Source organism: Acartia tonsa, chromosome 5 (genome assembly GCF_053477335.1).
Source record: "Acartia tonsa isolate MP-2025a chromosome 5, ASM5347733v1, whole genome shotgun sequence".
Classification (NCBI taxonomy): Eukaryota; Metazoa; Arthropoda; class Copepoda; order Calanoida; family Acartiidae; genus Acartia; species Acartia tonsa.
The window spans coordinates 52,734,177-52,806,265 of record NC_137264.1 but is presented as its reverse complement, the minus strand read 5'-3'; the positions used below and the strand labels follow the sequence as shown (position 1 = coordinate 52,806,265).

Genomic DNA, 72,089 nt, shown 5'->3' with positions numbered 1-72,089 from the left:
TGGATTTATAAATTTGTTTACTTTTTTTTAATCTTAATTGGTTGATGAAAACTGGCATTGTCAAAACTAAACAGCCAAGATTAGTTGTTTATTGCATCTGTTTTTCCAGTTTTGTTAGTCCCGAAGGGGCGAAGGCCCAGTCTAACAAAACTGGTGATCATATTACAACTTTTTACTTTACTATTTGTAGAAAAATGTCTATAATACAATACAATACATGGTTTCAGGTATGGATTAGACGGGTCTGATCCAGCGGATAATAATTGGTTTCGTAGCTATACTGGAAAATCATAAAAAATCATGGACAGAATGACGGACAGGCAGAAAAGTGAATTGTAGATTACCATCACATTTTATTCTTTCTTACTCCAGAGAGCGAGGAGACAATTGACTGCTTATTACAATAGTACACAAAGTTTTACAATAACGTTTTCTTATTCGTTGGCTTTGATTGGTTGATTACATTGTGTTTATAAACGTTTGAACCACTAATTTTAATCTACATAAGGGGTTATTTAGTGCGTCATCATTATGGATGTGCATTAATTTATCGGCCATTGTTTTATCTCTTTAGATCCCTGATATGTTTTATAATTTTATTTGTTAGCTTTGCTTAAGTGAAAGCTTTTCATTACATTAAGTTTTAAGTCTTAAGTATGTGTTATAACATATAACATAGGCCAAAGTTAAACTTTATCTGAGAGTGATAGGACAATGGCAGATTGGTTATCATACCTTTTTACATAAAAATGAAATAGTTTGGCAAGGATAATTTATACTTCATTGTCCTTTACCATTATCCCAAAGTTAATTAAATCTATAAGGCCTTTGAATCTAATTTATTAAGCTATACGAAATATATTCAAATCTACTTTTACAGTTTTAAAGAATCCTGAGATAAGAATTACCTTTACATAAATTCAATCCACCTACAATGAAAGCCAAAATAGATAGGCAAAATTTCTGGATTCTATTTTGTACTTCAGTTTAAATTTTCATTGGTTTGAAATAAATGCACATTTAAAATAATCTTTGCCTAAGAAAAGATAAATATACCATGCATGATTTTATTTTACTTTTTGGGCTAATTATTATTTCTGAGAGAAAAGTAAAAATAAGTATTTTTTTGTTGATTTTTTGGTATCAGTGAATATAAAAGGAAACGGCATTATCCTCTTAGGAATTTTTTTTATCAATTTTGAAAATTTGGGCACCCCCCCCCTCCCGACAGAGTCTGAATTCAATCTAAGGCAAAGTCTTGGTGAACTATACTTTTCTTTAAACTTTCCTTCCTTGCCCTGTCCAGACATACAGAGGCAAGGGTAATAGTAGGGGGGATTGAGTGTGAAGGGAAAGAAAAAGGGGAGGCAGAAAAAGTTTAAATTTCGAGTGCTGTGGCCAGAGATGTTCGTTGTCGGGTGGGTACTCAAATTTTCAAAATTTCAAAAAACTATTTATGGTTAGGTTAGGTTATAGGCTAGGGAGCCAAGCACTGCGGCCAGGGATGTTGTTACTACCCTACTCTCTGCCTTTCTCATCCCTTGTCTCTGCCCTCTCACACTCCTTCCACGCGCTCCATCCACTTCAACCAATGAGAGTGTGACTCTCATTGGTTGGAGTTTTATATAAATAGGCTCGTTGCTTGTGGTGAAGAACTGTGATTCTGTTCATCAGTTGCCATGCTAGACTAATGAGGCTTATGTCTCCACTTACCCTCCCTCCCACCCCTCCCTTCCTTCCTGTCAAACATAATAATATTTTGATAAAAAAATCCTAAGAGGAAATTACCAAAGAAACACCCAAATTTGCCTTTTTTTGGTATTTTCCTTGAAATATAAAGATATCCTAAAACTGATTGATTGGGCTTGTAAAGGAACCATTTGAGTATCGTTGGTCAAAAAAGGTCTGATTTGTGAGCATTTTTGACCAAGTTGTGGCCAAATAATAATGAAACATATAAAAAGGTAGCACACTTTAAATACTCAGTCATTTATAGTAAAAGTGGCTTATACAAGTTGAAATGAAGAAAAAGGAGGAGGAGTACTAATTAATCCCTTTCTTCCTGTAAGCAGTTTATGAAAAAAATGAAGATTTGACTGATATAAGCCAAATAAGCAAAGTTTTTCATTGATTACCTGTAAGTAATTTATCAAAAATAGCATAATTTGTTATATAAGCCAAATAAATAATAATTTTCATTGATTGCTTATATGTAAATAGCGGTTTCGCCCCTAGCCCCTAGGGGCTTTTCCCCAAGAGATAATAAAAAAATAAAGTACTACTGGTGCTGCTCATTGTTTAATGTGTTCCCAAGAAATTATTATTTTTTTTGGGAGGGGGGAATTTTCATTTTTTGGGGGGTTGGGGGTGTCCCACCCCCCAAGAAAATAGCTTAAAACCACCACAGAACCAATAGGTATATACCCTGAAGAGTAGAATCCAATCGGTTCAGTGGTTACCTAGATCTTAAGAGACAGATGGACAGACAGATAGACATCGTTCTACCTTTATAAGTAATTTATCCAAAAAAAAGCATGATTTTGTTAATTAGCCAAAGAAGCAGTAATCTTGATTGAATGCTTATAAATAAGTTATCAAAAAATAGCATGATTTGGTATATAGCAGACCCAAAAGTTCATCTAGCTTTTAGTAAAATTGCATGATTACATATATACATTATCCAAGTTACCAGCAATAAAGAAAAATTGCTGGCCAAATTGACTTAAACCTCAGCTTTATTACTGAATGAATTTCTGTATCTCCTAGAAATTCATGTTTATTAAAGAAAGCTTTAACTTTAAAGTTGTACCATGAAAACCGTTTGAAAAAAAAACTATGTTAGAATAGGGGTCTTTAACTAAAAGACTTGCTTTTGCTCTGCTGTGGCAATGTTTACATGATTGAGATCTTTAGTGAATTTGTGGTACCAAACATTGAGGACAGGGAAATGAACTTCTGGGTGTCTGAAGAACTGAAACAATCAAATTGCTTTGTATTCAGACACTATCCAAAAAAATTTTACTTACTTAGATCAAATATAAATCAAAAGTTGCTGTTTGATTCAACCATATCTGGAACACAAACTGAAAGATGCTGTAGGTTGGGGCTTATTGCCATCAAACATACCAGCTTCAGGATAATTATCCCAGTTGAAGTCTTGTGAAAGTGGAATAATACACGGCAGCTATGTTGAAAAGAGACTATCCAAGGAAAAACACACAGCTCAATTTGTAGGAATATATTTCGATTAAATCACATCTAATCCTTGTCAACCTGCACAAAATTAACCATATTTCAAATATTTATAGTAAAATCAGATATATATTTTGAAAAAAATTAGGTTATTTTAAAGTAAAGAAACAACAAAATAATGAAAAAGTGCTCGAAAATACAAAGAAAAAGTTAAATGTATTATAATGAATATGGTTATCCCTTCTATTATTCTTTACTGTACAAAGGTTTGTTTGAAACTGAGCAATTTAACCGCTGGTTTTGGTGTAAAGGGAAGGGGTAGAAGGGATAGGGGTTTAAAAGAATCAAAGTTCAAAAGAATGAAAGTTTTGTACTGTATGACTTTTGTTTTTTTAAAAATATTGCAATTAGCAAAACAGAAATACGTGAATGTGTTGAAAAGATTTTAATTTTACATGAAAGTGTATGAAAAAATGTCATAAATTAAACAATAAAGTATTAAAAGTATTTTTAGTAATGATTAACAACAAAGCAACAAATGTAAATTTATATTTAGATAAAAAAACAAGTAAAATTACAATTTTTTATTTAATCCATTTCTTAGTGTGTCAAATTTATTGATGTATTCAGCTTCCCGAATTTTTCTGTAGTTTGATGAGTCCAGTTTGCATTTTTCTAAGACCGAAAGCTTCATGTTGGTCATGCTGTGTCCAGGTAGATTAAAATGTTTTCCTGTTGGGTATTTGTCATGATCTGTGCTTCTGACATAACCAAGGTGTTGGCCAAACCTAACTTTTAGTTTAGCTTGTGTTTCACCGATGTATTGAACAAAATTACATGCAGCTTTGTCACAGGAAATGCAGTAAACAACATTTTTACTTTCACAGGTAACACTCTCTTGTAGATTGATGTAAATTTTCTTGTTATTTGAGCTAACAACTTTTTTACCTTCTTGAATATAGCTACAGGTATTACATCTTGGTTGTTGGCATTTTTTGAGGCCAGGTAAAGATCTCTGTTTTCTTGATGGTAATTTTGTCTTTACAAGGCGTGCTCTTAAGCTAGCAGATCTTGGCTGTCTGTAAGCAACCATGGGAGGGTGGGGAAAAATTTCTTGTAGGCGTTGGTCATTCAATGTCATAAATTTCCATGCATCCTTAAATATTTTTGACAGTGGGGGCAATGATGGATGGTAGGATACAACAAAGGGTATTCTGTTTTTCTTCTCTCTTATCACTTTCTGAAGGGCTTCACTCCTTTTTAGATTTAAGGCTTTTTGTATGCTTGTGTTGATCAGTTTCTCGTCATAATTTCTCATCAGTAAAAATAGTTTGAGTTCATCTAGTCTTTTCATCAAAGTGTCTTCTTCTGAGCATATTCTAACTAGTCTGTGGCACAACGAATATGGGATATTATTTATTGTATGTGGTGGATGGCAGGATGAAGGAAGAAGATATTGCATTCTGTCTGTTGGTTTTCTATACAGGTCTGTAATGATTTTTTCGTTTTTTATGGTTACCAGAGTGTCCAAGAAGGGTATGCTACGTGAAGAATAGCAAAAGCAGTCATGTTGTTCAGTAATATTGCATGGGAAAGGGCAGGTGTAGCTGTGGGTGAATTTAATTGTTGGATGAATTTTGTTGATGTTTGTCAGGTAAGTTTCAAGGTTGTCCACACTTCCTAGCCATATGAAAATAATGTCATCTAAGAATCTTGCAAATTTTCTGATAAGATCTGTGTCTGGTTCAATCTGTGTTGCCATGTGTCTCATAACAGGATCAATTAACATTCCCATGGTTAATGTAGAAGAATTTACAGCTGAGGGAGAGCCCATTGCTGTACCAATTGTTTGACGATATAAGTCTTTACCAAATTGAAAGAAATTGCAGCTGAATACTAGGTTTAGAAGTTGAAGTATTAGAGTTGCAGGAACAGCTAAATCTTTGCTTTTGGCAAGAGCTTCGGCCATAGCTCTGGTGGCATCCTCCTTGCAGATGTTTGTATACAGGGCAGTGACATCAACAGTTACAATAATAGCATCATCAGGTATTCCTCCCTCTGAATTTATTTCTTCACACATATTGAGGAAGTCTCTAGTGTCCTCTAGGTAGGATGGGAGAGTTTTGACTTGTGAAAGTATAGTAGAACACACTTAGAAGAATCTATACCTCCATATATTAAGATTCATATTCCCACACTGTTTTTGTTTTTAAGTGGAAAGCTTTACAGTAGTTTAATATAGAAGAAATTTTTAAATAAGAAAAAGTTACTTGTAGCAAAGGCAAATTAATACCCTTTAAGGAACCATGCAAGAAATAAACCGCTTTAACTGCTGAAAGACTGCTACAAGTAGACCCAATACAAAAAAATTGAAGCCTCCAGCTTCAAAAACAAAAAAGTTATAGACATTTCAAAATCATATTTTTAGTACAATGAAAATTTTGAAAGTTTTTCATTGCTAATAATAAAATTTTCATTATTAAAATACGTCGCCCAGAAAATTATAAGCTTATTTTTGGCAGAAACTTAGGATGCCAGTAACTGATTAATAAAAACACCTTTCTTTATAGTCAAAATCATATAAAAAAAATCAGTTTAATTTGCATTGTATTGAGAGTAATGTAGCCTGAGAATGCTAGCCTTTAGGATTTCTAGCCAATCAGAAGTCTGAGTCCATGCTAAGTCCGCTAAACAACCAATCAAAGCTGAGCATCTGTATTACTTACATTAGTTTCATTTTTTTCTGCTATGATTTTACGCTTTCAAATGCAATTTAAACTTAATTTTTTAAAAGACATTTTGACTATAAAAGAGGGTGTTTTTATTGTAAAAATGTTATCAGTTACTGGCAGTCTAAGTTTTTGACAAAGATAAGCTATTAATTTTGTTTTTGAAGCTGGAGGCTTCAAATTTTTTTTATTGGGTCTACTTATGGCAGGCTTTCAGCAGTTAAAGAGAGGTATTTCTTGCAGGGTTCCTTTAATATTCCATTTATTAATGAATTTAATTCAAAAATTTTAATAGAAACAGATTAATTACAATTTGTTACTTAGCAGTTTATTAGAAATATATAGAAAATTATAGAAATATTTATCCTACAATCAAGAATCAGATAACCTGTAGAGTCATATATTAGCACAATTGAAACAGGATATCGATTTGGTCTAACTGGTCCTATAATCCATCAACTCAAAAGAGAAATTCTAGTAGATAAACACTTTTGTTTATTTTTAGTTATTTATGAATCATTCCAGTAATACAGCAAAGGAATTTTTCAACCATATGATTTCTAAAAAGCTATCTTTGTCTTAAGAAATGCAAATTTTATCTCTTTCCTGTCAAACTTTTTACATATTTCTACCAATAACTTAGCCAGATTGTTCTTCTGCAGTTATTCTATTGGCTGATTTAGAGAAGATGGTGTCTCTAAATTTTCTCTATTCTTAATAAGTAAAGAATTCTATACCTTACCTAATGTTTAAGATCAAAAAGAAAACAAATAAAACACAAAGACAAGTTAACCAAAATCAAGTCAAATCACAACTGCTGCATTGATTTTACATTAACCCATTAGTGCCAAACCGGGTTTTAAAACCCGGTGCCAGAAAATGTAAAAAAAACCGGTTTTCAGCTTCATAATTGCATCATTCTCAGTATTAATCCCCCCTCTACCACCCTGGCCTTCATTTCCCCCTGGAGCAGGTAGTTTTGCTTACTTCCGTTTGCCGGTATAGATCAACAAAGTTTGAAAATCATGAAAATTCAAAATACCCCATCTAACTTTTTTGTTTTTATAGTAAAGTCGCTGATTTTTTTCGTTAAATCTAAAGTTTATTGACAAGTACATCTATTTGTGAATTCGTTTTATTTAAATTATTATTTTTTATATGATTTTTTTATCGTTTTTTTACGCCCTATATAGGCCCGGTTCGGCATTTCCATTTTGAGTCTGAAATTTTTATTACCCGGTTTCACTAATAGATCTTTTTTGACAACAACAACAAAACAGGGTTTTTTTACCCGAAATCGCCGGCTAAACACGAAATTTGAAATAAATCGCTTTGTATTATACTTGTAGCTCTTTAGATTACATGAGGTTGTGTAGTTTTCAATTACGGATCGTATCAAAGTTCTAAAAAGTGTTCATCTCACTTTTGGCGTTCAAAATAACCGGGTTTATACAGGTCAACCGGGTTTTAAAACTGGGGGAAAGCACCAAAAACGGGTGTTAATGCCTGGTTGGTATTTATGGCCAAGCCGAACCGGGTTTTTTTGCAACTTTCCTGTGCACGCCACTAGAGCAAAACAAAAAAATACGAATTCCGTTTTGACCATTATAAAGCTTCCCTGAAACTTACAGCTCGATCGGCCCATAAAAGTGGCGCTCGGCACTAATGGGTTAATAAGATTTTATTTGCGTTACAAAAGTATCTAAAAGTATACTGAGCACAATTTACAGAAACACATCTTATCTTCCTGTATTCAAAGTAGAATTGCCTTCTATATTCGTTGAATTTGGTGTTTTCACCTCAAATCTTTGAAATTAAATATCTGCCAAGTAGGAGCAGCTAGGATTTCGTTCTCAATGGATTCTAAATGTCTCTTGGTCCTATTTGAACGCTGCATTGTCCATTTTGATGGTAAATTTTTTTATACTTTAAATGAGTAAGGCAGGATATGAACGTTTGTCGACCAACGAGTTGACCGACTTCTTGCTAACCAAGTAGAATAGTAGACAGATCTGAAATGATTAATGCAAACAAATGTGCATTTGACTCTATCATAAACATGTAACTACAAAAATAACTCACAAGGCTGTTAATGTATATTAAAGGAAAGAAAGGATTGTGTAGAAATGTTGTAAAAGTCTAGTAAAAAAGTTTATAAAAAGTTTGACAAAAAGCAAATTGGTAAAAATATAAAAAGATATGAGATTTCAAAATCAGTTAAGGAAAAAGTTTGGAAAAACTGTTTGGAGAAAAGTGCCCCCTACCCATTTAAAAACGGAGCTTCATGATGCTAGGGGCGCAACCACTATAGTCTACAATATAAGGTAGCAAAGGATTTTAATTTAAAGCAAAATATTTAGGAAAAGCAAGTTAAAATTGCATGATGAGTTTCATAATTATTTATAAGTAACAGGGTGTCCACTTGTGTGGCGTGAATGTCAGTGTGTGTGCACTGAGGGATCTTACTAACCAAGTAAGGGTGAGGGGGGGCATAGACCAGTAAGGAGTTAATCCAGTAATTATTGACCTACTTTCATAAAATGACCTTTATCTCCATGTTCCTTTTGAATGACAGAAAAAAACATAGAAGCAAATTTGTTTGTTATAAAATTAATAAAAATTTTGTGAGTTTAATTTTAAGGTTACTTTTAGGGTCTCAAAGTTGAACAAAAATTTTTTTTTTTTTGAAAATTTTTCAATAGGTGTTAAAGATTGACCTACACAAAAATAGGTAAGACCTAGAACTAATCCGTAAAAACCTTTTTAACTAAGAACTGTCCATACTTTCCAAATCGGTTGAGAGCTTTAAAATAGAGTTAATATTTTTTTCAAAAATGACCAGAGTTGGTGGCGGGGCATTTTCAGGTAATTTTGAGAAAAAAATTAAAATTTGATTTTTAAGGTCAATTTTCAGGTTTTCCAAAATTCAATATGGGTTTTTTAAGAATTAGGCCAAAAAGTAAGTAGGACAGTGTTTTTTTATGAAAAAATTTAAAAAATTTTTTAAAGAAAATTTTTGAAAAAAAAATTAAATTTCATGTCTTTAAAAAAATGATTTTTGACATAGAAGGGATAGTCCAATCCTTATAAAAACTTTTGTGGATAATCCCTCTAACCTAACCTAATTAAGATTAATTATGTTTGATTGGCTGTTTGGCCGTTTTTCATTGATTTTTTTTAGGTTGAAAAAAACGTTATTGGTTTAGCCCCCCATGTGGGGTATTAATCGGTAACGACTTTGAGTCCAATTTTATCAAACTTCTTAAAGTCCTAGGATAACCTGATAGTCTTTTCCATAAGCTGTCTAATAGTCTTGATTTTATTAGAAAATATAAATATTTTCCCTTTTTTTTTCTTTAAAAAACTGAAAAAATTACCGGTTTAGCCTGCCCTCACCCTAATGCAAGAAAATTTAGCTCTTTCATTTTGTACAAAAAAAATTAAATATAAATTTTTGATTAATTGTTTATAAGAAATGAATGAAAGTTTTTGTTTATTAGGGTTATATACCAAATCATGCCATTTGTTGATAAATTATTTTCAAGCAATTTTTGCTATTATCCAAATCATGGTAATTTTACAAAAAAATACTCATAATCAATCAATAAAAATTATTGCTTATTTGGCTCATATACCAAATCATGCTATATTATGATAAAATACTTATAAGTAATCAATTTGATTGATTGGCTTTGATCTGGAGTAGGCTGAGACACTTTTCCATAGAAATAGGACTATCAAGCTCCATGTTCAAGCACATTATGACTTGACTTGCTATCTCATGAGATCTACTCATTATTACCTTACCCTTGCCGAGTATGGCAGATGTCTCAAATTAAGTCATCGTAAAGAATGACCCTCTCCAAAGAGGAGCTTGGGTTAAGGGTAGTACTGATTTTAAGTAAGTGACTATTGGGTATCTAAACTTACTCAATAATCCCCTTCTTGCACAACCAGGGGATGATGCATGATTAATGTTGCGAATGAGAAATTAGAGTCAACATATGGAGAATTGAACTTGAACTCTCACCACTGTAGCTCAGTGTGCTACCACTAAGCATGACACCCCTACTAAGTAATCAATGAAAATTATTTGACTTATATATATACAAAATCATAATTTAAAAAAAAAATTACTTATAAGCAATCAATGAAAATTATTGCTTATTTGGCTTATATACCAAATCATGTCTTTTTATGTTAAATTTGGTATAAGCAATTGATGATAATTTTTGCTTATATGGATTATATCAGCCAAATCTTCAATTTTCGTCATAAACTGCTTATAGGAAGGAAAGGATTAATTATTACTCCTCCTTCTTTTTCTTCACTTTAACTGATACAAGCAACTTTTACTATAAATGTCTAAGGATTTATTTACTCCATCCACTGTTAACTCACAAATCAGACCAAATTGTTCAGTAATTGACCAGTAATTTACCACAAAAATTTACAATTAAATAAGCAATTAACCTCTTAGTGCTTACTTACACGGTGAGAGATTACTAGGGAAATATTAAGATGAAATAAATTGAACAAAAAAATTACAAATATATACAATTGAATCAATTAATAAACGACTTTCTTAAAATAATTTTGAATACTCATTTGATACCCTTTTTAAAGTATTTTTTTAAAATAAACAAAATATCTTTTATATACGCTCTTTGTATGTTTTATTTATTTAGTTAAGAATATACAACAATGTTTAAATCATATATAAAATCTATGCTTTTTTCACAATTGACATAATTTTAAAATAGTATGGTACATTTCTATTATGTCGATGTTAAAAAAGTAATGGAAGATTACAGAAACATAGATATTAAAAATGTAAACCATGATTCCAGTTTCGCCTCTATTGAAAGTGGAATCTTACATTTCAAAAATCGTATCGGCGTTGAAGATATCTTCACCAAGAGAGGCAAAAGTGAAATCTTACATTTCAAAAATCGTATCGGTGTTGAAGATATCTTCACCAAGAGAGGGGAAAGTGGAAGGGTAGATTATAGTTTTAGAGGGTCCAAACCATAATCATAGATTATGTTTCTGCTTCTATAAAAATGGATTCAACTCCCTAACTGTTAGATTTAGTCATTTTGTTTGTTTTTATTTTTATTGTTTACCAGTTAGGGATATGAAACCAACTTAATAGTAGTGCATGAATATAAGGATATAAAAGTTGGAAGGAATTTTAATGTTAGGGGAAAATTTGAAATCTGCATTAAATTTAAAGGATTTTTTATAAAATTTGTTTTTTGTATAATTCTTTATCTAAAAGCGAAAATTTTAGTTAATTAATTTTGACCAATAGGATAGGTGGATTAGAAACTACCTGCGCTCTAATTGGGTGAATGATGTACGACATTAAGCTTCTCCAATCAGAGCACAAATAGATTTAAATCCACCAATCACAGATGTCAAAATCAATTAACTTAAATTGTATTTCTGCTTTTAGATAAAGAATTATACAAAAAACGAATTTTATAAAAAATCCTTAAAATTTGATGCAGTTTTCAAATCTCCCTTTAACATTAAAATTCCTTCCAACTTATATATCCTAATGAATATATTATTATATAATTATCGGTATAGAAATATTTTTTTTATTATAAAAGTTTTTATAATCTGCCTAGCTGCAGGCGCTTGGCTCCCTAGCCTATAAACTAACCTAACATAGATGTAGAAAAATTTTTTAATAAATTATTTTTTTAAATTAATTACTTTCTTCTTTTTGCACCTAATTCTTTCTTGGTACAACTTTAAACTTGTTTTTCCCAATTCAGATAACACCTACAAATTATTCACAATTTTAAGTGGAATTATAATTCTGAATATCTGTCCCTGATTTCAATATTCATATTTTTCTGTGATAGAGAAAGGGAATTTCATTAAAATTGTTAAATTAGACCTATCCTACCTAAAAGTATAGAATTATTATACAATTATAAGATTACTATTATGATTTTACATTTTTAAATTTTTAGCTATTTATCGCATCGTATTATAAACAGCCTTCCTTGGATATAATAATGTACAATTATAAGATTACTATTATGATTTTACATTTTACATTTTTAATTTTTAATTTTTTAGCTATTTATTGCATCGTATTATAAACAGCGTTCCTTGGATAAAGAAATGTACAAATATAAGATTAATATTATAATTTTACATATTCATATTCGTAGAAAATTGGATATTGTACGATGCTATACATAATTTTTCCGTATGGATAAGATCTGGTTAAAATTCACCAGATATTAATCGGTTTCAAAGGGATATGAGAAAATACATCAAAAAATGAAGTTAGTGTTTCTAACTTGAATTTTGGTAAATTTCTACAACTGTAAAGTTCGATGAAAATCCGCAACTGTTAGATGCACTGTTTGTGCTAGCAGGAAGATGAACTGAAAATTGATTGGCCATTTCTTCCCTAATTTCCAAAGTTGTACATCAGATGACTCAACTATTGCAAAACCTATTTTCAGCTACTCCGGTTAAAGGGAAAAGCGTTATAATGTATAAACGATTTATACATTATACATTCAAAATTTTAATTTTTCAAATTTTGATTTTTTAAAAAAAAGTTTGAAGCTTTTTTAGATAGTAGTAAATATTGAGATAGGATGAGGGTGTTATGTACACATTCGGAAACTAAGATTCAGCTGACCAGTAGGAAGCATGATATTGCTAAATGATGCAAGGAAACAAAGTAAAACTACTTTTCTTCACGTTTTCTTTTCATAGTACAACAACTTTTTAAGTGAAAAAAAAATATATTAAAAGTTTATTCAAGTCATATCGTTGCGTTACATCACTATAAAGATTTTAGTCAGATTTTTCTTTTTTAGTCAAATCTAAAATAACAAAATTGTCTCACAAACACATAATTCATGTCACCCTATTTGTGCTGTAGTAATAATTCAAATAGAATCATGTATTACTCATAACTTATACACCATATCCTTGAACCATAAATGGTGGTTTTTATAATATGATCACGTGATATATGCAGTGGAAGTGACGGTACACTTATAGTTTTATTCTAACCGAAGATAAAAAAATCTTGGATGAAAAACCATTAATCAAACAATCATTTATTTGATGATCTTTCTTTTTGGGGTTAGTAAGAAGTAAACTATTTTATCTATAAAATAAGTTTTCCAAATGTTATTATATTAATGTTAAACCAACTCATAAAAGCTTTGGGTGATAGTTTGTCTAAAGATAGTAGTAACCCAGGCTAAATAGAATGTATACCTATTATTAGATCAAACATAGATAAAAGCCTATGATTTCTTTTGTGTTCAAATTTTGATTGAGAAGATTCTTGGCCAATAAGGAATAAAATAATACGACTTTTGTTTGTCATTAGAGAGGCACAAATACAAATAATTTTTTTTTCGTTAAGTTGTTAATCCTAAAAATGCTTATTTTCTTATGTATATATTCCTGGTTTTTCTATTCTTTTGTTAGTATCAAACCTACTTTTTATATTTTTGTCTATAATACTGGATTAGTAAACAAGGTTAAAAAACATTTGTAACAGAATTACTTTGATTTTTATAAAAAATATTGAGTAATATAGCGTAATCATTTAATACTTATATTTGCGGGAACTTTGAAATCTTCCAATGTTTAACATTTACAAAACAGCCTGCTTTATTGCATCAAGATCCATGACAGATCTTTATAGGAAATAAATGTCTTTATATGAGCTCAAGTTTTCCAAGCGATAAATGTTTAAAAGTCATAGTGCTCCAATTGACCAGAACAATAAGACCCATTATTTTACTGTATGAAGAATAAATTCATTTTTTTTATTTCATGTTGCTATTTGAATTATATTGAAGTATTAAATTTCTATCCATAAAACAGAAAATTTTAATTAATAATATAGTAAATAAAAGAAAATTTAGTTTTAAAATAATTTGATACTAGCGATACGTGCGTAATGTGGTCAGATATTGAACTAAAATTTAACAGTTCACTGAACATTTTAACCCTTTCAGGACGATAATTTGAAATAAAAAATATTAAGATTCTAAAATATTTTAAAGAAAGAAATCGTCAGGGAGAAGATAATGGAAGAATAGGGTTACTAGTCAGAATTCAGATAACCTAAAGAAAGTGAATAAAACATTGAATAAACCTAGCCAATAGCGAGATAATTATATCTAACCTAACTCTAGTATGTTAATATTCTAAAATTGTTTATGATCATTTTTTTTATTTCAGAAAAAATGCCATTAAATGTTAAAATTATGGGATTAAATGAAAAATAGTTAATTACCAAGATTTAATATTATTGTCTTGCCTAATATCATCCAAAAATATCAAGTGATAAAAGTAATAATGTAATGAAAGTGAACATGAAATAATATAATATAGAATGTTGTAGAAAGGTGTGAAACAATGAAGTACCTGTCCATATGATGTTGCACATGTGAAGACAAGGATGTGCCTGTTTATATGATGTTGCCTGAGCCAGATCTTTTCAGGAATAGATTCATATAATTAAAAAAACAAAAATATTTTAAAATCCATAAAAGCGAAACTCTAAACTCAAGAGGAAGAACAAACTAGGAATAACTCTTTTAGAATGTCAGAACATTTATTCTTATGTCCAAACAAAATTGAAATTAAATTTGCTAAAAAATTGGTTATATACAGATTACTGTATAAAGACACAATTTTAATGTTGGGAATTGATTATGGAGATGCTTCGCTTATAATATTGTACGTATCATATAAAAGATGTTTACAATGAAAGTACAGATTTTCTGACAACCATTGAATAAATTATAAGCAAACTGTTACATGAATCCTCGCACAAGGTTTAGACGAAGCCCAATCTTTACCAATTTTGCACAAATTTTTATTTCTATGACGTCATAAAAATGAGATTCTCCATCTCTTTTTTAGTTGTTTTCTTTCCCACGTCTCCTCCCATCTCCCTCATTTTTATGACGTCACAGGAATCAAGTGGTACAAAAGTGGTACTTTTAATTCCTATGACGTCATAAAAATGAGGGATTCTCCATCTCTTTTTTAGTTGTTTTCTTCCCCAATTCTCCTCTCATCTACCTCATTTTTATGACGTCACAGGAATCAAGTGGTACAAAAGTGGTATTTTTAATTCCTACGACGTCATAAAAATGAGGGATTCTCCATCCCTTTTTTAGTTGTTTTCTTTCCCACGTCTCCTCTCATCTCCCTCATTTTTATGACGTCACAGGAATTAAGTGGTACAAATTGGGCTTCGTCAAGGTTTAAACCCAATAGGACAATTCTAAAATTTTTAAATGAAAAAAAGCTTTTGTTTTAAACCAATCAAGTTTATTTATTTATTGTTAATATTTGTCTCTATGAAAACATTTAGAAATACAACAGATCGAAACTGTTCCTCACATGATCCTCTCTGCTCTAATAATACAGGTACACGCTGTTCCTCACATGATCCTCTCTGCTCTAATAATACAGGTACACACTGTTCCTCACATGATCCTCTCTGCTCTAATAATACAGGTACAAACAAACTGTTCCTCACATGATCCTCTCTGCTCTAATAATACAGGTACACACTGTTCCTCACATGATCCTCTCTGTTCTAATAATACAGGTACAAACTGTTCCTCACATGATCCTCTCTGCTCTAATAATACAGGTACACACTGTTCCTTACATGATCCTCTCTGCTCTAATAATACAGGTACACACTGTTCCTCACATGATCCTCTCTGCTCTAATAATACAGGTACACACTGTTCCTCACATGATCCTCTCTGCTGTAATAATACAGGTACAAATAAACTGTTCCTCACATGATCCTCTCTGCTCTAATAATACAGGTACAAACTGTTCCTCACATGATCCTCTCTGCTCTAATGATACAGGTACAAACTGTTCCTCACATGATCCTCTCTGCTCTAATAATACAGGTACACACTGTTCCTCACATGATCCTCTCTGCTCTAATAATACAGGTACACACTGTTCCTCACATGATCCTCTCTGCTCTAATAATACAGGTACAAACTGTTCCTCACATGATCCTCTCTGCTCTAATAATACAGGTACAAACAAATTGTGATAGCTTTCCTCCAGTAGTAGCTTTCAACTAGATATTTTTCCTTGTTAAAATTTCCCATAGTATTATCAAATAAATATAACTAGCGACTTCGCCCCTAGAGGCCTCTAGTGGGAATTGATGAAGGGAGAGGTGAATCCCAAAACCCATTTTTCTAATTTAGACTTTTATAAAGTAAAAACAATAATTTTAAGGTGTGGTAGGTTGGGTCAACCTCACCCCAATACCATTTTTTTTTTTGGGGGGGGGGGGGTAATTTTTTCTAGTGACGATTTCTCCTGGGAGGGTGGTGGTACCCTCCCCAAAAAAAGTTATTAACCTTCCCAGGATCTATAAGATCAGTTAGCGAGATCCTTTAGAACAGACAAACAAACAAACAGGCAGACATCCTGTTACTTTATTATAAGGATTATGCAGTTATAGTGACAATGATTTCTTTTGAATCAGTGTATATATATTTTTTTATTTTTTTACGAATTTTTACAAATTTTGTGAATTCGCCATTTATTCGTGAAAATTTGCGATCTATTAGCATTTTTTCGGTAGGTAATAGAAGATTTAATTAGACCTCTTTGGGGCAAAGCACCTAGAGGCTAATGGCGAAGCCGATAGTTGATTATATGTCAGCTATGGTCACCTTTCATTCATGCAATATAGTAGACATACTCCATTGAAATTGTGGACAGAATGCTTAAAGTCTTAACGCTGTACTTTATTACTTTTACTAGCGGCTGCAACCATGACAAAAATCATATAGTCATCTCAAGATTTAAATATAACAAGGATGACAACATCCATAAAAGCGAAGCTCTGAAATGGAAGGACAAACGAACATTAACACTTGTAGATTGTCAAAACTGAATCAGCAGAATATTAATGCATCAGTACAAACAATATTTTAAGAAAATTTGTTGCAAAACTGCATAAATAGATGATACTTTTTAAGGACATACTTACTATTTTGGGACTTGTTTATAGAGATGCTTTGCATTGACCAACCCTAATTATAGAAAAGCTTCGCTTTTAATAAATAGTTAGATTAAAACTATTGTAGGACCTTTGACACTTTTAATTTTTTAATAGTTATTTCTCGCATCGTATTATAAACGGCTATCCGCGGATATATTCGTTTGGATGAGAATTCCTATCCACCGGATTCGAATGAATACGAGAAAAATCTTTACATAATACTAATAAGAATTTTAAGAAAAATTGTCAAATATTTTTTATTGTTAAATGAAGCAGTATAAAGTAACATTAAAAAGATTTAACATAAAATTTTGTGATATTTGAATAAATAAATAATTGTCCTACTGTATAAAAAAAAATTTAAATATTCCAATTTGACATTTAAAAATAGATAATCAAAAAAATAATTTGTCAACTTTAAAGGATAAAAACGTATTTTTATCTTTGTTTAATAGAAATACAAAAAGTGGTTTTATTCAAAAAATATTTGTTAACATAGTTTCATTAAATTTGAAAACCTAGACAAAAAAGGTATGTCTGCCTTCCTCTTTAATTCTCAGAATTTTTGCAATTTTGATTAAAATAATAATCAGAAAGTGTATTTGGCTGAAAATACCATCAAACTATTTTGATAATAGTATTTTTCTGATTTATTATAAATTCAACCAATTTAATTTCGGGCTCAACATCCGCCTAGTTTAAAGGCGGCTCGGCTGCCGATTTCGAGACTTTTGCTTGTAGCCCCAATTAGCTGCTAAAGATTGCAAAAATTTGTCCATTTTAGCTGTGACTTGTTATTTATTAATTGAAGACTATTGTTCAATATTGCGGTTTACAGCTGCTTTTGTTTAAAACTGCAACAACACGCGGCTACGGCTACAAAGCCCTGATATTTGAATAGTAATATTTTTTGATAATATTTATACAAAATATCAACTATTAAGTACATTCATGTTTTTTTTATTTAGTTTACATAAATTATACCTGTTTAAAGTAAATTAATAGGATTTTTCTGAAATTTTATTATTAATTTTTAAAAAGATACACTGCTAATATTAAACCTTTGGTACTAATAAGTAGTAAGGTTTTTTTTTGTCGGAAGCTTAAGATTTCAAACCCTACTAAACTAATTGAATATCACATTTTTGGGAAGATCATACAGATCTCGTGATGGTTTCAGGCTATTTTAGTTCATGCTATGGGCGGATCAATAAGTAAGTACTTAAAATACGCAGGAAATGTAAAACCTTTGGTGTGCGATACCATCCACCAGATTTTATAACTTTTATGTCTTTCATATTAGCAACAAGACACAAGAAACAAAAATTATGTGTGGGTATCGTTCAAGTAATTAAGGCAGCTTGTTTGGTAATGTGGCAAAACTGATGCCATTTCGTTAATTTGTTTTTATTGCTCATATTAGTTACCTGACATCCCCACAGGGTTTTAGGTATAGGGGGATAAAGTACCTATCCCCTATTTTTTAATTTATCCAAAAAAAATAGGCTCGGATGTGATGTATCAACAAAACCTTTGCATGATGAAAAGACATACTGCAATTTTCATGCATCTGCAAAAAAAATGTCTTTTAAAATAGATAACTACTGTCAATAGCAAAGATTGAGAGAGAGAGAGAGAGAGAGAGAGAGAGAGAGAGAGAGAGAGAGAGAGAGAGAGAGAGAGAGAGAGAGAGAGAGAGAGAGAGAGAGAGAGAGAGAGAGAGAGAGAGAGAGAGAGAGAGAGAGAGAGAGAGAGAGAGAGAGAGACAGACAGACAGACAGACAGACAGACAGACAGACAGAGAGAGAGAGAGAGAGACAGAGAGAGAGAGACAGAGAAAGAGAGTGAGAGAGAGAGAGAGAGAGAGAGACACAGACAAACAGACAGACAGACAGACAGAGAAAGACAGATAGACAAAGAGACAGACAGAGACAGAGAGACAGACAGACAGACAGACAGACAGAATGTAAAAGGAAGATTACAAATCAGCGACAGACAGACAAGACCTTTTTAGAGTAGCCTTTTTCGGGACATTAAAAAGACCTATACTTTATTGTGCAAAAAGATCCTTACTTTAAAATGTATTTACATTACAAATAGAGGAATAACTACCAACATAAAATATATGCGTATTGCGTACACATGAAATCCTATTGTGTGACTGCAGAAATATATTATGACAACCTTTAGTTACATGTACGCCCAATGGGGCTATAGGGGTTCTTACCTCCCTCAAACTTTGAATTCCTGCATTTACCCCCCTAAACTTTGTTAAAAATACATTAGAATACCCTCCATAGACTTTTAAAACCCCTCATTTTAACCACTCCGCCCCCTCCCTCAAAAAACTGAGACGTCCTTGTTTAGTTTCTACCTTTGGAGAGGTTGGTTTTCTGCCAAGGTAAATAAAAGTCCAGCAATAGTTCAAGAAAGGTTTAGTTTCTGATGTAACATCCAATATTTATGTCACTTTACTATTGTTAAACACATATGGTAAACCCAAACAAAAAAGAAAAAGGTTAAAAAATGTATCATGAATTTTGACAACTTTCTAATACTTTATTTCTAAGTATTTAGACAGAGGGGCTATAAATTAGAGCAGTTTAAACTTTGTTCTACCATTTGTATGTTTAAAAACAAAGGGTAAAATTAGATCAAAATTGGTTTGTACAAAATTAACAGTGTTTAAACCTTTCCACCAATAATAGTATATACAAAAGGTGGTAATATTTTTTTTTTATAATTAGGGGTGGTGCATTAATTTATCATCCATTGTATATTCCCTTTATCCCTTCCAGGATCTGAGAGGTGCAAATGATTTTATCCCTTCATCTCTTTTTATATTTTGCCAACATTCTAATGCAGTTCAGGGTTTTAAGTATAGGACAATTGACAACAAATCAATCCTTCCCTCTTTCCAAAAACTCAATGTTAATTTTGCCTTTTTTAAGCAAACATTTTTCTTTAAGATTTCATGAAATAATTGCCTGTAAAATTGCTAATGTTGTAGAGCTTTGGACAGTCAGACGTACTGAGAAAATGCGCTTGAAAAAAAAAGGCATAAAACTAAGTGGCTGTTTTATCTGGTTCAAGTTGCAACCTCATATCCTCAATAGAATTTATTATTTCAAGCTCTGCAAAAATTTTACATACAATAGTAAAAAAGCCTGTTAAAAAAGTCATTCAGATTTATTTTCAAGGAATGTAAGGTGAATATTTAATTTTTCGAATAAAGTGAGAGAGAATAAAAAAAATTTAAAGTAAATTATGAAAGTAAAAGTGGAAGGGAATTGAGAATGTTAAAAAAGTCATAAATAAAATCAAAACTGTACAAAGTCTCAAAGGGGGAAGGAGTGGTTCTGAATCGCTAAAGATATTAAATGTTAATATTGAAAATGGAGACATTGAGTAGAATAATAGCCTAAAACCACCACAGAAGCTATGAGAACTCAATCGGTTTCCTGGCTAACAAGATATTGACTTGCGGACAAACAAAAGCCCTACTCTTTTATATAAAAGTCTAAATATTTTTGTTATTTTATTTGCCAACCCAACAAAAATCCTTCCTTCTTGTAGGCTTTGTCTGGAAAATTAATGTCAGTTTTTCACATTTTACTGCATTATGGGAAAACCATTTAGTCCAGAGAATAATCATTATAGAATAAACAATAAATGATATATATTGTGTTGAAAATCCTTATACTAAAGTAACAGGATGTTTGTACTGAAGGATCTCGCTAACCGCTGAACCGATCGGGTTCACCTTAACATGATAGCTTCTCATAGGTCCCGGGAAGGTTTATAACTATTTTGGGGGAAGGTACCACCACCCTCCTATGAGAAATCATGAAAAATCGATTTTAAAAAAAAATATTTGAGGGACTTAAACAAAGCATTGGTAGGTAACGTATAGACTTAAAGACTTGAACAAAAAAAACAATTTAAAGTGCCACTAGAGGCCTCTAGGGGCGTAGCTTCTAGTGAAAGATAATAGGATAATGGGGGGGTTTCGCGAGGCAGTACCATTCCTTGTTAGTGTCATGGGCTTGCATCCGAAGGGAATGTTTGGGTCATTTGCCCACTGGCTTATAAATTCCACCCTTCTTTTATTTATTTTAAATATTTTAAGGGCAAAATTTGATGAAATGCCAACTTTGACAAAGTGCTTCGCAAGCCTATGGCTATTGTATTTATTTTTTTTCCTGATTATCAGAATATAGTAATTTAACTTTTATACTTTAACTTTAGTTACAATATTTGCTTAATACATTTTCTGTGGCTTAGTTAAAAAGCCTTTTCTTTCTTTTCTTCTTCTTATGTTATGGAAAAAGTAAATCTTTCGTTGAAAGTAAAAATATGGTTAAATGTTAAATATACAGTAAACATCAAAATGAAGTGCGTTATTCTGTTCCTTGTTGGCTAGCTCATTGACTACTTGCATGTGATTTGTCTCTATTCTTTAGGAAAATATCATATTTTTACCCTTTTTAAGGTTTTAATCTACATATGTATTTCTAAGGTCTGTTCGATCCGACCACTTTGATAATACTATAGAAACCTCAGCAATATCCCTGGATGACCTTTTTCAGCGTTATCCTCTTTTTAATTATTTTTTGATTTTGGAAATTTTGGTATTGTTAAATATGACCAGTGAGAACAATTATGCCCTTGAATATTATTTCCTTTCTATTTTTGTCACAAAAAGGTTTTGTGGGATTGAGGGGGGGGGGGGGTGTTATCATTTTGTACCTCCTGAGAGGAACCACTGGGGAAAAAGGTACTATTTATTTTTAAAAAATTGATTATAGGTTATTTGCTTTACAGAAAAGTTTTCCTTCCCCCTTGACTGTTGCTTAATTGTTGATATTTTGTGCGCAAAGTTTGCAGTAATATCCCTTCTTTGGTCAAATGGATCATAAAAACCTCCCCCCTACATCACAAATTTGCCATTATAACTCACATTGTCCTTTAATGTCAATCCATGTTTTTTTGTGTTTCACTAATCAAATATGTTGTCATTCTTGTTTTATATAAAAATTAGGTTCTCTACAAGTTGAAGAGATATTGCCAAGTTTTCAGACTTTTCTTTGTGTAGGCATTAGACATTAAACCTATAAACAAAAGGGGGGAAAGTTGCACACATTTTTTATCATATCGGAGATTTTCTTAATCTGTTATCTATAAATATATACTATTTTCATAGGTAGGAAGTTTAGTAAAATAGCCTGAATCCACCCCGATCGATAAGATTCACTAAAAAATACAACCTATTAGGAACCAGCTACTTGGAAGATAGTTGACGCTACAAGCTAACGAAAAAAAACTAACTATTCTAGGATACATATCTGAGAACACCAAAAATCTTAGTGGATTCTTTGATAAAATCAATTTTAAAAAACGACAAATGCCTTCTTTTCTACTGAATAATACATTACTATTTACTTAATCAAAAAAAAGGTTTAATTTATTTAAAAGAAATACATTAGTTTCATTGTTCATAAAGCAAAATTTTCTAAAAATAAAACATTTTGTTTTAAATAATTGAATCAAGAGAAATTTTAAAAATGAGAGAGAGCCAAATTGCTAAAAGTAATGTACATTTACAAGCGGCTTACGTTGAGGTTTCTGTGAGCCACGCAGCTGAGAGCCCTTGAGTGACTGCCGAGCCCTGATTAAAAACTTCTACTAAACAATTAATTCTATTTGAAAAACTAAATACTATTTTATTACTGCGGTCATTTGAAAATAAAATATTCCAAGTTAATCAATGGGAAAATGATAAACTTTTACTAAAATTTACATATATACTTTTCGTTTAATTGTATTTTTTTTAGAAATAGAATCCTTGGAGTCAGATGTAGGACTAGTTGATACTTCTAACTGTCATGCCACACTATCCAGGTATACAGATAGATAGATAGATAAATAGATAGATAGTCAGATGTATGACTAGTTGATACTTCTAACTGGCATGCCACACTATCCAGGTATACAGATGGATAGATAGATAGATAGATAGATAGTCAGATGTAGGACTAGTTGATACTTCTAACTGTCATGCCACACTATCCAGGTATACAGATAGATAGATAGATAGATAGTCAGATGTATGACTAGTTGATTTTTCTAACTGTCATGCCACACTATCCAGGTATACAGATAGATAGATAGATAGATAGTCAGATGTAGGACTAGTTGATACTTCTAACTGTCATGCCACACTATCCAGGTATACAGATGGATAGATAGATGTAGGACTAGTTGATACTTCTAACTGTCATGCCACACTATCCAGGTATACAGATGGATAGATAGATGGATAGATGGATAGATAGTCAGATGTAGGACTAGTTGATACTTCTAACTGTCATGCCACACTATCCAGGTATACAGATGGATAGATAGATGTAGGACTAGTTGATACTTCTAACTGTCATGCCACACTATCCAGGTATACAGATGGATAGATAGATAGATAGATGGATAGATAGTCAGATGTAGGACTAGTTGATACTTCTAACTGTCATGCCACACTATCCAGGTATACAGATAGATAGATAGATAGATAGTCAGATGTAGGACTAGTTGATACTTCTAACTGTCATGCCACACTATCCAGGTATACAGATAGATAGATAGATAGTCAGATGTGGGACTAGTTGATAAAGTTCTAACTGTCATGCTACACTATCCAGATATACAGATAGATAGATAGATAGATAGATGAGCGAATGTGCTTCTTGTATCTCCTTTCATGCAAGACCTTTAAAATTAAGATCTTCAAACTCTTAGAAGTTGCGTTACTAAAGAATTTGAATTATCTAAGAAATGGTGAGAAAATTGCTGTATTGAAATAATTTGATGAATATGTTAAGTGAAGCCCTTCATTCAGTATTTACAATTATTAAAATCTATTCTTTATGGAGAAATCAAGAATAAACAGATTGCCAAAGAACGATTATTGTTTTACATTTATATATTATGTTCTATTCCAGCAGCTACAATCATACCCTTACATATAAGTGATATTTTAAGTTAAAACAAGTTTCCTTTAATTATACACCAGCGGCTTAGTCACTAGAGGTAGGTGAAAGTTCCACCTTCCAAAATTATTTTGTTTTATAAGTATTGGGGTTAAATTAAATTTTATTTCAGAGATTTTTTTGACTAAGTGGGTTTTTCAATTAAATAAAAAAGAAGGATCCAATTAGACAAACGTAATTTGTGTTAGGTATTTAATCAGTTTAAAAGAAAATTTCTAAGAGCTCTGCTCCTTTAAATATTGAATAGCATAAATAACTAGGAACCTTGTATTAACATATCTTATATGCTGATTACGCATAATAAATATGTATAGTAACCACGTACTTTGTGAATTGAAGCCCTTATTTTGTATTTCCTTAAATAATTTTTCATGGACATTTTCCTTATTTTCTATTGGATTGTCTTGTTGATATGCTTTTAAGTATGGAGATATCAGAGATGTAAAGGGATATCTTAGCCGATAAATTGATGTACATGCCCAATGATGATACACAAAATTACCCAATCTGTAGATGACAATTAGTTGTTGGAACGTTTTGACACTCAAAAAATTCAATAAAAGTCCCCAACATTATTAAGCCAATGAATAAGAAAACGTTATAATTATACTTTGGGGACTAGTGAAATGAATATTCCATTGTCCCCTCCCTGCCTGGGAGAAATTTTTATACTCTATTCATGATCATTGATCATTTTAAGTAAAGCACCCTTTCTCTTTTTGATATTAAATTTATTTTTCAGGCAAAGATTTCATGGTCAGTCAACGACCTCCCTGGGAGCCCGGCTCTCGTCAACCCCCACGGGAACACTGGGCAGGCTCGCCTCCACTCCCTCCCTGGGTGGCGGGGGCTGTGGGGGCAGGTTGCAAACAGTTTCCAGGTACATTTTTAACATTATTCTTACACAGGTCTCCTTTCATTTCCAGAATCATTTATAGTTTAAAGATTTCCAATTATTATGATGTAATGTTTTTGCCATTTTTGAACAATTTACATAATTTTTTTCTGTGTAAAACATTCCAAAGTCACCACACTACATAAAAAACTGAAGATGGACCCTTCCCTAGAATATTTATGAACCTTCTCCAGGAATAAAAGAGGATTCACTGTAGAAAAGAACTAATTTGATAGACAAACACACAGACAGAGAGAGATATCCTGTTACTTTCACATAAAAAAAAATATATTGTTTAGGGGCGCCAGCAGTACAAATACAGGAGGCAGCACAAGAAGTATTCCAATATACAGCAGGTTAGATATTACATTTCATAGGCATGAAAAAGGTAGATAGGGGTAGGTGTTGATCGACACCCTTTCGTCAACATTTTGATTTCGTAGTAAACACACTCTTAAGGCACACACCCCATTGATAATCATCTAAGCAGTAAATTATTTCAAAAAGCCAATTAGAATTAATGAAAAGACTACAAAAATGCATCAATACTATGAACTTCTTTAAAGGCATAAATACTATACTAAACTTAAGACAGGAAATTAATCCATAAATGTAAAAGTTACCAAAATTTAGATAAACAAAAATAATTATCAAACGCCTTTCATAAGTCAAATCTACACAAATCAACAAATTTGTTGACCAATGGAGGTATGATTTACATAATTATCTTCAAGTTTATAATGTATTTAGATGGTTCAACATCTAGGTATAAATAACTTCCATTAGGTGATAAATTTCTAATACATTAATTCAAATTAAGCTTCCTGTTTAAGCTAAATCTAAATACTTTGAGTACGAGATCACAACAATGTTCCTGTTCCCCCTCTTTAAACTTGAAATAATTGACCAGAAGAATAAAATAAATTGAAAAAAGTTGCCCAGTTATTCCCCCCCTGAATTTGTTTACAGTTTTTAACAAAGTTTTAAAATTGTTAGAATAGTTGTTTACAGCCCAAATTATTGGCGTGTACAGAGTATTTTAAAGTAACAGGATGTTTAAGTTTATCTCTGTTTGTTGCGAAGGTTATCGCTAACTTCTAAACTAGGGTTGGGCCGGATATCCGGCCATTTTCAATATCCGGCTATAACTTTTTTTATATTTTACACCAAAAATCTCTGCTTTTTAAAATTTTAAATGGCTCTAATTTTCTTATTATTGAAGCTAGAAGAACATTTTTTGAATATGTTTATCTTTATGTAAATTTTATATATGAAATCTCAAAAGTTTATCAATAATTTTTTTTTGCTACTTTAATATCTGGTAATTTAGCCGGTTATCCGGCCGGATATCCGGTAATTTGGCCAGATAACCGGATATTTGCCGGATATCCGGCGTTGGCCGGATATCCGGCCCAACCCTATTCTAAACCTATAAGCTTCATATAGACCCTGAATTCCACTCACCTAAAGATATATCTACCCTACCCAAAAAAACCTCCCCCTCTTGACGTAACAGCTGGTAGAATTGTAAAGGAAGTTATGAACATAAGTAGCGAAGCTACGATAAGCAGACACAATACTTTGAAAGTTAACTAAAACAATTAAGATAAAGAAAAGTTAACTAAAAAAAAAATATTGATAAGACTAAAGTGACACCATGGAAACTGTCCCAATTTTGTATAACTTAAGCGGAACATGTTCCAGTTACGTCATATTTTTCGTTCCCGAAAAAGGGAAGGGGGGAAGAAAATCTCTTCAAAAGAGATGGGGAAAACCCCCTTTTCTCCCATCTCTTTTTTCTTCCCCCCTTCCCTTTTTTTTCTTTCCCCCTTCCCTTTTTCGGGAAAGAAAAATATGACGTAACTGGAACATGTTCCGCAAAAGTTATACAAAATTGGGACAGTTTCCATGGTGTCGACTAAAGTGTGTCAAAAATGAGCTATGTGACGTCATTAAAATGAGGAATTACCCATTTCTAGGGGTTTTCTTTCCCATTCGCCTCTCATCTACCTCATTTTTATGACGTCACATAGCTCATTTTTGACACACTGGATTTTGTTAAAATATTTAGGATATTTGGAAAATAAAAGCACAGTTGCTGTAAGCGTATGGTATGCTGAACATGTTCCTTAAGCAAGGTGTATGTGCTAGAGGATGGTGTAATACTTAGAAAGCAATGTACTTTGTAAACAGTGAACGTTATAGATGGACTGATGTCCATAGCTTAGTTTCAAAATGGCTATATATAAAAACACAACAGTTTTAAAAAATCTAATACCACCCTATCCTTGAAAATTTAGTAAGGAAAACAACAACAAAAATATTTTTTTAATTTGTATAAAAAGATGTAGTTTGAAGGTATTTAGGCATGCTTTAGTTATATATATATTGTAATAATCATTTGCTTTTATTGCCATTTTGTAAAATAGATTTTTTTCATAAATAGAAAAGAAAAGTAAATTTAAATACACCATATCTTGAGTTTCTCCAATAAATTTGACGATTAAAACGAAACACAATAAAAATTGTTTATTTTTGCCAATAAGTGATAAAACACATGTTGCTCTGTATTGGCCACACCCTTCCTATTTACACTACTTACCATAAATTGATGCAACCGGACGTTAATTATTAAGTAGCTGCGCTCCTAAACATTTGAATGTCATGTCATAAACGTGAAAGAAACAGGTTTATAGAATATTCCACTGGCATACATACATACATGCTACATAGCCCCCCTCACTTTATTCTCATACAAATTTCTTAACTTTCTTTTAAGGATTAGGGGTAAGGACAAGTGTTTGGGGAAAAAAATAAGTTTGACAACATCTTAGGGAGGAGAGGGACATTGACCCCCAAAGTTTTATAACCAAAAACGTTGGGTACTTTCATTGAATTTGATTATTTTAACGATGATTCGTTTGAATTAAAACGGAAATCATTATTTCAAAATCAAATAGGTAATAAGAATTAAAATATTCAAATTAAAGTCATACGAAAAATATCAATTTAATGCTTTGTTTCTGTAACCAAACGCAAAGAAGTGCATAAGTTTTGGCTTTAGGGCATAATGTCGGTTCTTACAATAGAAAAAATCACGATTTAGAGTCATTTTTTGCATGTACTGCAATCAATTTTCTTTCAAAATAAATATCCTTGCTCATTGCTCCAAATTTAAATTCTTGTGACAAAGTTTCCATTTTAAAGTTTCCAAATTTGATGATGGTTGACCTTTGTAAATATATTTGTAAGTTATGCTCGCAAATAATTACATTTGGAGAAGGAGGGGGGAGGGGGGGAGATTAAAAGTGTTTAAAAGAGGTATTAATGCACTTGCCAATTTTAAAGGTGTTTGGTAAAAACTTAAACTTTTTTTCAATTTTGCGAAGTTTTTAAATAACGTAGGAAAATATAGAATATTTCTACCATTTCACGTTTTGAAGTCTTTTTTACATTTCTTTGGCCGAGGTATCTAAATGAAAAGTACCTATTCCCCTTTCTAACTTTATATGTTTTTGAAGAATCTTTTTGGATGTTTTACAAGCGCACTTTTTGCGCCTTGTGGGCATTTTTGCACTTTATATATAAATTAGCTAAATAAAAAAAATAAAGGGATAAGAAAAAACTGTTTCAAATTTTTGGTTAGAAAACTGAGTCTTCTAAGTATTCTTCAAAATATAAAATAATTGTTAAGCGCAATAAAACTTTAATTGTGAGACTTTTGAAGAAAAGCTTCTAAATCAAAATTCAGAAAGTTTCAATTTTATATTTTTAAAGGTGCACTTTTATTGAAATTGTAATCCTTGTTTTAAAGTTTGTGTAAATTATATCAAACATCACTTATTCCTTTCTATTTTCATATTAGAGTATTCACGGTAATGTCAGTGATCTTAGGAATTTGGGAGATGGACAAAACCTAAATCATGATAAACAAAAATACCCATTATGTATCATTTAATTGTTGGTGAAAAAGTGTGGACAAAAATTTGGTCTTATTTAAAAAAAAAATTACATTGTTCCCCCCTCCCTGACTTTTAAACTTTTGTTTTGCCATTGCCCTACAGGTGTAAAAATATTTTTACAACATCCCATTCACCTTATCTGACAATCTAGTAATCCTGTCCTTTTTCTTATTTGCATAGAGAAATATTCACAACAAATTTTAATTACCAAATTGCCAGAAAACACAATTAAATTAAATAATTTGTGGAGTATATGCTCATTCTTAAGGAAAATAACAAATAAAATACATGATGTCTACATAAGATAAATATCCAGAAAATAGCGTGTATTTAGATGCTGTGAGTATTGGTGCAAAAAATATGACGTAACAAAAAAAATAGCCAATGAGAGGCCGTTATTGACCAATGGTAAAATTTATAGTGGCCTCTCATTGGCTAATTTTTTTTGTTACGTCATATTTTTTGCACCAATACTCACAGCATCTGTATTTGTGACGCTCAGACAGACTGATTTAAGGACATTTCGAATTTTAGAGCCGCTCCTCAACTAAAATATAAATTTTAATAACAAAAAAAAAATTTGAACTCTTATTAATTTCCATCTCTTTCACAGTGTAATGTACGAGTTAAAGAGTTTATGCACAATTGTCTTAAGAAAGTTTACATCAATATTCGGTCAAGAACAGCTATCAGTTAGCCGAGTACATTATAATGATATATGAGCATAAATTATAGAGTAGATTTGCTAGTAAACAGGTGTTGAGTTATATGGAAAGCTTATCTTCTACTGGGATACTGTAGATATATTTAACGCAAAAAAAAACTTTTCTAAATGAATTTGACCCTGAGAATAGAAAATGTTCTTCTTGCCCTTGAATACACAATTTACATTATTTTATTATTAGCGCAGCTTTTCTGTAAATATGGTTTGTCAGTACGTTCAACTGTCAGCTCATTTTACTTAGTCAACTATAAGAAATACAATGAAATGGTGTTTAATTCAGTTATGGCGTGAAGAAATTTTTGTGCCTGCCCACAAATAATTTTTTATTCAGTTTTAAATTTACTGAAAGAAAGAGGTTAATTTGATTTTGTTCTTTTTTTCAATTTAATAATGTCCAAGTTAAATGATTTTTGTAGGTTTGACTAAATAATCACATTTGATAAATCAATTGAATTTGCTCTAGATAAATAACTTTCATTCTTAGCTTAGCATTCGCTTGTTGTCAAAAAGATAAACTTGGCCCATACTTTCTAAGCAGGAAGAAAGCCTTGTCCAATTAACAGGTGCAACGCATTATCATGCATTAATAAACAACGTGCAGTCAAAGTGTTGGTTGTCTTCAATTTGTTGAATATTTCATGTCGTTGGGTGTCTCTATGCTATTTTCAAGATATCCTTTGCCATCCTCGAGAGCCTAGAGATGAAGCAACTAATAGTAATAAACAATATTTAAAAAAAAAAATTTAATCTTGTACTTTGAATAAAATCTAAAATAAAAGTTATTTAAAATGAAATGTCCCACAAAGTTGTTGCTATACCCTACACTCCTATTAAAGTTTTTATCCTTATTCTATTGAATTTAACTGAATCTCATTCACACCTTTGGACTCAACTTCTAATACTGTGAATCAGGAGTTTAGTGAATGGGAGTCAAAACAGTAAACTATAATTAAACAAAAAGAAAATATGTATTAAAATTAGTAGTTGTATATAATAATAAATAATTTCTTATGCGTAGCCCCTAGCATCTAGAGAATGGCAGAAAGTGAGCAGACATAGTTATTTCTCGTATCGTATTATAAACGGCTTTCCGCGGATATAGAATGTACAATTATAAGATTAAGACTAGTTTTTTTAGCCCCGAGGTGCCGAAGGCACCGGTTAAAAAAACTGGTTTTAATCTTATGATTGTACATTTCTATATTTGTAGAAAACTGGATATAATACGATGCTAGACATAGTTTTTTCGTATGGATGAGAACCGGTTCCTATCCACCGGATTCGAATGAATACGAGAAAAAATCTTTAATAGCCCAAAGCCTTACAATTAGCTACATAGTTATATCCTACATCTTTTTACAACTTCAATATAAATTCTATTGACGTTTCCATAAAATTAAGTATGTTTTTCTCTTATAAGATAGGATGTATCCTCCCCAAAAATAGATAAAAACCAATGTACCAATGTGTAAATTTTTCGATAGGTGGCAACTAATCGGTCTAGCGGTTATCGATATATTTTGGTACATACTGCCTCTTTGATTAGAATGATAAAATAATTTCTTTTTCTTTGGACGCCATATCCCTTTAACTCCACTTTTGAATTAAATTGGCGCTCATTTATTTTGGACGGATCAATCTTGCTGCTTTCAGGCAGGGAGAGGACAATGAAAGATAAATAAATATGATGAACTGAATTTTAGTTTCCGAAAGTGTGCGTAGCTTCCGCGTCCTATCTCAATTTTTGCTACTAGCTAAAAAAGCTTCAAACTTAAAAAAAATAAAAATTTGAAAAATTTAAACTTTTGAATGTATAATGTATAAATCGTTTATACATTAAATTGCTTTTCCATTTGACTGGAGTCGCTGAAAATAGGGTCTGCAATAATTGGGTACACTGTACACTTTAGGAAATTAGGGCTTGAATGTGAAATCCATTTTCAGCTGATCATAAATATACCTTACCATCCACAGAATAAGGAGCCTAAATTTCATACATAGGAAATGTAAGTAGATAAGTTCATTGTACTTTTCATTGTCAAAAGTTGGTAAAACCATAAAAGTGTTCTTTAAAAAAGGGACTCACTAAAAAAGTTTTAGACGAAGTATCTGATTGACATCTTATTTCCTTTCAATATGAGATTAAAAGGAATAATTTGGACAAATATCGCAACATTTGTCCCCTTATTTGAACAAAAAAAGGGATCAACTGCAGTTCACGGTAGAATATTCCTGGTAACAAATATTTCCAAAAATCTATGAATTTTAAAGAAGGCTGCTAGCTGCCAAACGGCTGAACGTACAGATCATGCCCGCACACTGTTTTAAGCGGCACAAGAAGGCCTTCAAATAATCTGGAATAGCCACAAATCAATAATGTATAATTTTCTCGCAGTGCAGAGAAATGCGCGAAAAAGATCTCTTTAACGCGTTTTTTCTTCAGTGAAGCTTTCCCTGTGCATCATTGGATCTTGGCTATTCCAGATTATTTGTAGGCCTTCTTATGCCGCTTAAAATTGTGTGCGGGTATGATCTGTACGTTCAGCCGTTTGGCAGCTAGCAGCCTTTAAAATTCATAGACTTTTGGAAATATTCGTTACCAGGAATATTTTACCGTGAACTGCAGTTGATCCCAAAATAGAAATATGCCATTTTAATTTCTTTATCCATTTTCAACTTACTTTATAAAAACAGTTTTTTTAGTAGAGATTGTATTTTTTACTCAATTCTGTACCTAAGTAATTTGAAAATTTAAATAAAATTAATATCATAATTAAGCTATAATTAGGTTATAATAACACATTTAAATGAGCGTATGGGTATTAGGGATTACCTCAATGTTTCAGCAACCTAGTAAATACTTTAATAGTTATTTCTCGCATCGTATTATAAACAGCTTTCCGCAGATATATAATGTACAATTATGAGATTAAAACCAGTTTTTTTACCCCCGATGTGCCGAAGGCATCGGCTAAAAAAACTGGTTTTAATCTTATAATTGTACATTTTTATATTCGTAGAAAGCTGGATATAATACGATGCTAGACATAGTTTTTTCGTATGGATGAGAACCGGTTCTTATCCACCGGATTTGAATGAATACGAGAAAACTATCCTATTAACCACTATGGTTTTGCGTTTAGCACGTACCAGCTCTGATGGTAAAATAGCTAGCTGCGCTACCTAGAATTGGCCTTGAATGTATTTTAACTATTTATAAATGTTTGAAACACTTAAATTGTATAGATGCACCACTAAAACCAACCAAACAACCCCGAATGGTAAATTAACTAAATAAACATTTAGGTAAACCTTGAAATCCCTACTTTACATACATATACAGGGATAGGATGATAACAGATAAATTAATCTTTCTTTTGTGGCAATTTCTGCAGTATATATTAGGGCGTAAAGGTTTTTCAAATATTTAACTGTAATTATTCCATATCACTTTGATTGTAAAACAATCAACTTTGTCCAGAAGTCTTTACTTGCATTGATTGAATTGCACTTATTTTATTTTTAAAAAGCATTATGTAGAATCCTATAGAATTTGTATTTTTTTTTTGTATTTTGTAAGCCTTAGGAGATTTTTTTCAGTATTTCGCCTATTCTCCCTATTATCTATAATGCCATAGAATCGTATTACAAGTTTTTACGTCTCTAGTAGGACGGAATTTTGTTCCTACTCGATCCCGACACTACCTCCCTTACATGATTTGTTTATTCCTTTAACCCTGTGGTGTGAATATACATGTTAAATGTAAATAGCAGATCTGAAAAGCATTTAATGCAGTTTTTCTCTCAATTTCTAACAACCACTTTCCCAGCTCTTCTAAACACACTATGGTAATACTTTGGAATTCTTAATATTTATTCTTTAAATTCCGTCAAAAAAATTTAATTAAAGCTGTTCTTAGAAGCCGTTTATAGTGCCTAATGAAATGACAATGATAGGCCAGTATACATTTTACCATTGGTCAATTACTATATATACTGGACTAACTTTGGTCATTTGTTCTGGATTTTGTATTAGGCACTATAAGCTTTCCTTATCATATTTATTGTGTGTCCGTCATTCCGTCTGCCCATATTTTAAATTAAGTTATTATTACTTGAGAAACTGCTCTATAATTGTCTGTGTCTGTATGTTCTCCAATTTTTAATACCAGCCTATCAATATACAAAAATAGAAAAATAGAAAAATACTAGGATTATTATAAAGACGGCACGCTAGGGCTCATCTGAATGTTTGGTTAATAGTATTTTATAATATATAATTATTATATATTATAATCTCTAATTTTTAATTTTAGTTAAAAAATTTAATTTTTTTTTTTGGGGGGGGAGGGGGTTTCATTTTTTTGGGGGGGTTGGGTGTGTCCCAACCCCCGAGAAAAAATTATAAACCTTCTTGGGACCTATGAGAAGCTACCCTGTTAAGGAGAACCCGATCGGTTCAGCGGTTAGCGAGGTCCTTCGGTACAAACAAACATTCAAACATACAAACACACAGACACACATCCTGTTACTTTAGTATAAGGATTACAACATTATTTTACATAATTGTCCTTGTTAGTCTTCAAGTCGATTATAAAACTTATAAAACAAATTTCTCTTACAATTGTAAAAAAAAACTAGACAGCCCAGAAAACCAGCTTTTTTTGTGCTGCTTTTCTACCGAATTTTTTTTACCACTTCACCATAGTGTACCTTTCTCGTTTACTAAAATGTCAATGGCTTTTTGCATTCTATTTCAAGTTGTGTTTGTGCATACATTTTCATACATTTATACTAGGGTTGGGCCGGATACTTTTTTGGCCGGATACCGGATATCCGGCTGATTTCAAATGCCGGATATCCGGCAAATATCCGGTTATCCGGCCAAATTACCGGATATCCGGCCAAATTACCAGATATTAAAGTAGTAAATGAAAATTTCTTTAATTTAAGTTAAACTTATTCAGAAAAAATGTTCTTCTAGCTTCAATAATAAGAAAATTATAGCCATATAAGATTTTAAAAAGCAGATTTTTTGGTGTAAAGTAAAAAAAATTATAGAGCTGGATATCCGGCCGGATAGTTTCAATATCCGGTATCCGGCCGGATATTGAAAATTGCCGGATATCCGGCCACACCGGATATCCGGCTCAACCCTAATTTATACACATTTTTCATACATTTATACACATTTTTTATACATTTATACACATTTTTTATACATTTAAACACATTTTCATACATTTATACACATTTTTCATACATTTATACACATTTTTCATACATTTATACACATTTTTTATACATCTATAAACACATATTTTCAACCCCTATTATCAACACTTTTTGTATGATAGTCGAACACAGTAATAGTGTCTGACTGATTATGGCATAACAAAAAAATTAGCCAATGAGAGGCCGTTATTGACCAATGGTAAAATTTATAGTGGCCTCTCATTGGCTAATTTTTTTTGTTACGTCATAATCAGTCAGACACTATTCCTGTGTTCATGATAGTCTTATAGGATGGTTTCTGGCTATTTCAATGTTGCCCTAAAATTGTTTGCTAGATTTTATTCCTAACCTTCCTCTTTGAATTAATAGCCCCTACACGCAAGGGGCCTGTGGACATGTAAAATATCTGGATTTAAAGTTTCTTGTATGAACTTGTAAATATCAGTCTATGTATATTGTATAACTTGGTGTTAATCCATGGGAGATTTTAGTCTTTTTTTTTAATTTGAATTTATAATAGTCTTATAAAAAAAAATCTTAAAATAATAAGAAAATTTATTTTAGGATTTTCAAGCCATCAAGAATAGCCCAACAAGATGAGAGAGGGACAAGAAGGTAAATATAAATCAAAACTAATTCATTAAAATTAAATAAATTATTATTGAGGATGATAAGGTCCTTAAGTGGCACAGAATGAACAAGAGTTTTCTGTGTGTCATATTGAGCATCAAAACGCGCACAAATACATGTGATTTTGGTAACTTTACAATATTTCTCTAAAATCAGCCATGTGACGTCATAATAATGAGTGATTGTCCATCTCTTTTTAGGTTTTTTTTTCTCACTCTCCTCGCATCCCACTCATTTTTATGACGTCACAAGGCTGCATTTTTAGATACTTTGTAAAGTTACGTTATTGTGTAACTATGATAAAATTTAAGTATAAAAAACCGTAATAATTTGAATTACATAAAGCGGCTAAAAAGCAGTCAATGTGAATTTTATGGCCAAAGTGTTGGCAATTGGAATCAACAAAATCAGACACTTACCTCATGTAGCATCTGAGTAAATCTCATATTTGTAGACATACGTGTATAGAAGGATATACGGACAGACGTGCTTCACATGTGAAAAACAAACTAGTAATCCATATGGCATCGATTAATATCCGCTTGATTAGAACCGGTTCTAAGTCATACCAAAATATCATGTATAGCATTGTATTTTAGAAATTTTCCACGAATAATAAAATGAAATAAAATTGATACCAGTTTTGTTAGCCCTGGACTTCGGCCCGTCAGAGTTAACAAAACTTTTTCATTTAAACATCCGCGGAAGATAAACGAAGAAGAAGAAAGTTCCTCAACAAATCAGCATGTTACGTCATAAAAACATGGGATTATCCATCTCTTTTTTAGGGGTTTTCTTTCCTATTCATCCTCTCCTCATTCGTCATTTTTATGACGTCATTGAGGGACTTTCTTCATCTTCAGATAAACAATTATTTTTGTATTTCAGATGGTACCTTGTAGTGATAGTATTATTGTATATTGGTCTCCTAACATCATTCAGTCTCAACGTCAGTCTACTATTAAGAAGAGAATCAAGGGATGTAATTCTATTTGTTTTAAAAATCCGCCAGTGTTTATTGAACAATAATGATAATTTAGCATAAAGGTCATAAAGTTAAGGAAGCTGCCTTCTGTTACTGTGCACGGTTTGACAAAAAGTTGAATGTTTAAAGCAATTTCAGTATTGTTCTCAAATTGGCAAAATTACAGGTAGAGTTACATATCTCTTGCCTCCTCTATTCTTTTACTTTAATAATCACCTATTAAAATCTTTACTACTGCTTTATTGTCAACAAGCAGCTACGCCCCCTAGAAGCCTCTAGGGGCACTTAGGGTAGGAGGGGGAAAAGTCGACATCATCCCATTTAAATTTGAGTTTCAAAAGAGTAAAAAAATAATTTTTGGGGGGAGGGGGGGTTTGACACCCTCCCCAAAAAAAGTTTTAAACCTTCCAAGGACCTATAAGAAGCTTCACTGTAAAGGAGAACAATATCGGTTCAGCGGTTAGCGAGATCCTTTAGGACAGACAAAAAACACTTACTACTTTATATAATAGGATTATATTTTTTGGAATTCGATATTTGTGTCAAATTTTCGCAGTCTTCGTGACAAATATACACTTAAATTGGTCCTACTGCGCTGGAATACCTGCACTAAAAAACTAAAAGGATAACGTTGACCCTCAAGACTTTCATTTTTATTCCACGGCCTTTATCTCAGGGTCACAATAGTGCATATTTAATAATTTAAATCCTTTTAATATGAGAATACTCTAATCCCAATTTTTCGTACTACTAAGATTTGCTCACTTTAAATTCTCTTCAAAGACATTTAGCACTCTTAATATGAAGAAAAAATTATTGAAAGGGAGAATATGCAAATCTATTATGGATATAGGAATATATAAATTGTTTAGTGAATTTATTTAATGATAATAAAATGATAAAGTAAAGAAGAATCCAAGTTGAAATTGGAAGATGGTAATAGAATTTATTCTCCTTTATCCCTGGTAGGAAAAAAATAGAAGCAGCATATATTTATAGAATTTGAAGGTTCTAATGGGATTAATTATTGAATTGAATTGATGTATCCTTTATCCCTGGTACTAGAGAATTATAAGGATCTTATGGATTATATTTAAGAATCCTTAATCCCTGGTAAGAGAGAATTATAAGAGGCTTAATGGATTAACAATTTATTTAAAGAATCTTTTATCCCTGAAAAGTGAGAATTAGAAGAAGCCTAAGGGATTAATTAGAAGGATCTACAGCACATAATTATTTGATTGAAGAATCCTTTATCCTTTGTAAGATAGAATTAGAAGGAGACAATGTGAATAATTATTTAATTGAAGTATCCTTTATCCCTAGTAAGAGGCTAATGGAATTAATTATCTTATTGAAGAATCCTTTACTCCTGATAAGAGAGTATTAGAAGGAGTTTACGGAATTAATTATCTTATTGAAGAATCCTTTATCCCTGGTAGGAGAGAATTAGAAGGAGCTAATGGGATTAATTATTTGATTTAAGAATCCTTTATCCCTGGTAAGAGAGAATTTGAAGGTGCTAATGGGATTAATTATTGAATTGAAGAATCATTTATCCCTGGTAAGAAAGAATTAGGAGAAGCTAATTGGATTAATTATTGAATTAAAGAATACTTTTTCCCTGGTAAGATAAAATTAAAAGGGGCTAATGGAATTAATTATTTTATTGTAGTATCCTTTATCCCTGGTACGTGAGAATTAGAAGAAGCTAAAGGGATTAACAATTTATTTAAAGAATACTTTATCCCTGGTAAGAGAGAATTAAAAGTAGTTTACAGGATTAATTATCTTATTGAAGAGTTCTTTATCCCTGGTAAAAGAGAATTAAAAAGGGCTAATGTGATTAATTATTTGATTAAAGTATCCTTTATTCCTGGTGAGAGAGAATTAGATTAAAAGGAGCTACAGGACATAATTATTTGACTGAAGTATCCTTTATCCCAGATAAAAGAGACTCAATAAGATTAATTAGTGAAGTAAAGTATCCTTTATCCCTGGTACGAGAAAATTAGAAGGAGCTAATGGGATGCAAATTTTCAAACTGAATTAAATTCTCTCAACTAAGGATCGGTGTCACTAAATTTGTTTTTTTAAGGAATAAATTAGAATGTTCTTGAAAATTATTTATGCGCAAAATCAAACATATTATTCAGCAAAACATATATTCTTGAGATTAAAAAACACAGAAATAATTAACAAAAATGCCTGAATATAATTTCTTTTAAATAAACTCAGTTAAAGTGGTGCGGGAAAGAGGTAAATTAGAAAAGGATAGATAAATGTTTTATGATAAATAAAGAATTCAGTGAAGTTTGATGCAATCGACTATTAGTGTATTTAAAGTTCACGTAACACAATAAATATTTTATTTTGAATTGCTAAAGTTACAAGAGGGTGTTGCCCCAAGCAATATACAGCATGACCCTCAAAAAAGTATTTTTAAGCATCTGCAGCCCATATTTCTCAATGAATTAAAAAAAAATGCATATGTCCTTGTTCTCCATAGTATTCCACATAAGTAGATATAAAAATATTTTTTTTACCTCCATTAACACCGGAGATTTTTAGAGCTAAAGTTTTGAAAAAGTGACTGAGAAAAAGAATTTTTTTTTGTTTCTCTTATTTTTTGGATGGTTATATTATGTTTTTCTGGCAACTGAATAATGAGACACAAAGAAAAACAAGTTAACTAATTATTTCTTTTTTATTCCACCAAAAAATATAAATTTTTAATGGCAAAAAATACTACTGAATGAATTGATAATATGCAAATTTTAGGTTATTTATTAACCCTTATTTGAGAAAAGGATTAATTATGACAGTTGCTCCGCCTACTTTTCTGACATCTCAATAATTTAATAGGGGGTTAATTAAGCTTTTTAGACAAAAAAATCATTATGTTTTAATTTTATTTTCTTCATAACTTTTTTGTTATTAAAGTTAGGATTGTGAAACAAAAACAATTTTCCTGCTATATTCATAAAGATTTATTTGGTTTTTTAATCTTAAAAAAATTTGCCTAATAAGTAAGTTTTTCAAAATATCATTAAACTAAAAAGACTCAAAAAATATGTGTAAAAAAATGCTTTTTACTCAAAAACTAAATTTTTTATTTCATTTTTGTATAAAGTTTCTGCTAGTAACAAAAATAAAAGGATTTCTACCTTAATTTTGCTAAAAAAGTCATTTCATGTTAAAAGTTACTTTTTCCTCAGTCACTTTTTCAAAACTTTAGCTCTAAAAATCTCCGGTGTTAATGGAGGTAAAAAAAATATTTTTATATCTACTTATGTGGAATACTATGGAGAACAAGGACATATGCATTTTTTTATAATTCATTGAGAAATAAGGGCTGCAGATGCTTAAAAATACTTTTTTGAGGGTCATGCTGTATATTAAAGAAAAGTATTGCCATTAAAAAGTAGAATCTAATCAGCAAATCTTTGATATCAGAACGTCAGACGGTTAACCAAAGGGACTGACATATAAATGCAAATATAGATAAATAGACAGATGGACAAACAGACAGACAAACATATGTACAGACGGCTTATTACACAAATGGATAGACAGACAGACAGACAGACAGATGACAGATGGACAGACGGACATATGCACATATTGGCAGACAGACAAATGGACAGATGAATAGACAAATAAATTGACTAATTGATAGACTGCGGACAGGCAAATTAACAAACAGAAGGATATTGCATCATTCTACTTTGTATTTAAAAAATCACTGTCCTATTGATGAAAACTTGTTGCTCCGGGCATTTGAACAAATAGATTATTATTATTATTCAGAGGGAGCCAAACTGAGAATGCACCAGTTTTACCAGGTATCTATCTATTTATGCATCTATTATTCTGCCTATCTATCTATTTATCTATCCACATCCATTTATTAACCTGTCTATCTATCTATTTATCTATCCATCCATCTATTAGTCTGTCTATATCTTTCTATTTTATTGTTATAAAAATAGCCTGAAACTATCTCGCGACCTATGTAAAGCTTTGCTTGTATGGAGAACTTAATTGGTTCAGTAGTTATAGCTTCAGACAACAAAAAAACTTGCCTTATTACAAAGTAGTAAGATGTTTTATGTCTTTGGCGTAAGATTTCGAAAACTACTTAACCGATTGAGTTCTCCATTTTTATGGAAGCTTCACATTGTTCCCAGTGATGGTTTTGGCTTATTTATTTTTTTAAAGAAAAATTTAAGTCTTTGGATGGTTTTGGTCTTTTTATTGCTTTTCCTACACCTTTCATGCTGCTACTTCTAAGTTTTGCTTAATAGTAATAACACATAATTGTTACTTTTAATTGATAAATATGCTAAACGTTATTGCTGCATTACTTATTGATATAATTGTCTTAGTTTTAACTTTTAATGGCATTTAGCCTTGAAAAAATATGTTTAAAATGTATAAAAAAAAATATACAGAAATGCAGATAAAACCAGAATGACAACATTTATAAAAGCGAAGCTTTACAAATGAGACCATCAGGAAAAAAACAGGGAGGTAGGAGATTTAGTTTTAAATTACCCTGGTTCCCAAAGTTGCATAACCTCGTTAACTGGTTCGTTGGCTCAAAAACTTTTATAAAATTTTAATTGATTGGTTTTAAACTAATCCTATCATATAAAGTAGTAGGCGTTTTTTGTCTGTCCCGAAGGATCTCGCTAACCGCTGAACTGATATTGTTCTCCTTTACAGTGAAGCTTCTTATAGGTTCTGGGAAGGATTTAAAATATTTTTGGGAAGAAGGTTGTCTTCATCCCCCCCCAAAAAAAAAATATTTTTTTACTCTTTTGAAACTCAAATTTAAAATGGGATGAAGTCGACTTTTCCCTCTCCTACCTTTAAAGCCCCTAGAGGCTTCTAGGGGCGTAGCCGCTAGTAGTTTACAACCTAATAATGTTAATCTAGGGAAAGGGTTTTATTATTGGCATTGGATTTGTAATAAAGTTTATTTTTCATTGTCCCCTATGATCCATTCGACAAAGAAACAAAAATAATTATATAATGTCATTTCAGGACATCATGGAAACTGTCCCAATTTTGTATAACTTTTGCGGAACATGTTCCAGTTACGTCATATTTTTCGTTCCCGAAAAAGGGAAGGGGGGAAAAAAATCTCTTCAAAAGAGATGGGGAAAACCCCCTTTTCTCCCATCTCTTTTTTCTTCCCCCTTCCCTTTTTTTTCTTTCCCCCCTCCTTTTTTCGGGAAAGAAAAATATGACGTAACTGGAACATGTTCCGCAAAAGTTATACAAAATTGGGACAGTTTCCATGGTGTCCAATTTCAGCATTATTTAAAATTGTATTATCTAGAATTAAAAAAACAACTTAATGGTTTAATGAAGTATTCTCAAAGTTCAGGATTCCCAACAGAAATATAATTTTGACTAATTACCCTAGGAATTACCATAGAGAAGTATTCCGTCAGGTCATTTAGCTTTAAAATTAACATAATTAAAAATCAAATGTACGAAAAATACCTCTGATAATAATTACAGAGTTGCTATGCTTCCACCATACTTAACTTATGGCCATCGCTATCCGTCCGGCCGTCCTAACATTTCCAACACAAATTGTATGAAAGCTTCGCTGTTAAAAAACTGAAGTTATTTGTTGAAGAACATGAAGCAAACATTAAAATGACAGTGGACAAAGATCTTAAATGCAGGGATAAAACGGGTTGCAACTTTAAATGTTATTCTCTTTATATATCTTACTAGTGGCTACGCCCCCCTAGAAGCCTCTATGGGCACTCAAATGAATGGGTAAAAGTCGTCTCCCACATTTTCAATTTGAGTTTTAAAAAGAAAAAGTAAAAAAATGGGGGGTCTTTTTTATTGTGAGGGTGGAGATACCAACCCCCAAAATATTTAAAAATCTTTCCTGGACCTTTAAGAAGCTTCACTGTAAAGGACAATCATATCGGTACAAAGGTTGGCAAGATCCTTCGCTACAGACAAAAAAGCTTATTACTTTATATAATAGGATTGCCAAGGAAAAGTTCTATGTAGTTTCATTTAGACTTTAATAAATTATAAATTAAACCCTTGAAATTAAAGATCAGATATGTCACTTATTAACGCAGTAATGATTTTTTTTAAATTTTGTGATAGAAATATAGAAAGAGTCTATTTCATTTCTATATTTATGCTTTGGGTGGTTTTAGGCTATTTTTCTATCATCTTCTTACCCCATTGGATAATGAGCCCATACAGGAGTGATGTGCTGCTAGTTAATTAATCAAATTTATTTTAAAAAAACCTGCACACGGACAATGAAGATGATTAAAGTACCTCAAAAGATTATGACGTCATACGATAAAATAACCAATGAGAGGCCAGCATAAATTTTACCATTGGTCAATTACAGTGTATACTGGCCTCTCATTGGCTATTCTATTGTATGACGTCATAATCTGTTGAGTGACTTTAATCATCTTCAAGGGCAATTATATCACCAAGTAGCTCAACAATAACAAGCTATAAACATTTTCCCTTTTTTCCTGGCTTAGTTAAAGCAGTGTATAACATTTCAAAAGACATTTTTGTGTCAGGGAAATTGAAATAAATTTTAAGAATGAGATACAAACTTGTCCAGGGCATATACTGGTTAAAATTAGAGGGGTGCATAAGAATAATGTAGCAGTAAATTGTAATACAGTAATTGGACAAAAAGCTTGTTGAAATATAATGTTTAAACTGTAATAAGCTATGTTATTTAAATATATCTGTACAAAATAAAAATAAACTAAGTTGCAGTTGCCTTTATTCTACGGTAGGATAGATCATTTATTATATCATAATTATTGAGTATTGAACTGTTAGGACTTCCATTCAAAGGTCGTGCAATCAAATGGTTAGTTGTCTGTTGGGAGTTACTTATTCAAAAGCATTCCGTTAAAATTAAGTTAAAGTGAATAATGACTATTGTCTTTGTACGATCGAAGTTTGCCTAGTCAATAACGAATTTTGTTGGATATAAATGTGTTTTTCTCTACTCTGCCTTATGCACGCCCCTGGCTTGAATGCAGATCTGCAACAATACAATTCAAGTGAATAGATGCACACAGGACCTTTGCCCTTCCCCCCCCCCCCCCTCAAAATAACAGGGATCAAGGAAAGTTTTAAATTCTTTCCTTGCCTCTAGTTACCACAAAGGAAAAATAATTTTCACAAAAAATGATGTATTTTGGAAAACGACAATTGACTGTTAGCATCCTGTTAGTTATTTATCTATATTCAAAAGCAAAAAAAATAAGTATGATTGTTGGATGGTTGTTAATTAGGACAACAAAAAAATTATCTTCAGATCAGATATCCAACTAGTTAACTTCTAAAAAACTTGTGATTTGTATCCCAAAAAAATTTGCAATGCTCTTCTTTTGGTTTAGCCTTAATTGATATCATTTGTGGGAAAAACAGCAAAATTACACAAAAAAACAGCAAAATTAATCTTAAAATGATATAACAAGTCCTTTTTTCCCTTACAGTTCATACAACTTTATTCTATATTTTTTCTTAGAATATTATCTGACAATTCAAAATAAAAACTAGTTTTAACTTGAATTTTTATAAAGTAACGAAGCCTTTTTTATCTCCATAGGGTTTTTCATGAGCATTTGACATTTACTCTATCCTGACATATGAAAGTAACAGGATGTGTGTCTATCTACAGAATGTGTGTCTGTCTGTAGCTTAAGATCTCTCTATGGTTCTCCTTTACAGTAAAGCTTCTTTTAGGTCTATGATATTAATATATGTATATTTTAAAACCCTCAGCAAAAAAAAACATGGTTGAAAGCTGTTCTTTCAAACAGAACTTTTTCACTTTGCTTCGCCAATTATTGTAGTTAACAATGTCACCCTTGTTTTGTCCTTGCCCTCTTTTTTTGCAATAATTATAATAATTGTCATTTTTTCTTTAGTTTATTGAGTGCTCATTCTTAGTCTAGAATTTTATGGATTTTTTACTTTTTTAAATGTTCTAATATTTATCAATCTTAATATTATATTTATATCTTTAATACTTCTCTATATATAAAATAAAATGTTTTATGATTTACTTTGACTGACGGATCTTATTGATTCCTAAATAAATGATTCATAAATCAATCGATTTTTTAAGGCATTAAACTATTTAAAATTGAAATTTTTTTATCATATTAATACTGTTCTTTTATTGCTATTATATCAACCTAAATTAATTTTTGAACACTTTAATTAAATGGCTATCACAGCAATTTCTATTCATTTGTTATTTAAACATCTTAACATACTTATGGGCTTAATTGACATTATTTTTTGTCTGAAGCTAAAAATCCCAGAAAATGCTAATCCAGATTGTTCGTACTTTAAGAAAAGCTTTTTAAAATTCTTTAAGTGGTTTAGGCTATTTTTCTTACCTACCCCTCTTTCCTCTAGAGTCTTGGGGCGAAGCAACTATTAATTTTTTGTTAATTTAGATAATCTTGATGAGTATTCCGCAGAGTTACCTGCTCCTGTTCGCAATGTTGGTGACGTCACAGCTGTCCAACCCAGCGGTCAGCTGAGTGGGGTAGGGAGTGAGAAAGGGAAGGGAAGCATACAGAGTATAACAAATAATGGAGCTCTAGCTGGCTCGGAGTTTGCGTATACTACACCATGTCTTGTTAAAGGTAGGCTTAATTTTGTAGTTAGGGCTTCTAAAACTGCGTTTTCCTAATGTCATTCTGCCCAGAATAATTTTAATCATATTTCTATTTGCACTCTATCTATCTACCTTCTATTATTTGCTATCTGTCTCTATCTAATTTCTAATAATATTTATATCTTTACCTATATATTCTACCTATCTTCTTGGTTTTTTTTTGTTTATATTTTCTATCTAGATCCGTGTAGTGCTGGTAGCTTTTTCTCCTGTGATCAACAGAAATGTCTCCCGTGTCCCAGGTTAGATTTTTTCTGTAGTGCAGCTACTCTACAAACTGCTTTTTTTGGCAGCAAATCGGGCTTTACTATCGATCTTTACGTTAGTCGGTGTCTTATGTATCAAGTAATTCAACTTAGAAGAGTCCTTTTTTGGGAGATGGAATACAACCATAAAGAGTCGACTGTTTTTTTTATGGTATGAGCAGTCATAGTTCTCCTATTAGTAAAAACTCACTGCATATTAACCAAAGTTTATTAATTCTTACCTATCCCTGGCCTTCGTATGGCAGGTGTCATGGATTCTAATCTTTCATGCCTAGCAAAGATTCAAACAGTAACATCTATATTATACTAGCGGCTACGCCCTTAGAGGCCTCTAGCGGCACTTTAAATGTGTTTTTATATTTAAAATATGTCTATGTTGCGTTTGACGTTTATGTTTGCGTTGAACTCTCATTCTAATATCAAGAAACGTAAAAAGAATTTCGATTTTTTGTGATTTCTCTTGGGAGGGTGGTGGTACCCTCCCCCAAAATAGTTAAAAAACCTTCCCGGGACCTATGAGAATATACCCTGTTAAGAAGAACCCGATCGGTTCAGCGGTTAGCGAGATCCTTCGGTACAGACACACAGACAAACAGAAAACATCCTGTTACTTTAGTATAAGGATGTTACTTTTGGTAGGTTCTAAACCATTATCTAAAAACTTATATATTCTTAATCCATGTCTTTGTGTTTAGGGATACTTTTCAGTCTCACTGGGGCCAAACCTCTTGCTTGCCATGTCCTAATAGGTAAGATACTTTCTCGTATTCATCCGAATCCGGTGGATAGGAACCGGTTCTCATCCATACGAAAAAACTATGTATAGCATCGTATTATATCCAGCTCTCTACGAATATAAAAATGTACAATCATAAGATTAAAACCAGTTTTTTTTAACTGGTGCCTTCGGCACCTCGAGGCTAAAAAAACTGGTTTTAATCTTATAATTGTACATTCTATATCCGCGGAAAGCCGTTTATAATACGATGCGAGAAATAACTATTATCAATAAGTTGTGTCCATTAGAAGTACATCATTGGCAATGCAGAAAAAGAACAGTAAACTCAAATATGCCAAAAAAAAGAAAGTGTTTGATATATTTAGAAAATGGGATCTACTGCAGTTCACGGTAAAATATTGCTGGTAACTAATATTGCTAAAAATCTATGAATTTAAAAGGCTTCTAGCAGCCAAACGGCTGAACGTACATATCATGCCCGCACACTGTTTTAAGCGGCATAAGAAGTCCTACAAATAATCTGGAATAGCCATAAATCAATAACGCATAATTATCTCGCAGTGTAGAGAAATGTGCGAATAAGGCCTATTTTACGCGTTTTTTCTTCAGTGAAGCTTTCCCTGTGCAAAATTGGATCTTGGCTATTCCAGATTATTTGTAGACCTTCTTATACCGCTTATACCGATCCAGAAAATGTAATTATCAAACTGGAAACATCCTCATCGAAAATAATGAACATACTTTTAAATGATTTTGCCAAGATTTTAGTATGAATAAAAAATAATATGAGGGGTTGGGTGAATGAAGAGGGAGTCTAAACTTACTGAAAATAGCTTAAACCCATCACAGGACTAGTGAAGACACTCTGTGGTTAGCGGGATCTTAAGTGACAGAAAGTCAGAATATGCATTACAGATAACACATTTAAGTAATTATCATAATTTTTGTACTTTTCTTATACATTATAAAAAAAACGCAGGATAAATATAAACAGTATTATAATTAGTGTTATAATTAGATCAAAGAAAAACAAACAAAAAAAGTAATTTAGATTAAAAATAAACATAATGTATACAAACAATAAGAATATTGATGCATTTTTAATTAGATTAATGTAAAAGTTATAATAAGAGGTCTAGGTCGCCGCCAAAAAATAACAGATAATTGAAAAAATGGGCCGTTTGACCAAGGACGTTTAAGCCTTTTATCTTAGGTTGGGGGGTTAAAACAGGGTTTTTAAAGGTTGGGGGGGGGGGGGAATAATCTAACGTACATCCAAAAAAAATTAAGGCAAATGATATGTGTTAGGGATGGTTGGGGGGTTAAACACCACCCCCCCCCCCTCTTCCTCCTATTGTCGTTACTGGGTTAGGCTACGTAATGAAACAAATAAAAAAATAAAAATGGCTTGGTAGTTGACAAAAATTAATTCAGAGGTGGATTCTTAAAAAAAATTTGCCCCACTAATCGTTTAGTGGGGCAAAGTTGTTTTCGTGAAAAATCCACCAAAGTCACATTAAAAATCTACAAAAATTAAACAAAATCATAAAAGGGTTATTAAAATATGATTTTGTTTAATTTTTGTAGATTTTTAATGTGATTTTGGTGGATTTTTTACGAAAACAATTTTGCCCCACTAAGCGATTAGTGGGGCAATTTTTTTTAAGAATCCACCTCAGTTATCGGTAGTTGGTTCAAATTGTATATAATCTGTGTAACTGACATATAACGGTTTATTTTTAAAAGAATATGCGGCGGATTGTCTCAAATAAAAATATGCGATTTCTGAAGAAAAAAACGGCGGCAGCCGTACCCATGATCATAATAATATTAATGTAGGAAAACAGGAGAATATGAGACATACACTTTTCATGTACATATATAATTTTTATTATATTTTGTACCTTAAAGTATTTATACTTTGATATATAGTTAAATGCAGTTTGACCTTATTAAAGCGTTTGATTTAACATTTAGCTTTTTCAAAGCGAAGCTTTTCTTTAATTAGGGTCGGTCCGTCCGTCCGTCCAAGACGGATAGCTTTTTTTGTTAATTTAGGCATGTTAAAATTGTCCTATCGATTTCAAACTTTGCATGGTGAATGCTGTAGTATTTAGGTACGATTTAGAAAGCGTAGCAACTCTATAATCATTACCAGAATGTCCGTATTTAGAACTTAAACATTAGGGTGGGTCCATTTCACCCTTTTATTAGATTTTACTGTTATCATAAGTTGTGGAAGTCATATATATGTATGATAAGCCCCATTCAAGTTTCAAAAGTGTCTTGGCTCTTATGGCTGCCGGCGCGTGGGGGGTATAAAAAGTGCCCACCCCCTTATAAAACCAAAAATATAAATTCCTTCAAACACAGACATGTTGCATATCAAAATGACCGCATTGAAATGCTGATTACGAATCTGAAAACCGTTTTGAAAAATATTGCTCCTAGTTTTAATAAGATCTCATTTAGTACCTAAAAACAGCTGATTTAGTCAAAATTGTTCATTTTGGTAGGTTATTTGAAAATAATTTCAGACTGAATCAATATTTTTCAAAACGGTTTTCAGATCTGTAATCAGCATTTCAATGCGGTCATGATATGCAACATGCCTGTGTTTGAAGGAATTTCAATTTTTGGTTTTATAAGGGGGCGGGCACATTTTATACCCACCGCGCGCCCGTTGTTTTTGGATTAAAAAACCTCTTTCAAGTTTCACAGGGTTTTATGTTGGCCCAGTAACCCTTGGCAATGTCTACTAATGTGAAATTTCAAAATCGACCCACCCTATTAAACATGTTGTTTTTTTTTACTTTTTAAAGTTGTCATCCTTGTTATTAAATCCCTTGTGATGAAATATAAAGTAAAGGGAGGCTGGTCAATAGTTAAGTTCCGTAAATTTATGTGTTAAAAAAGCTTAGCTCCAATTAAATACATAGGGGCAATAAGTTATAGACCTCATTATACCAATAGAAGCTTTACTGTAAAGGAGAGAAATTTCGGTTCAGCGCTTAGCGAGAATCTCGGCACACACAGACACAAATCCGGTTACTCTTATGTACGGATTTATAAAATAGGAAAGAAGGTTCTGATATGTTCTATATTTTCATTCTTTTAAAGATTACAATACACGAACTCGAAGCTTTTCACGAATTTCAAACAATATTTGGATGAATATTGGCAGGTTTTTTTTAAGAAAAGAGGATGATACCTGAATATTTTGTTTTAGGACGCATACAGAAATGATTGGAGCTGTGAGCGCTGCGCAATGTAAAAAGTTCGAATGCGGAAAATTTTCAAGGTAAATTTTTAAAAGCAAAGCTTTTCCAAAATTATGGTAGGTTCGACTGTTTTTATTGTGTATGATATAGGTATCCTATTCTTCAGATTTTTAAAGTAATGATTCTCTTGACAACATGGTAGATTAAGTACAATTTAAGTTGTATTCTTAATTTAGGATATTTTGGCAACAATTTTCTGTCTATTTAGTCCATACACTCTATAAGTGTTATTTTCCGTTTGACCAAAAATTTTATTTCAGAGCATTGCTTTCATGAATGTTGTAATCCTTGTTATCATTATAAGTGTTTAATAATTATCGTATTATGAACAGTTTTGCGCTGATAGTAAAATATAAAATTTTAATATTAATTTAAACTAAATTCTTGTAATTTTTTTCCGTTTTATTTAAAAACGATACCGTACATGATTTAATATGTGACTATCCAGCAGTCTTTAACTTGTCGATATGTAGAGAATCTGTCTTTAAGGATTTTTTTTTATATCTAATAGGAGTGTAACTACCCCTCATCATAAAACTATTCCAGTGTCTATAGAATGATTCCAAAAAAATCTAAGTGAAAATTTGAGGGAGGAGGGTGGAAATATCATTAAAATTTAAAATATGAAAAATTATGATAACGTTTAATAATTTCAAATTTAAGAAAAATATTATTCGTAACCGATATAAAGCTTTTACATAAAGCAAGTTATCATTAGTAAAGCTTTAGCAAAATAAAATATTTAAACTCTAAAAACACTGTTGAAATGTAAAGATTTTTGTTTTACTTTACATAAACTTTTGCTAATTTTTCAAAATATTGCTTTTATGCAAAATAACCGTCCAACGTTGCAAAAAAAAACCTGACATTGGTTTATACTTTGATCAAGCTTTTACCCTGGGCTGGAAAAACTTGAAAAAGTTGGATATGATTCATTTTTTTGCACTGAAGCTTATTTTGTAGCTTCCGTGTTCTTCTATATGCTCTATATTGACGTGCATTTAATTCAGCCAAAAACTTTTGCAGAAAAGGCAATAAAGCATTTTTGTATTATTAGGTTTAACTAATTTGATGTCTGATAATGTGATTTGAATGTTCTACATCATTTTATTTGATTCAAATGGGAGGTATTTTTCAAAATAACTTTAAAGGTCGCTGATAACATATCTGATTAAACTAAATAATCAATAATAATAGCTCCAATGACCAATCATGTGCTTTTAAAAAGCGAAGCTTTTTTAAAATTAGGTTCGGTCCGTACAGGGATAAGGGATAGGAAACCTGGCCATAAATTAGGTCTCGGCCTGGTTTTGAAAGGGATCATGCAACTTTTACCATTTGCCTAATTTAATGACCTTACTGGCGGACGGCTCATATTGGCTACCGCTCTAAACCAATAGTGTTCTGTGATTTGGGCTTGTTTTGTATCAACCAATCACCAATTGGCGGAAATTTTAGAAGCAGACAATTCTAGCAAAAATTAATAGTTTGTCTGCTACGAAAAAATAAATATAAATGGTGTTAGATCACATTAGTTTAATTATTAAATCTGCTTAGAGTTAAACATTAAAAAAGGGCCATATAGAAAAATCAAAAATAACGGGATTATTTTTTTGGAAAGAAGGTAGCTATGAATTTTCATTTGGTATTTTATAAATTAGATGTTGTATTTTAACTTTTAAAAATTTAATACGGAATTGATACAACACCTTAACCCTAATTTTTGTACAATACAACACAGTACAGATATATCATTACATTATAGTATCCAAAGAACTTGATAGAATGTTACCCAAGTGCATATTTATTTATTTATTTTGAATTTTAATTAGAAATGAAATTTTCAAATAAAATTTTTACTCATTAATAAAAATGCAAATAATACAAACTAAAATCTGTCTGAGGGAAACCCAACGATAGCTTTCTGACAGTTCAAATTACCAAAGTAAAAGATAAAAAAATTTTGGGAGAGAAAAAACTTCATTTTAACAAAAGCCATTAATATATAGGTTTATAAAAAGTTATGTTTTTTACTTTAAACTAGCTACCTGAATTTGATTCTATACTTTATCTACACACACACACACACACACAGCTTTTTTATTAGCGCTTTGGACGAACCACTGCGTCATCCCAAAACTGGTTTATTAGGCCTAGGCTTGAAATAGGCCTGAAATAATATTTTCCTACGTTTCCCATCCCTTATCCCTGGGTCCGTATTTCCGTCCGTCACATACAGATAGCTTTTTTCGTTAATTTAGGCATGTTAGAATTGTCCTATCGATTTCAAACTTTGCATGGTGAGTCCTTTAGTAGTTAAGTACGATTTAGAAAGCGTAGCATCTCTATAATCTTTACAAGAATGTCCGTATGTCTATTTTAAACTTGTTGATTTTTTACTTTTTTAACAACAAATTTTTATATGATCCAATCATCCGATTAATCTGATTTTTGGTATGTTGATTTCTGGGACAACAAAGTATAATGTTATAAGCAAAGCAACTCTTTAATCAAGGTCTAAAATGTGTCCATAAACATTATCCTGTTTCAAGCAGTTTTTTCAACAAATTTACCCACAATCTTGCTTCGACTCTTATAAATTTATATTCTGATCATTCAGTTCTGACACTATACAAGTGTTAATGTCCGTTTGTCCTATCGTTTCAGTGCTTCGCTTTTATGGATGTTGTCATCCTTGATTACTTATAATTTGTATTACTGACTTAATCAATTTACATACTACACATCCTATTTAGGGATAAGGGTGCAGGGAAATGCGCGATATGTTAGTGATAATCAAACAACCTTTAATGTAGATCAAAATTATGGGCGAGGAAGGGGGGTCAGCGAGATTTTTGTTAATGAACGGCTGAACGAGTTTATCAAATTTTTAGGGTGGGGGGATGAAATTTTAAAAATTCAATCATCCCATTTTTATCTCTTCAACGTTTTATATTAATTCAAATGAAATATATTACACTAGCGGCTAAGCCCCTAGAAGCCTCTAGGGGCACTGGTAGAAGTGGGAAAAGTCGACCTCATTCAATTTTAAATTTGAGTTTCAAAAGAGTTTAAAAATATTTTTTTTGGGGGGGGAGGGGGGTGAAGACACTCTCTCCAAAAAATATTTTAAAACCTTCCCAGGACCTATAAGAAGCTTCACTATAAAGAAGAGAAATATCGGTTCAGCGGTTAGCGAGATCCTTCGGGACAGACAAAAAACTCTTACTACTTTATATAATTGGATATATAATAATCTTTATGTAATGAAAATTATCTAACAAAGTTTTATTCTTTTTGAAAAACCTTTCAATATATTATTCTTAAACTTTAATTAACTATTGATTAATGATCTAGAAACTTAAAATCAAATTCATTTCTTCGTATATATTATGATTAAAATATATTTCTCTATATATAACTAGCGGCTTCGCCCCTAGCCTCTAGGCTTTTTTATTTAAAAAATGAGGGGTATTTTTTCTTTTTTGGGGGTGTTGGGGGTGTCCCACGCTCTAAGAAAATAGCCTAAAATCACCACATGACCAGTAGGTATATTCCCTGAAGAGTAGAACCCGATCGGTTCAGTGGTTGCCGAGATCTTAAGGGACAGACGGACAGACAGACGGACGGACGGACATACATCAAGCTACTTTGTATTATATATTAATGGATTACTTCGCCCCTATACTTTTTAAGCTTTATTAAAGTGTCTCACCCTCTCGTAAAATAGCCTAAATTCCTAAACGTGAACATAAATGTATTCTCCAAAAACAGAACACAACCGCTAAATCTGTTTTTATTTTAATTATATTTATTTACACAGCTGTACAGCTAAATTCACAATTAAAAAAGAAACATGGTTAACAAAAACCTTATCTGGAAAGACAACTAAACTGTCCCCATGTCTTTTGATTTTAACTATAATATCTAGAAGTTTTTTTCTATCGAATTATATTCTATACTAGCGGCTTCGCCCCTAGCCTCTAGGGGCTTTGCCCCAAGAGGTGATAAAAAAAATCTTTGGCCAAATACGTAAAAGGACCAAGGAAATCTTCTACACAAAAAAAATGGGGGGGATTTTTTGTTTTTTTGGGGGTTGGGGGTGTCCCTTCCCCCAAGAAAATAGCCTAAAACCACCACAAGACCAGTAGGTATATTCCCTGAAGAGTAGAATCCGATCGGTTCAGTGGTTACCGAGATCTTAAGGGACGGACAGACAGACAGACAGACAGACGGACGGACAGACAGACAGACAGACAGACAGACGGACAGACAGACAGACAGACAGACAGGCAGACATTGTTCTACTTTGTATTATAGATAACGGCCCTATTGTAAAAATCCAAAGCTTCATACAAGACTTCCAATCTGCAGCCGCATCTGATGCACTTTAAAAATCTACGGCTGCCAAGCCTTTAGTAATATATGTGTTTCCAAGTTAAGGTTGCACAAAAATACATACATATTAAATATATAAAATATATATAACAGTCCAGGGATCTAAAGGGATAAGACTATGGCCAATAAATTGATGTGCATACCCAATGATGATGCACAAAATTCCTCTATCTCGGATAACAATTTTTGGTTGAAACGTTTGGACACTTAATGATAAACTTAATTAATCAACCAATCAAAATTAAATAAAAGTTCTTAAAGTTGTTAAGCCAACAAATAAGAAAACGTTATTAAAAACTTTGGGGACTAGTGGAATAAACAGCACATTGTCCCCTTCCTTCCTGACAACACTCGCATACAAGGATAGCACAATGGATATAAAATATCTTCAATCTCTATCTCGGCTCCTGGTACAGATAAAGACGTAAAATTTTTTTCTGGTGGTTTATGTGTATTTTTAGAGAAAATTACTTTTTCTAGTCATAGCAGTCAGACCGCTCCTTAGCCGCTTTTTAGCGGCCAGCCGCTAAATTTTAAAACAGCTGTAGAGCGGCCAATTTTGCAGCTAGGATGACCAAATTTTAAGACGAACTTTTATTTTTCATAACAAAAAAATTACTTTTTCTGATCATCGCCAAAAAACGGCAAATAACGGAAACCGCCATTTTCGGCGGTTACGGCGGTAAAACGGCGGTTGGCGGCGCAAATTAATATTTTTATCTGTTTATTATTGCTCAAGGATTTACCAAAAAAAAATTATAGGTCTCTAGCTGTAATAGAAGCCACGATATTTATGATATATCTGTAGTAAAAGCCGGACAAAAATCGGTCATAAAGTCGGTCAGGGAGCGGTCAAACGGTCATAACACCACTTTCCTCAGATGGTCATTGATATCTAAGTATTCATCAAAAAAAATTTTAGGTTTCTACCTTATACACAAAAGTCAAAATTAAGATTTATTTAGAATTTTTTCTAATTTTTTTTTGCTACCTAACCAACTTTGACTGGACACCACAACCGACACAGACCAGATATCCTAATAAAATCAACTCTTGCCGACGTATAATTTCTAAACTTAAAAAGTCATGAAGTTACAGCTCTCCATCTTACCTACAAAAAAAATGAGATTGAAAAAACTAGAGGGGGGGGGGGCTCTTTGAGCGCCTCCCCCCCCCCCCCCGATCTGCAAGGGTTAACTTAAATACCAATTTTTTGAGGTATTGAAATTTTATTTCATGTTCTATGTATCTTTCAATAAAGACAAGTATACAGGTTATATATATGATTATGTTTTGGGAATCTTATCTTTTACATATTCTTGTGGTTATCAGACTTTTATGTGACAGGTTTTTGTAAGTCTCTGATATTTACTACAGCACGTCAAAAATACAAATTACATGAAATTTGAAACCCTCTATTACTAAGCCTAAATTTTTAGCACTGCAGCATTTAACAAAGATGTAGACAAAACATTTTCTCTTGGTTTTGCATCTCAGATAAATAAATTCTAATTCTATTGTCTTTTGATTAAACGGTGCATAAACCTGTCTTAGTTTTTTTTATATAAATCTTGTTTCAAATGCTTTCCCTCAAAGTGTTCAGCGAGCAGAGAAACCCGAAGGAATTTTAAATGTAAATTAAAATAAGAGGGGTAGGATAGTTTTTTAGTTAATGCCTGTCAATTGCAAGGAGCCTGCGGGGATACCAGGGAGTAAGGGAGGGGACAATGAGCAATTAATTCAATTTTAGAGTTTTAACTCAATATCTTCAAAACCAGATATATCTGGAAAAATCTAAAAATTTAGATATAGCAATTTTTATTAGATTTGTATAATAAGAAATTATTAAACACTGAAAGAAAACATTAGGTCTTATTTTCCTGTGAATAGTCTGTAATTTATCATAAAAGGTATGACCTTAGTACTAGCAGTTTCTTACAAAATAACAAATAATTGGGGTTTGTTTTCATATTTGACAAGGGGTTGAATAGAATGGATAGTTACAGAAGTGTCAGAATAGAATTTCTGGTTTATCACACCCATTCTCAGAAGAAAAATATTTTGTTTAAAAACCAAAATAAACTTGTTTGAATTTTTTTTTTCAAATAGTCTGCTAGTATTTGTTTTGGTTAGTTCAGTAAGAGTCGTCTGTTTTTGGAATAACTGTTTTAGCGGCATTCTTTGTGCTGGTACCCAAAGACTTTGAAATTTGCCAAAATAGTAAAAGTTGCATGTGTTCTGGTACCCAAAGTCCAAAACTGTCAGAAATATGAATTTTAGATCCATTGTCCCGTCCCTTCCTCCCTGGTTGATACACCTTGCCCAATATAACCTGTTTTTAAGTAAAGCATAAAAATCAACCCCACCTCCATATTATTAATTTATTTCAAAAATATTTTTTTGGGGTGGGGGGGAGTTTAGCGCTCGTGTGGGCTCTTTTAAAAAACGTGTTTTCTTCTTGTGGTTACGTTCGTTTGTCGTGTATCTGTTTGACTGTGTGTAATGCAGGGAAGGGACGTTGTATCCTCCCAAAGTATTAAATATATTCATTGTTTAAAACCTTGAGTACTTTATTAAATTTTGATTGGATTGTTTCTAACTCTAGTATCTAAATTTTTCAACCAATAAATATATCCTACAGAAGTGATAATTTTGCTTATTCTTATTGGGTATGTGAATCAATTTATTGTCCATTGCTTTATCCCTTTAGATCCATGTTGTAAGATGTTTTATTTAGGCCTGATCTTGCTATCCTACAGACCCCCAACTACCCGTCACCCTTCCCCCTGTCCAGCACCTGCCATTGGAGGGTCAAATCTACAGGTCAACATACAAACAAACCATATTATATATTAGTTTTGCTATGAATTTGTTGGCGCTTTCCTTTTAGAAATATTTTTTTTTAATTTAAAAAATTGCTTAGCCCCATTTTTTTACCTCAAGTAACACAAACACACAGAATGACAAACTTTTATACAAACAAAAATATTTACTAAATATGGATTAAGGATTTATTTACAATTTCTTTATTACTGTGTTAAAAAATGTTTTGTATATAAAATTTGCTGTAGATACCAAAACCTCCTTAATCATCATACCCAGCATATCTCTACCAAGCGATTGTTCTTATTCTCTCAGTGTTAGAAGTTCAGGTGATTAACTATCTATCTATCTAACAAGCGATTGTTCTTTTTCTCTCAGTGTTAGAAGTTCAGGTGATTATCTATCTATCTATCTACCAAATGATTGTTCTTATTCTCTCAGTGTCAGAATATCAGGTGATTAACTATCTATCTATCTACAAAATGATTGTTCTTATTCTCTCAGTGTTAGAAGTTCAGGTGATTATCTATCTATCTATCTGCAAAATGATTGTTCTTATTCTCTCAGTGTTAGAAGTTCAGGTGATTATCTATCTATCTATCTGCAAAATGATTGTTCTTATTCTCTCAGTGTCAGAAGTTTAGGTGAATTTAATCTGCTCATCTATTTTTTTCTCTAACCATCACTCTATATATCTGTCCTATCATTTTCTGGAATTCCGTCTATCTATCTGTTTGTCTGTCTTGCTGTCTTATCTCTTTCTGTCTTTCTATTTGTCTGTCTGTATGTCAATCTATCTATCTTTCGATCTCTTAATCATAAATAAAATTATTTTCTCATTTATCTATGTATCTGTTAACTAAAAAAGTTGATTATCCATCAATCTATCAAAATCAATTTATTTAAAAATCCAGCTAACCAAAATAGTTCTATCTAATGATAAATGTATCTATCTAGTAAACAAAGGAGCTGGAGTGATCTTCACAACCTGTCAGTCAATGTTGAAGCCGCAGCTGTTGACCTCAGACTCGCAGACCCTGTATATTGACTTCACTGGGGCTGGTAATAAAACTTCTAATGGCTTTCAGGTTAGTTGAGTCCTAATAGCGGAGCTCATGTATAAATATGGGTTGTCTATCCGTCCGTCTGTCTGTTCAAGACGTTGAATATTGACAATATTTATTCTAATATAATATCAATTAAAGCGATGGTTTCAAAAATAATGATTACAACGTCATAAGTAACAAATATCATATAGCGAAAAATTAGAACAGCAAAGCAGAAGAAAAATTAATACAATATAGAGTCGGACAATTACATATTACAATGTAGAGTAGATGCTCATTGTTCAATGGTCAATTTTACACAAAAATTTCAGCAATCTTATATGACAGATGAGAAAAAATACATATTTTCCATAAAAGTTGGATGTATTCCAACGCAGTACAGATACACAAACGGACAATTTTTTTAAAAAGAAAATGTGCGTTGGTGAGGGGAATCTTCTCAAAAATTGAATATATATCTTATAAATCGGCTAAGATAATCATACCTAAATGTGGCTGATAGACAGAAAATAAAGTAGCTTCGCTACTAAATCCAGTTTACAAAGTATAAAAAAACATAGGCTAGTACTATTTGATAAGTAAAAAAAAAAATTGCATTTTCGCACTTTGCTTCATTATGAAGCCATAATTTACTGCTAATACAACATTAAATAACCATAGACAATTATTCATAGTGCAAATTTTAAATGTACATATTATTATATTCTAAAATTATTAAAAAGTCATGTTTTTAGTAGCGAATCTACACTATGCTTCATTTTATTTTTGCCAGTTCCTTAGTCCGTCATGATATGGGAAAATGTGATTTTCTTGGCTGCTATTCAAGATTTACTATCTATCTATATATCTAGGTGTCTATAATATATATCCATACAAACTATATATCTATCTAGGTGTCTATATTATCTCTCCATACTAACAATCTATATAACTAGGTGTCTATATTATCTCTCCATACTAACAATCTATATAACTAGGTGTCTATATTATCTCTCCATACTAACAATCTATATATCTAGGTGTCTATATTATCTATCTATGTATCTAGGTGTCTATACTATCTATCCATACTAACTATCTATATATCTAGGTGTCTATATTATCTATCCATACTAACTATCTATATATCTAGGTGTCTATATTATCTATCCATACTAACTATCTATATATCTAGGTGTCTATATTATCTATCCATACCAACTATCTATGTATCTAGGTGTCTATATTATCAATCCATACTAACTATCTATTTATCTAGGTGTCTATATTATCTATCCATACTAACTATCTGTGTATATAGGTGTCTATACTAACTATCTATATATCTAGGTGTCTATATTATCTATCCATACCAACTATCTATGTATCTAGGTGTCTATATTATCTATCCATACTAACTATCTGTGTATATAGGTGTCTATACTAACTATCTATATATCTAGGTGTCTATATTATCTATCCATACCAACTATCTATTTATCTAGGTGTCTATATTATCTATCCATACTAACTATCTGTGTATATAGGTGTCTATACTAACTATCTATATATCTAGGTGTCTATATTATCTATCCATACCAACTATCTATGTATCTAGGTGTCTATATTATCTATCCATACTAACTATCTGTGTATATAGGTGTCTATACTATCTATCTATATATCTAGGTGTCTATATTATCTATCTATATATCTAGGTGTCTATATTATCTATCCAAACAAACTATTTATGTATCTAGGTGTCTATATTATCTATCCATACAAACTATCTATGTATCTAGGTGTCTATATTATCTATCCATACTAACTATCTGTGTATATAGGTGTCTATACTATCTATCTATATATCTAGGTGTCTATATTATCTATCCATACTAACTATCTATATATCTAGGTGTCTATATTATCTATCCAAACAAACTATTTATGTATCTAGGTGTCTATATTATCTATCCATACAAACTATCTATGTATCTAGGTGTCTATATTATCTATCCATACTAACTATCTGTGTATATAGGTGTCTATACTATCTATCTATATATCTAGGTGTCTATATTATCTATCCATACTAACTATCTATATATCTAGGTGTCTATATTATCTATCCAAACAAACTATTTATGTATCTAGGTGTCTATATTATCTATCCATACAAACTATCTGTGTATATAGGTGTCTATACTATCTATCTATATATCTAGGTGTCTATATTATCTATCCATACAAACTATCTATGTACCTAGGTGTCTATATTATCTATCCATACTAACGATCTGTGTATATAGGTGTCTATACTATCTATCTATATATCTAGGTGTCTATATTATCTATCCATACTAACTATCTGTGTATATAGGTGTCTATACTATCTATCTATATATCTAGGTGTCTATATTATCTATCCATACTAACTATCTATATATCTAGGTGTCTATATTATCTATCCAAACAAACTATTTATGTATCTAGGTGTCTATATTATCTATCCATACAAACTATCTGTGTATATAGGTGTCTATACTATCTATCTATATATCTAGGTGTCTATATTATCTATCCATACAAACTATCTATGTACCTAGGTGTCTATATTATCTATCCATACTAACTATCTGTGTATATAGGTGTCTATACTATCTATCTATATATCTAGGTGTCTATATTATCTATCCATACTAACTATCTGTGTATATAGGTGTCTATACTATCTATCTATATATCTAGGTGTCTATATTATCTATCCATACTAACTATCTATATATCTAGGTGTCTATATTATCTATCCAAACAAACTATTTATGTATCTAGGTGTCTATATTATCTATCCGTACTAACTATCTAAGTATCTAGGTGTCTATATTATCTATCCATTCAAACTATCTATGTATCTAGGTGTCTACATTATCTATCTATGTATCTAGGTGTCTATATTATCTATCCATACTAACTATCTATGTATCTAGGTGTCTATATTATCTATCCATGCTGATGTATCCCAAGTATTATCAGCTCTACTGCTGAATGCTGACAATGATAGAACAAGACAAATTCTTGGCTATAATCATAAGGTAAATAAATTTAAATCTTATGGTTGGGGGGGGGGGGGGGGGGGAATAAGTCCCCTAATCTTGGGTTTTAATAAAGTCTGTAACAAATTTAAAATGACCAGATGATTTTTTCATGCCTGAAAACACAAAATACATAATTCTTCATAATATACTGAATCTATTTAATTATTGAAAAGGGTTAAATTAATCAATACTTGTTTTATAATTGCTATTAAATAAAGCAACACCATGAATAATTAGTTTTTCGAATAACTTTCTTTTCCATCATTATTTACTACCATGTGACTTTATTTTCAATGATAGGAGGAACGCTTAGTTTCACGGCTGTTAACCCTTCTCTCCCCTGGACTTCGTCGTCCTCAAGACAAGGAAAACAACACAACAGTCAACTTTACTTTTATTTTAATATACTTGTGCTTTTATTATATTAGATTAATATTTTATTGATTTTAATAAAGAAATGAAAAAGAGAAATCTCAATGGAGCTCTTCAAGAGTCTTGATAATAAACAACCCATAATTTTTGAAAATACTAGTAAATAGAACCAAACTGTTTTTATAGCGCTATCACACAAAGAACCCTTTTAAGCACTGACAAAACCACCATATTTTGAAATATACTGAAATTAAGAGGGAAAAGGGGGGGTTAGATTCTCGTTAAGATTATTAAAGTCCCTCCACAGATTATGACTTCATACGATAGAATAGCCAATTAGAGGCCAGTATACAATGTAATTGACCAATGGTAAAATTTATGCTGGCCTCTCATTGGTTATTTTATCGTATGACGTCATAATCTGTGGAGGGACTCTAGCCATCTTCGATTTTCGTTAACTGATTTATTACTATATGTCAGGTTAGATTAGGTACTGGCAGTCCCGCAGGGTTAAAACAGCGCATATATAAGTCCCGATTTGTTAGAGCACCCTGCAGGGGTTAGGCATAGAGAAAAAACCTACCCCCATCCATTATTACTTTTTATTTTTAAAAAAAATTTGGGTTATCTCTGTTCAAACTTGCGGGAAAGCGGCTTTTTTTGGCCAAACCTTTTATTTTTTTGATTGATTGGTTTGATTGTGTGTGTTTCCGCCGAGTAGGCTGTGTCACGCAACAGCGTGCGCCACCAACAACAAGAGAAACCTCTCATAGAGGTCGTACAAGAAGAGGAGAGTCATAGCACAAATTCACAGGTAATTATATCACGCCAAGCTACAATTGAATCAAGACAAAAGTAAGCTCTAGGACCTATGTATGGTGAAATTAGACATATAACCATGATGATTCCAGGTAAAACCAAAATATTAAGCGGGATCTTTTTGAGAAAATTAGACTTAAAAATTTCAAGTTCAATTTTCACCCCCTAGGAGTTGCCGCATAATCATGACAAGAAAAGCAAAGATTATTTACTTAAAATTTTGAACAACTTTGCTCTTATAAAATTTTGCATAAAACCACTCCTGAAGGGAGTTAATTAATGGCCATCTTTATCAATTGCTTTGCTAAGGTCACGAATATTCAGCCTTAAATAAATCATATATAGAGAGGTTTTATGAAAGACTTCATAAAAGCAAAGTTGTTCAAAATTTCAAATTAATAATCTTTGCTTTTCTTGTCATGAATATGCAGGAACTCCTAGGGGATGAAAATTGACACGCAGAAAAGTGTCCCGAATTTGTATTAATTTTGAGGAACAAGACTCCAGTGACGTCATATTTTTCTTTCCCGAAAAAGGGAAGGGGGGAAGAAAATCTCTTCAAAAGAGATGGGGAAAACCCCCTTTTCTCTCATCTCTTTTTTCTTCCCCCCTTTCCTTTTTTTCTTTCCCCCTTCCCTTTTTCGGGAAAGAAAAATATGACGTAACTGGAGTCTTGTTCCTCAAAATTAATACAAATTTGGGACAGTTTTCTGTGTGTCATCATCATGGTTTTATGTCTAATTTCACCATACATAGGTCATAGAGCTCGGCACTTACTTTTGTCTTGATTCAATTGTAGCCTGGTGTGATATAGCTTAAAACCATAACAGGACAATCAAAAATATTTCCTGTAAGGCAGATAACCATGAGATTAGATTATGAATTCGGGTGATTATTTATTTTGGAACACAGTAATAGTGTCTGACTGATTATGACGTAACAAAAAAAATTAGCCAATAAGAGGCCGTTATTGACCAATGGTAAAATTTATAGTGGCCTCTCATTGGCTAATTTTTTTTGTTACGTCATAATCAGTCAGACACTATTACTGTGTTCTTTATTTTGTAACATAGTCTTGTGGCTTTGATTTTAGCCTTTGAGGATCGAGGGTTTACTTCGCATAATAAGTAAAATTTAGTAAAACTAGTTTTTTACACATTTTATTTCATTTTTTTTTCAGGATATTGGGTTATATCTGTAGTCTTTTTCATTTAGCCAGACAAATAGACATACAAACTATATTCTTTTTTTTTAAAAGCGAAGCTTTTCTATAATTAGGGTCGGTCCGTCCGTACGCCCGTCCGTCCGTAACGGATAGTTTTTTCGCTAATTTAGGCATGTTAGAATTATCCTATTGATTTCAAACTTTGCATGGTGATTCCTGTAGTAGTAAGGTACGATTTAGAAAGCATAGCAACTCTATAATCATTACCAGAATGTCCGTACGTCCATTTTAAACATGTTGATTTTTTTACTTTTTTAATAACAATTTTTAATGTGATAAAAACATCCGATTGATCTGATTTTTTTATTACTGATTCCTATTCCAATAAGGTACAATATTATGAGCGAAGCATCTCTATAATCAAGTATTAAAAATGTCAGTATGTCCTTAAACAGAATTCTGTATTTAAGAAGTTTTGCAACAAATTTACGTTAGTATGATTTTGTCAAACCTTATATTTTCATATTTTGTATATTCAGTTCTGACACTCAACAAAAGTTAATGTTCGTCTGTCATATCGTTTCAGAGCTTCGCTTTTATGGATGTTGTCATCCTTGTTTAATTTTACAGATAGAGAGCAATTTTAAAAATATTGAAGAACTCTATTATTATAAAGTACACAGACCAAAAAATGCATTGCTCATACTTTAGTTAGCACAGCAATAACAGCTAATAATTATGAGATTCTGTTAAAAATATTTTTATGTATTTCAACTATTAACAGCATACCAAGTTCAAGTCACTTTTGCTCCTGTCTATTGAATATAACCAAACCTTTAATTGCATGAGCTTTTTCTTTGGGGCTTTCTTTACATGGCAATTAGTTGATCCTGGTTCATGCCGAGGCTTCCTCCTTCTCTAATAACTGTAATTGTACCATAATAATAATTTTACACATCAACAACTGCTAAAAAATATTTATAATTTATATCAACTAATTTTAGGAGAATACGGGACAGCAAGATAATGTATTTAGAATCAAAGATTTTACCAGGAACTTCTGTTGTTAAAATTTTTTAAATTACCATTGAAACGTTATTTCCTTTTTCTCATGGATTAATTGATGGACTAATAAACAGACTCACGGACAAGGATTATATTTAATAGCAGCTGATGAAATAATTTTTCTTACATGAATATGTCGGACAAAGTTACATATTCTGTTGTTGGAAGGCCTTTTGGGGCGTAATCGTTAGTATATATATATAAAGTTGAGGAATCCATAAATGACGTTTCAAAATTTATTTATGGCCCAAATCAACAAAAGAGTGTGATAAATGATAAGAAGGAATCATTTAGGAATCTCTGTTGTAACTTTAACAACAAAATGGTATTAGAATTGGAGATATTAGTGAACAAGGCGGAGTAGGAGATTCAAATAATTTTCAGGTAGGTATTTATTATTTTTAAGTAGAATAGATGCTCGAAAACTTTGGTGGAGCTTTTACTCAAATATATTTATTCACCACCAAACCCCCCAAACCCTTTATATTTGATTTTTGAGAAAACTTATTCACATCTCCCGTGGGGGCTTTGGTCCTGTGGGGCTTCTTTTAAACTTTACCTAATCTAATTTAGCTTACCTAAAAATTTCAAAAAGATCTTTTCTGGCCCAGATTCAATTTTTGGGGCACCTCCATTCAGACTCGGAGAGTTTAGTCGTTCACCAAATTATTACTATAGCACAAACTTTCTATTCCAAGTAATTTTTCTCAATCCAACATATCTTTTATCCAGGTGATGGAAATGACCAGCGGACAGCTAGATTCAGCTGGAGGAGCTGGCAGCTTCCAGAACCAGCCTGACAACCTGGTGGCAGCCCACCAGGACTCGAAGGATATTGCATATCGTCTCAACTCAAACAGTTTTGTCGGTCATTCTTAAAATAATGATAGTTATAGAGTAGCAGTGCTACAAAAAAAAACACGCATTTCATGTTATCATAGTGAAGAAGAAAAAACTAAAATTTAAATGATAAAAAGTTCAAGTGTTACAACAAAAATACAAATAAATTTTGTGAATTATCAATAGTTCAATAAAACAAAATATTAGTTAAGCATTTATGATTTTTATTTTTGTAAATTATGATAATAGTTCCCCACTTTGTTTGGAAGCAAGGCTTATTTACAAGTTTTCGGGTCTGTCAGTCTATCAATCTATCTGTTCTCCAGTCTGTAAAGTTGCGTTCTTTTCCATTCTCTCTATCTCTCTATGTCAGTCTGTCTGTCTTTTATTGTATGCCCTTATATTTAGCTATTCCTTTCAAAATGGTTCGCTATTATACAATAGCAACCGTTTTTTATGCAATTTTAATTTGGAATAAATTATTTTAGGTGATGATTTTTATCATCCCATATATAATACTAGCGGCTCCGCCCCTAGCCTCTAGGGGCTTTGCCCCAAGAGGTGATTAAAAAAATAAGGCGAAATTCGTTAAAGGACCAAGGAAATCTTCTACAAAACCTAAAGAACCTAGGAAATTTTCTACAAAACCTAAAGAACCTAGGAAATCTTCTACAAAACCTAAAGAACCTAGGAAATCTTCAGCAAAAAAAAAAAAAAAAAAATGGGGGGTGATTTTTTTGTTTTTGGGGGGGTTGGGGGTGTCCCACCCCCCAAGAAAATAGCTTAAAACCACCACAGGACCAATAGAAATATACCCTGAAGAGTAGAATCCAATCAGTTCAGTGGTTACCGAGATCTTAAGCTTCAGACGGACGGACAGACAGACAGACAGACAGACATCGTACTACTTTGTATTATTGATATATTGTGTTAAAAGCAATAAAAGAATTGATTTTTCTCAAAAACTAGATTTATTTTTAAATATTTAATGATTTCAAAAAGAAAGAGAATTTGGCCCATAAAAATCCAGCAATAATAACATAGCAATCTATAATACAAAGTAGAACGATGTCTGTCTGTTTGTTTGTCTGTTTGTTTGTAGCGAAGGATCTCGCTAACCGCTGATCCGATCGGGTTCTCCTTTACATGGTAGCTTCTCATAGGTCCTAGGAAGGTTTATAACTATTTTCTTGGGGGGGGGGGGGACACCCCCAACCCCCCAAAAATGATAAATTACCCCCCCCCCCAAAAAAATATATTTTTTTTCTTATTAAAACTAAAATTAAAACATTTGGTTCTACTACCCCCCCCCCCCTAAAAAAAATCCCCTCCCCCCCCAATTTTTTATTTTTATTTTTCTTTTAAATCTTAAATACGAAAAATTTTTTTCATCAAACCTCTTTGGGCAAAGCCCCTAGAGGCTAGGGGCGAAGCCGCTAGTTCTTATGACATGATCAGTAAGTTTCTACATGAAATGGCTAGCGAAGGCACAGATATCGAGTGTGTTTATAGTTATACTAGTCTCTAAGTTGGTTTGTGCAAGTGATTGTCGGACGGACGGACAAACAGCCCTTTAGTTATAGAGTAACTACGCTGCTGATAAATTTTTGTTATTTATAAAAAAAAAAGCTTAAGGTTTGTTTTTTTAAAGCTCTTGCAGTGTGAAAAATACATTAGATTCTAATTTTAAAATTTCAAGATATGTAAAAAAAAAGTATTTTAATGACTGTTTATGTTAAAAATACATAAAATATTTCATTTTGTTTTACTTTTACTGTATTTTCTATTTTCTGTGTATGCCAAATTAATATAAATTCATCATTTGTTGTTTTAATATAAAAATGTTAATATTATATAGGATAGAATGGAATTATTTAGTACTTACGGCTTTTTGTAATTTCACGTTTTTCTATATTATTATTATTCTATTTATAAATCAAAAGTTTGTTAAATAAACAATAAGCCAGTAAATTTTAAATAAAACCCTTCTATCCTAGTCTACATATAGTTGATTGAAACAAATACAAATTTAAAACAAATATGATTACTTCATAATTAACCAGACAAGTATGACATCATCTACAAAAGCGAATAGGCATTATTACATAAAGTGTATGATCAAATATAAAATATTAACATTATTTCTTATTGTCCTTGAAATCACTATTTCAACAAGCATCGTGGTGATATGACAATAACACTTAAACATTACAAATTGGTAAAAAAATAGAAAATGAATTGGCTCATTATTATTTATTTTAGATATAGTAAGGCATGGTTTAGAGTCAATAGGACGTTTCTTACGGCATGTAACGTTCGATATCGATATAAAATGTAGGGATCATTGTATCTCTGAAATAACCGGAACGGACAATTAACCACCAGGTCAAACCTGAAAGTGGCCAGACAAACTTTTTAAAGTTTTATAAAATAATATGTTGGTAACTTGATTCAGAAATTAATGAATTAGTCATTAGGATCATAGATTGGTTCAAAATAATCAGAGATCTTTAGGGATAAGACAATGTACGACAAATTTATATGCATCCAAAATGATGATAATAGTTATTTTTCGCATCGTATTATAGAGAGCTTTTCGTGATATTTAAATGAAAAATTATAATATTAAAACCAAATTTGTTAGACCTGTGGGGACGAAGGCTCAGGCTAACAACCTAAAATTAATTTAATGATTTTTTTAATATGCATGAAAAATTGTCTGTAAGTCGATGCAAAGCACGATTCTTCAGTATAGCTTAGAAGCGGTTCTAATTCAGCGGATGTTAATCGGTTTTGAAGACATACTGTAAAATAAATTTTCTATTTTGTAGATTAAAATCATTTGCCGAAAAGATTTAAAAACTCTAGTTAGAACCAACCAATCAAGTTTTAAGAAAAGTGTACTATATACTGTACACCGAAATCACTTGCTCAAAAGTTTAGACACCGCTGGTTGGATCTCTCCCCCGTAATTTTTGTAACTTTTTCGCTTTAAAATTACAATTGAAAGTGGGGAGAGTCGCCTTCAGCCCTCCCCCACTCAAGGACCCATAGAGGTCTCTAGAGGCGTAGCCTCTCGTGGTAGATATAGGAACATTGCATATATTCTTATTAATGGTCATAGAGTTTACGTAAACATCAGTCTTTATAAAGTTTTGCAACTGCTTGTCGATTATTTATTAGCAATTACGACTTAAACCATAATGATTTTAACCTCATAAGATTAAAGAAAAATCGTAATTTTATGTAAAATATTGTTTTTTTTTACAATTTACCTCAATCTTTCCCCCTGAGAATATGCAAAAGTTTAGACTTTAGTGTAACAGAATCTTTGTGCTGACAAATTTTATTTTCTGGTCCCTAACATACAAATATTTTTTCCCTTAGCTGGATCTTTAAATCATTTTAGTGGTGAGCCAGATCGGGGTGAGCCGAATTTCAGCCAATCACAGCGCGGCATTTCATAAAATGCTGTGCTCTCATTGGTGGAAAGTTGGCTCACCACGATCTGGCTCACCACTAAAATGATTTAAAGATCCAGCTCTTGTAGAAACTGGAAGCTGTTTCTTTATTTAAGCATCTATTCTAACCAACATCAAGCATGTTTAATTACGCATTGTGTTGTTTTAAAATGTTCCCCGTTTCGAAATAAGGTTTTAAATTGGCATTGTTCGGTGATTTAATGATAAAACCTGCCAAAGCTGGCAGAGTTTCATCAATTATCCCAAGGATATTTTTATGATTTTACGCAATAGGAAATTGTATCCCTATCATCATCTCAGGGTCATGGGACGTTTGTTTTTAAAGGAAATTATTTTGAGGTGAGGTATTGTGCGAAATTAGATCCTTACAATCCATTGGAGATGGAATGTATTTTTCTTCAAACCCCCCGTTTGTTAGAGAGTATAATAAGATTTTTATCTACTAGTCTTATACTATTAAGGGATGGAAATACTATTTTACCAAGGCCCCATGCAGTGTTGTTTAAAATGTTGGTTTTGACCTCTTTTTCAGAATTGTTTTCTTTATATATCGTATACATATGCATATGTGGGATAAAGCGATACAGTCTACAAAATATTAAAAGATTTGAAAAAAGATTAAAAGATTACGCGCAATGTATGGAAAGTTTAAAGATTTTATAAAGCCTATAAAAATGACGTCATACTGGCCTACTATTGGTTAGTTATAAGTATACTGGCCTGCTATTAGTAATTTTGCCTGTGTATTGGCCTCTCATTGGTCATTTGTATTTTATGATGTGATTTTCTATTGATACTCTAAAAAGAGTTTCGGAAGGTGTGCACGACGTATAAATATGTCTTTAACATTTTTTAAATTGAGATTATTTGAATTATGTAATAATCAGGAAATCCAACATCTCCTTGAAAGCTGAAACATCTAATGCCTTAGGCCAAATCAGACTATCCTATTTTATAAAGTGGTAAGGTTTTTTGTCTATTTAACTGCTCAACCGATATGTTTGTACTTTACTGGGTAGATTCTCATAGGTCCTCATAGGTACCATCACCCTCCCAAGAGAAATCGCCCCTAGAAATATTTTTACTAAAATTAGAAACAAATTTAACTCCCCCTCCGCAAGTGCCCCTAGAGGCCTCTAGGGCGTAGATACTCATAGTTTGTGCAATCAAAGGAGCTAGTTGTCTGTATGGTATGTAAATTGTCACAAACCATGAGCACGAAAAGAGGTATAGCATGGGTATGTTGCGCATTCTCGTATTCTGATTATACACTTCTTGAAGCACTTACCCGTGCCGCTAAAAAAATGTAAACTTTTATGAAGCCTACCTAAAATGTCTAGGTAGTAGTAATTAATTTCCTAATGAATAGTATAGGTCATATAAAAATAATTACATAAAAATATTGCATCAATGAAAAGCTACACAGTTAAGGAGAAGCATTTTTTCCAATTGCCCACAAAAATGCAACGAGTAGAGAAATTGGTTGATAATACAAATAAATTGTTTACATGAAAGTGTTTTGAATAAATTGAGTATGGCAGCATTATATTCTTTCTTTTATCAGGGAGTTTTTGAAGAATGGCTGTGATTGGTCATTAAAAAAAATAGCTCATAGAATAGTCGGCTTTTAATGACTCTGCCTACATTTTGTGCAGTTATTATTTCAGTAAGTAGTAATAATTTCAATTTTATAATATTATGTTGATGATATGTCAGCTATGGACACTTAAATTGATATCATATAGTCGACAAAATAAGTATGCGCTTTAAATGTTTAGAGGGGGAGGCCTTATTCTATAAGGAGCTTTAATGTAAAAGAGAACCAGATCAGTCTGCGACTGGCGAGATCCTTCGCTACACCCACACATACACTTACATACATCCTGTTACTTTTATAAATAAAGGTACTAAGAAAGAGAGGTAATGTCTGATTGAGCCAATAGGAGAATCGCATCAGTACATACATTTAATCTCATTGGTTGAAATTGTGTACACATTTTGTTATGAACGCATGTTTATTTTCATTTCATACATAGATAAAAGTCAGCTGTAAAGAGTATATTTTCTTAGTAGAAAGCTTTGCAGAATCAGACTTAATTGCCCAAAAATTTCGTCTTAAATTTGAAAGCTTCAAACAGAGGTAAATTCTTTTTTAAAAAGTTAGGCTGGCTACTCGCTGGTGAGGCACCATTTTTTTTGTGAAAAATCCTCGAAAATCGCATAAAACAATTTACAAAAACTAAATCAAATTTTAAAAGGGTTATTAACATATGATTTTGTTTAATTTTTTTAGATTTTTAATGTGCATTTGGATGATTTTTCACAAAAATAATTTTGCCTCACTATCAAGTAGCGAGTCTATCAATTTTTAAGACTCCACATCAGCTTGAGTCAAAAGTAAACAATACTTTTGTCTGCTAGAAATGTTCCCTTTTAGATTTGACGAAAAAAGGGTTTAGAATATGCTTCTATTCTTTTATATAATGATAATCTAATTTAGACAAAATTAATGAATAAAAGTGAAATGACCAAATTTCTATCTATTTATATGCGTGTCTATTAAAATAGGGAGAAAAAGATTAATTTAATTTAAAATTTCTGGGCTTTGAGGCAGAATTAGATAATCCGCAGTGTTTAGATTGTCTCTCAAATAATAGGGATAAAGGGAGAAATAAAAGAGAAATATGACATTGGTTTATTTTGAAAAAAGTTTTAATGTGTGATTTCTTTGATTGTTAACTTGGATACGATAGAATCGTCCTATTTGTTTGAAAATCTGTGATAATCCTTTGATAATAGACCAATTGTATTCAAATAATACACTAATAACTTATTTTTAAAGTTTTGAATCATATTCCAATAGGGAATACAGCATTTTTATAAGCGATTAGTGGGGCAAATTTTTTTTAAGAATCAACCTCTGATTTTTAAATTATATTCAGGCTCTGCTTTTTGTAGACCATCTAGTCCAATAGTCTTCGAGATTCTAATAAGCACACGAATACATACATTTACATGTTATTTTTTCCCTGTTTGTTATATCTATGTATCCATTAATCGAGGGAGTGGTCAATCGCGTCTATCTTTTATACAACCCTTTATACGTACATTAGGATATATGGGTTGGAATGAATTTAAATGTTAGGTGGAGATTTGAAAACTGCATCAAATTTTAAGGATTTTTTATAAAATTTGTTTTTTGTATAATTCTTTATCTAAAAGCGGAAGTACAATTTAAGTTGATTAATTTTGACATCTGTGATTGGTGGATTGAAAACTATCTGCACTCTGATTGGAGAAGCTTTAGTGTCGTACATCATTCAACCAATTAGAGCGCTGGTAGTTTCTAATCCACCTATCCTATTGGTCAAAATTAATCAACTTAAATTGTAATTCCGCTTTTAGATAAAGAATTATACAAAAAACGAATTTTATCAAAAAAATTCTTAACATTTGATGGAGATTTCAAATCTCTCTCTAACATTAAAATTCCTTCCAACTTATATATCCTAACGCACAGTC

The 72,089-nt window shown here is 31.8% G+C and overlaps 1 protein-coding gene across 1 annotated transcript; it reads left to right on the top strand.

Annotated features, from left to right (window-relative positions):
• The first annotated feature begins 14,166 nt into the window (after window positions 1–14,166).
• On the top strand, window positions 14,167–66,291 carry LOC145319822 (uncharacterized). Its single transcript, XM_080162185.1, has 21 exons — window positions 14,167–14,425; window positions 15,307–15,362; window positions 22,818–22,884; window positions 24,769–24,906; window positions 25,221–25,277; window positions 35,407–35,457; window positions 36,361–36,450; window positions 40,268–40,302; window positions 44,953–45,144; window positions 45,358–45,418; window positions 46,138–46,191; window positions 49,411–49,482; window positions 56,598–56,683; window positions 56,932–57,012; window positions 57,641–57,771; window positions 60,717–60,821; window positions 61,125–61,191; window positions 61,919–62,010; window positions 64,185–64,234; window positions 64,578–64,629; window positions 64,978–66,291. The coding sequence occupies exons 1-21, from the start codon at window positions 14,397–14,399 to the stop codon at window positions 65,122–65,124; spliced, it is 1,713 nt and encodes a 570-aa protein (XP_080018311.1). The 5' UTR covers window positions 14,167–14,396; the 3' UTR covers window positions 65,125–66,291.
• The last annotated feature ends 5,798 nt before the right edge of the window (window positions 66,292–72,089 follow it).

Coding starts and splice junctions, on each gene's coding strand:
- LOC145319822 (XM_080162185.1), top strand. CDS start 14,397: ATGATGTTGCCTGAGCCAGATCTTTTCAG. Junction 57,772..60,716: donor AAACTTCTAATGGCTTTCAG/GTTAGTTGAGTC, acceptor CTATGTATCTAG/GTGTCTATATTATCTATCCA. Junction 60,822..61,124: donor TTCTTGGCTATAATCATAAG/GTAAATAAATTT, acceptor TTTCAATGATAG/GAGGAACGCTTAGTTTCACG.